This window comes from Anolis sagrei, chromosome 10 (assembly GCF_037176765.1).
Source record: "Anolis sagrei isolate rAnoSag1 chromosome 10, rAnoSag1.mat, whole genome shotgun sequence".
NCBI lineage: Eukaryota > Metazoa > Chordata > Lepidosauria > Squamata > Dactyloidae > Anolis > Anolis sagrei.
This window is the reverse complement of record NC_090030.1, coordinates 10,148,954-10,221,042: the sequence shown is the minus strand read 5'-3', so window position 1 is coordinate 10,221,042 and position 72,089 is coordinate 10,148,954. Positions and strand designations below refer to the sequence as shown.

At 42.1% G+C, this 72,089-nt stretch overlaps 3 protein-coding genes across 4 annotated transcripts in view; all 3 read right to left on the bottom strand.

The window, feature by feature from the left end:
* Positions 1-15,875: 15,875 nt before the first annotated feature.
* Positions 15,876-41,911, bottom strand: CENPI (centromere protein I). Of its 2 annotated transcripts, none has more exons than XM_060756366.2 (21): positions 41,800-41,911; positions 39,226-39,540; positions 38,183-38,317; positions 37,918-38,036; positions 37,660-37,767; positions 37,276-37,324; positions 35,991-36,037; positions 34,823-34,912; positions 33,939-34,067; positions 31,552-31,716; positions 30,987-31,107; positions 29,864-29,955; positions 29,644-29,761; positions 29,482-29,546; positions 28,464-28,561; positions 28,180-28,315; positions 25,900-26,024; positions 24,704-24,752; positions 23,026-23,247; positions 17,684-17,725; positions 15,876-17,569 (listed from the first exon to the last, which is right to left on the bottom strand). In XM_060756366.2, the coding sequence occupies exons 2-21, from the start codon at positions 39,422-39,424 to the stop codon at positions 17,429-17,431; spliced, it is 2,250 nt and encodes a 749-aa protein (XP_060612349.2). In that variant the 5' UTR covers positions 39,425-39,540; positions 41,800-41,911; the 3' UTR covers positions 15,876-17,428. The 2 variants fall into 2 exon arrangements, with proteins under 2 accessions (XP_060612349.2, XP_060612350.2); XM_060756367.2 differs by having other exon boundaries at positions 39,226-39,425.
* A 4,195-nt stretch (positions 41,912-46,106) lies between these two features.
* TMEM35A (transmembrane protein 35A) lies at positions 46,107-55,124 on the bottom strand. The gene is made up of 2 exons (XM_060756368.2): positions 54,858-55,124; positions 46,107-47,504 (listed from the first exon to the last, which is right to left on the bottom strand). Exons 1-2 carry the CDS (start codon positions 54,975-54,977, stop codon positions 47,118-47,120), a joined length of 507 nt encoding a protein of 168 aa, XP_060612351.1. The 5' UTR covers positions 54,978-55,124; the 3' UTR covers positions 46,107-47,117.
* A 3,913-nt stretch (positions 55,125-59,037) lies between these two features.
* Positions 59,038-72,089, bottom strand: part of ARL13A (ADP ribosylation factor like GTPase 13A) — a 30,694-nt gene continuing 17,642 nt past the window's right edge. The window contains exons 8-10 of the mRNA XM_060756369.2: positions 69,798-70,032; positions 63,516-63,614; positions 59,038-59,521 (exon numbers count right to left, since the gene is read on the bottom strand). Of these exons, the coding sequence (XP_060612352.2) occupies positions 59,445-59,521; positions 63,516-63,614; positions 69,798-70,032 (411 nt within the window). The 3' untranslated portion in view covers positions 59,038-59,444. The remainder of the gene's footprint in view (positions 59,522-63,515; positions 63,615-69,797; positions 70,033-72,089) is intronic.

Here is a 72,089-nt window from a genome sequence, read left to right as displayed (position 1 = left end):
CTTTAAATCCGATATCTGTCAAGCTATAATATTATTTGAGTCTGGAGAACAACCCCTATGAGGAGTGGCTTGAAGAGTCACTTAATTGCACTAGAGAAATAAAATCCACTTTAAATCCGATATCTGCCAAGCTATATTATTATTTGAGTCTGGAGAACAACCCCCTATGAGGAGTGGCTTGAAGAGTCACTTAATTGCACTAGAGAAAAAAATCCACTTTAAATCCAATATCTGCCTTCTGCAGAATTCTGGGGTTTGTAGTTTAGTGTTAAAGGCAGTTAAAGGTTCCACAAAAGTCAATAATGCCCTAAACGACTCCGGCCCACTTTACCTTTCCGAACGCATTCTCCCTTATGAACCATCAAGGTTATTAAGATCTTCCGGGGGGGGGGGGGCTGCTCTTGGTCCCACCACCCTCGCAATCACGGTTGGTGGGGACGAGGGACAGGGCCTTCTCGGTGGTGGCTCCCCGGCTTTAGAACTCCCTCCCACTAGAGATTAGATCTGCTCCCTCCCTCCTGACTTTCAGGAAACTACTAAAGACCTGGCTCCGGTATGTGGCATTCGAGGACTGAATCTATAACCTCCGTCCATAAGGAAGGAGGATGATGAACTGTGACTATGACTGTGACTGTATTGACGACTTGGCTTAGGTAATTGTGATGATGATGTTTTATTGTACTTTATTGTACTATTTTAATATGTAATGACGTTGCACTTTGTTGTACTTATATATTATTGTATTTGCATATATGCAGTAAACCCACCTGAGTCCCTCGTTTGAGGTGAGAAGGCCAGTATAGAAAACTTCTAAATAAATAAATGAATAAATAAATAACATTGACACTAAAATACAACACCGCCTGAGCTCTGCGAGTGCAGCATTTTTCCAAATGAAGCACAGACTGTTTGAGGACTGGGACGTCCGTAGGGAGACCAAGGGGCCGAAGAGTGAAGAGAGAGGGGGCCAGGGGACAGTTTCATCTTGTCTCCTGTGCTATGCTAATAATATCATATAAAGTAATGCAGTGTTTCTCAACCTGTGGGTCCCCAGATGTTTTGCCCTTCAACTCCCAGAAATCTTAATAGCTGGTAAACTGGCTGGGATTTCTGCGAGTTGTAGGCCAAAACAACTGGGGACCCACAGGATGAGACCCACTGATGTAATGTAATATAATATATTGTATTTATATACAATATATTATATATTATATTATGTACAATGTATTAAATATTATATTATGTACATACAATATTTATAATATTAGAATGCAATGCAATATAATACTACTATATTATATTATATAGGCCCAAGATACCTATCCGACCGCATCTCGACCTACGAGCCCACCAGGACTTTGAGATCTTCCGGGGAGGCCCTGCTCTCGATCCCGCCTGCTTCACAAGCACGGTTGGCGGGGATGAGAGATAGGGCCTTCTCGGTGGTGGCTCCTCGGCTGTGGAACACCCTTCCCGTGGACATTAGACTGGCCCCTTCCCTGATGATATTCCGCAGGAAATTAAAGACTTGATTGTTCAAGAACGCGTTCGAACAAGAAGTGCAATGATTGGTAATGACTATAGGAATGGAACAACGGAAAATGACTCTGGATTACGATTTGGACGAGGAGACGATGCTGAATGGTTTTTGTAGTAATGATGATGTTTTTGTATAATGCTGGACTGTGATTTGTTTATACTGTGTTTGAATTTTGTTCTCTTATGTTGTACACCGCTGTGAGTCGCCCCCGGGCTGAGAACAGCGGTATACAAGCAAAGTAAATAAATAAATAAATAAATACTACTAAGCATATATTATAATTATATATTTATATTACATGTAATATTACTAATAATATTACAATATAATTACATAGTACAATATAGTCATATTTAATACTGATATTGTATTATGCTAATAATATAATATATTGTATTTATATACAATATATTATATATTAAATATTATATTATGTACAATATATTAAATATTATATTTATAATAGTAGAATGTAATGCAATATAATACTACTAAGAATATGATATTATAATTATATATTTATATTACATGTAATATTAGTAATAATATTACAATATATTGGTATAGTACAATATAGTCATTTGAATACTGATATTGTACTATGCTAATAATATAATATATTGTATGTATATATATCTTGTGAGCCACTCTGAGTCTCCTTCGGGGTGAGAAGGGCGGCATAGAAATGCCGTAAATAAATAAATAAATAAATATTGTCGTCGTCGTCCCCCCCCCAACCCTGCTATATGCCTGTGAAACATGGACTGTCTACAGATGTCACACTCAACTCCTGGAACGATTCCATTAGCGCTGCCTCCGAAAAATCCTGCAAATCTCTTGGGAAGACAAGCGGAAAAATGTCAGTGTGCTGGAAGAAGCAAAGACCACTAGCATCAAAGTGATGCTCCTATGCCAACAACTCTGCTGGAACGGCCATGCTGTCCGAGTGCCCAAACATCACCGTCTCCCAAAGCAGTTACTCTACTCTGAACTCAATAATGGAAAATGCAATGTTGGAGGACAAAGAAATTTAAAGATGGACTCAAAGCCAACCTTAAAATCTGTGGCATAGATACCGAGAAGTGGGAAGCCCTGGCCCTTGATCACTCCAGCTGGAGGTCAGCTGTGACCAGCAGTACTGTAGAATTTGAAGAGGCACAAATGGAGGGCGAAAGAAAGAAACATGCCAAAAGGAAGCCACATCATGCCAACCCCAACCGGGACTGCCTTCCATCTGGAAACGAATGCCCTCGTTGTGGGAGAACATACGGGTCAAGAATAGGGCTCCATAGCCACCTATGTAGCCACCGCCAGGACACCGAACTTGGAGGACAATCTTACTCTGACAACGAGGGATCGCCTAAGTAAGTAAGTAAAGGGTTACAAAGCTACAAACCCCAGGAGGCAGAAATCAGATTTTAAGTGGATTTTTTCTCCAGTGTGATGAGGCCTCTGGGCATGTTTAGCCTGCAGAAGAAAATCATAAAATCATAGAATCCTAGAGCTTGACGAGACCTCATGGGCCATTCAGTCCAACCTCTTTCCACCAAGAAGCAGGAAAATCACATTCAAAGCCCCCCAACAGATGGCCAGTCAGCCTCTGTTTAAAAGCCTCCACACTTCGGAGCAGAGAGTTCCACTGCTGAACAGCTCTCTCACACAGTTAGGAAGTTCTTCCTCATATTCAGGGTGAATCTCCTTTCTTTCCTGTAGGTTGAAGCCATTGCTCCATTGCGTCCTAGTCTCCAGGGCAGCAGAAAACAAGCTTGCTCCCTCCTCCCTGTGACTTCCCCTCATATATTTATACATGGCCATCGTGTCTCCCCTCACCCTTTGGAGAGGGGAAGTCATAGGGAGGAGGGAACAGGCTTGTTTTCTACTGCCCTGGAGACTAGGATGCAATGGAGCAATGGCTTCAAACTACAGGAAAGAAAGGAGATTGCACTTGAACTTGCTAGCTGTGAGAGCTGTTCAGCAGTGGAACTCTCTGCCCTGGAGTGCAGATTCTATTTGTTGTCAAAGGCTTTCATGACCAGAATCCCTGGGTTGCTGTGGGCTGCTGTGAGACTTCACCAAACAGGATACCTGCCATAGATGTAGGTGAAACGTCAGGAGAGAATGCTTCTGGAACATGGCCAGGCAGCCCGGAAAGCTCACAGCAACCCTATTATTTATTTATTTATTGCATTTTTACCCTGCATAAGACTCATATAATGCAGATAATCTGGATGATCTGCTTTGATAATCTGGATTATATGGCTTTAGTCTGTCCTTTTACAATACCTGCCCTAATTTGAAAGTTTAGGGCAGTTTCTTCAAGAAATGCAGAAAAATTAAACATCACACCTTTTCCTTTCTGGCCTCTAATCTCTCTGTCTTTGAAAAGGTTCTGCTGAGTGCAAAACAACTGATCAGTTACTAAAGCTCTAAAGCCCCCATCAACACTGCCAGTTTGAACTGCAGTTGCTTAGTTTAGGTGATCCCTTGTAGCCCGAGGATGATGGTCCTCCAAGTGTTGTGTCTTGGTGGTGGGTTCGCAGGTGGCTGTGGAGCTCTATTCTTTATCTGCCCTTCCATGGTGAGGACATCGGTTTCCAATGCAGTCCTAGTAAGGATTGGCTTGATGCAGCTTCCTATTGGCACATTTCTCCCTTTCACCCTCCATTTGTGCCTCTTCGAATTCCACAGCACTGCTGATCACAGCTGAACTCCAGTTAGAGTGCTCAAGGGCCAAGGCTTCCCAGTTCTCGGTGTCTATGCCACAGTTTTTAAGATTGGCATTAAGCCCATCTTTCCATCTCTTTTCCTGTCCACCAACATTACGTTTCCCATTCTTGAGTTGGGAGTATAGTAACTGCTTTGGGAGATGGTGATCGGGCATTTGGACAACATGGCCAGTCCAGCAGAGTTGATGGTGTAATAGCATTGCTTCAATGCTGCTGGTCTTTACTTCTGAACTGAGTCGGAACTGAGCATATAAAGTAGTTCCAAACTGCATTACTTACTTAAGCGATCCCTCGTTGTCCGAGTAGGATAATCCTCCAGGGTGGGTCTGTAGGTGACTGTGGAGCCCTATTCTTGATGTACATCTTCTCCCGCAGTGAGGGCATTAGTTTCCAGGTAGAAGGCAGTCCCGGTCGGGGTTGGCTTGATGTGCCTTCCTCTTGGCACGTTTCTTCCTTTTGCCCTCCATTCGTGCCTTTTCAAATTCTGCAGCACTGCTGGTCACAGCTGACCTCTAGCTGGAATGCTCAAGGGCCAAGGCTTCCCAGTTCTCAGTGTCTATGCCAGAGTTTTTAAGGTTGACTTTGAGCCCATCTTTAAATCTCTTTTCCTGTCCTCCAAAATTCTGTTTTCCATTTTTGAGTTTGGAGTAGAGCAACTGCTTTGGGAGACAGTGGTCGGGCATCTGGACAATGTGGTCGATCCAGCGGAGTTGATGGCAGAGGACATTGCTTCAATGCTGGTGGTCTTTGCTTCTTCCAGCACACTGATATTTTCTGCTTGTCTTCCCAAGATATTTGCAGGATTTTCCAGAGGTAGCGCTGATGGAATCGTTCCAGGAGTTGCATGTGACGTCTGTAAACAGTCCACATCTCGCAGGCGTATAGCAGGGTTGGGAGGACAATAGCTTTATAAACAAGCACCTTGGTATCCCTACGGATGTCCCGGTCCTCAAACACTCTCTACTTCATTCGGAAAAATGCTGCACTCGCAGAGCTCAGGCGGAGTTATATTTCGGTGTCGCATTATATGACAGTACAGATGAGGCCTTTAGAGTTGGGTCCTCTGCACTTGCTCCGAAGCAGCCTTTCCTGAGGCGGCACTTGCTACAACACTTCAGCATCCATCATCTATCACACACAAAAACATTCCCTCCCTCCCATTCAAATAATTGTTGATCCATCTGGAAATAAATGCAAATTTTATGCAACCCAGACCAAATTAATGGTGGAAGATCTAAGAAGGTGACACCCCTTGGAAACATGTAAATGGCTTACAAGTTGGGATTTTTTAAAAAAAATTAATTATGCAAAATGAATTAAACACAAACAGCTGCCTGCCCTCCCCTCTCAATATGCTGCTTTTAAATCCATGACAGCCGGCGGAACATGTTATGCAACAAGAACAACACAAAATGTTGGTGTCCTGGAAAGGATCCTCGACCAAGGACACGATGCAGCGGTTGACATACTTCCTCACTGCATTCTGCCGCTGAGATGTGAAACAAGCAATCGCCCTTAATGAGGCGGAAAACAAGAACAATAAACACCAACATCACTGGAATCTTATAGGCCGATCTGGGGAAAAACTCCATTCTTTCAATCACTAATAAACTGCAAAAACAGTCTGGAAGTAATCAGCTGGATAAGAATGAGTGGTCCGAGAGGGATTTGTTTCTTTTATGGCTATTTCCAAATCTTTATACTCTTCGTGCCGTTCTCTCAAGGTGATTTCCAAAATATATCGCAATTGCACACTCAATCGATATTTTGATTCAAATCAGTTGCAAAAATGGGTGGGTCTTGGCGTAGACACAGAAAGTCTGCAGCATAGTGATTCTCAACCTTCCTAATGCTGCAACCGCTTAGTACAATTCCTCGTGTTGTGGTGACCCCCAATATAACATTATATTCGTTGCTACTTCATAACTGTCATTTGGCTACTGTTATACAACAACAACAACAACGACAACAACAACCATTTTATTACGGTCCATAGACCCATCCGTAAAACCAATTTTGCTACTGTTATGAATCGTAATGTAAATATGTGATATGCAGGATGTATTTTCATTCACTGGACTAAATTTGGCACAAATACCCAATACGTCCAAATTTGAATACTGACAGGATTGGGGTTTGGGGGGGGGGATTGCTTTTGTCCTTTGGGAGTTGTAGTTGCTGAGATTGATAGTTAACCTACAAAGTGCTGGTTTTGACCTATAAAACCCTATACAGCTCCAGCCCTGCGTACCTGTCCTAGCATATCTCCTTCTATGCCCCACCTCGGAGTTTAAGATCTTCTTGGGAGGCCCTGCTCTCGGCCCCGCCTTTATCACAAGTGAGGCTGGTGGGGACATGGGACAGGGTCTTCTCAGTGGTGGCCCCTCGCCTGTGGAATTCACTCCCCGGGGAAATTAGGTCATCAACATCCCTCCTCTCCTTCAGAAGGAAGCTGAAAACATGGATATGGGACCAGGCTTTTGGGTAATCGGGCAGACTGATAAGGTAATGACAACCAGAATTTGGAAAGGACTATGGTAATGCTGAATGGACTTATGGATTTTAGAACTTGGTGGACATTGGCCGCTAGATTGGTTTTTTTAAGTTGTTATTGTATTAACTGATTGTTTTTAACTATTGTGGCTATTGCTGTTATGTATTTTATTTGTTGAATTGTTGGCATCGAATTGTGCCGGTTGTAAGCTACCCTGAGTCCCCCCTTGAGGGTTGAGAAGGGCGGGGTAGAAGTGCCCAAAATAAATAAATAAATAAATAAATAAATAAATAAATAAATAGCATTCTGAACTCCACCAACGATGGAATGGAACCAAACTTGGCACATAGAACTCCGATGGAAGCATTTGACGGGCATTGACCTTGAATTTTGGAGTTGTAGTTCACCTACATCCAGAGAGCACTGTGGACCACAACAATGATGGATCTGAACCAAACTTGGCACAAATACCCAATATGTCCAAAAGTGAACACTGGTGGAGTTTGGGTAAAATAGACTTTGACATTTGGGAGTTGTGGTTGCTGTGATTTATAGTTCACCTACAATCAAAGAGCATTCTGAATTCCACCAATGATGGAATTGAACCAAACTTGGCAGACAGAACTCTCATGACCATAGAAGGATTTGATGGGCATTGACCTTGAATTTTGGAGTTGTAGTTCACCTACATCCAGAGAGCACTGTGGACTCAAACAATGATGGATCTGGACCAAACTTGGCATGAATACTCAATATACCCAAATACATGGAACTCCTGTGACCAACAGAAAATACTGGAAGGGTCTTGTGGGCATTGATCTTGAGTTTTGGAGTTGTTGTTCACCTACATCCAGAGAACACTATGGACTCAAACAATTATGGATCAGGACCAAACCTGGCACAAATATTCAATTTGCTCAACTCTGAACACAGATGGAGTTTGAAGGAAATAGACCTTGACATTTGGGAGTTGTAGTTGCTGGGATTTATAGTTCACCTGCAATCAAAGAGCATTCTGAATCCCACCAACGATAGATTTGGGCCAAACTTCCCACACAGAATCTCCATGACCAACAGAAAATACTGTGTTTTCTGATGCTATTTGTCGACCCCTCTGACACCCCCTTGTGCCCTCCCCCCCGGGGGTCCTGACCCCCAGATTGAGAAACACTGCTATAGCATGACTTGCTTAGCAAGGGACTTCTCAAGAGAGCAGTAAAGTTCAACAAGGCAGACACATACTCAGTATAGGAGGAATGCCGATGGATACACAGAGCAGACCGTAACATAGATGGGAGAGAACGCAACATTCACAGCCTACTTTCAGACGTGTAGTAATACAAGAGACCAACACAGATCACATTGTTCTTTATAGGCTTGTCAATATGTTTGTGTTTTCCTGACTCATCATTCACAAGAGTTTTTAGTGGGATGGAGACAATAGGAGGGCTGGGGGATAATTCAGGAATGGTGCAGGGATGCCATAGAAAAGGCTCCAGCGTTGCTGCCTTCCAAACCGGGGACTTTTGCTATTTGTTATGATGTGAACCGCAGTTGAATGATGGCCCTATGACTAAGAAACCTCCAATTATCCACTGCCCTGCCCAGGTTTTACAAATTCAGGGCTCTCTTAGGTGACTCATCCCACTTGTAGCGTGGTCACTCTTTCTCTCCTGCCTTCCCACTTAGCAAACACTATAATCTTTTCCAATGAATCATGTCTTCTCATGATATAGCTGCAATACAACAGTCCCAAGTTTAGTCATCTCTACTTCTAATGAAAGTTTAGGCTTCATTTGCTTTGAAACCTATTCATCTTTTTGAATAGTCCAAAGTATCTGAGTTGATTTTCTTCCTGTAAGTTTTCTTCATTGTCCACGAAGGTGCAATGGGTTAATTAATTAATTAATTTATTTATTTACTTTGCTTGTATACCGCAGTTTCTCAGCCCGTAGGCGACTCAACGCGGTTCACAACAAGAGCAAAAAGACAGTCATAACAATATAACAATATACAATTTAAAAACCATTAAGATCAAAGTATACAAAGTAATGACACATCAATAACAACACATTAACGTCTCGTAACTAGAATCATGATCCAATTCGTCGTCTATAATTCCGTAACCTATATTCATCGTATTCATTGCACTGTTTATCCGAATGCCTGTTCAAACAGCCAGGTTTTTAGTTTTCTTCGAAACACCATTAACGTAGGAGCTGATCTAATGTCCATGGGAAGGGCGTTCCACAGCCGAGGGGCCACCACAGAGAAGGCCCTGTCCCTCATCCCCGCCAGCTGTGCTTGTGATGCAGGCGGGATCGAGAGCAGGGCCTCCCCAGAAGATCTTAGAGTCCTGGTGGGTTCATAGGCGGAGATATGTTCGGATAGGTAGCTTGGGCCAGAACCGTTTAGGGCTTTATAGGCCAACGCCAGCACTTTGAATTTAAGCCCTTGTGTCAGCAGGACTGAAGACCAACAGGTTGGAGGTTCGGATCCGGTGAGAGTGCGGCTGAGCTCCCTCTGTCAGCTCCAGCTTCCCATATGGGGACATGAAAAAAGCCTCCCACAAGGATGTTAAAACATCAAAACGTCTGGCCATCTCCGAGCAACGTCCTTGATGGTTTTTGGTGACCCTTCTGACACACCCATCACGACCCCCCAGGTTGAGAAACGCTGCTTTAGATGGAACTGGAAATGTAACGTTCTAAATGCTCATTGAACCATGTGCCACCTAAGTGACCTGGGGCACTCGTCCTCTTTCAGCTTGACCTATTTCAGAGTATTGCAAGGACAAAGTGGGGGAAGACAGTCACTACTTAAGGCCTGTAGAGGAAAAGGAAGCTATTGTTGTTGTTCATTTGTTCAGTTGTTTCCGATTCTTCGTGACCTCATGGACCAATGCACGCCAGAGCTCCCTGTCGGCCGTCACCTCCCCCAGCTCCTTCAAGGTCAATCCAGTCACTTCAAGGATGCCATCCATCCATCATGCCCTTGGTCGGCCCTTTTTCCTTCCATTTTCCCCAGCATCACTGTCTTCTCTAAGCTTTCCTCTCTTCTCATGATGTGGCCAAAGGACTTCATCTTTGCATCTAATATCCTTCCCTCCAATGAGCAGTCAGGCATTATTTCTTGAAGTATGGACTGGTTGGATCTTCTCGCGGTCCAAGGCACTCTCAGCACTTTCCTCCAACACTACAGTTCAAAAGCATCTCTCTTCCTTTGCTCAGTCTTCCCTAAGGTCCAGCTCTCACATCCGTAGGTTGGGGAATACCATGGCTTTGACTATGCGGATCTTCGTTGCCAGTGTGATGTCTCTACTCTTCACTATTTTGTCGAGATTGGACATTGCTGTTCTCCCAAGAAGGAAGCGTCTCCTGATTTCCTGGCCGCAGTCTGCGTCTGCACTCATCTTTGCACCCAGAAATATTTATTTCGGGTACTTTTACCCCGCCCTTCTCAACCTCCGAGGGGGGAACTCAGGTCGGCTTACAAAAAGGCACAATTCGATGCCGACACAAAATACACATAATGTACAAAACCATAGTTAAACAATTATCACAGTTAAAACAATCAAAATGATCAGTATATAACATATCAAGACAAAGTCTGTCACTGTCCCTGTATGCTTGTTTGTCGTTATTGCTATGGCCACGCAATAAATAGTTTTTTGCAGTTTAAAAGAGTCAACTTTTGTGGTGTCCATCCATCCTTGCCCTCCCTATTAGAAAGGGTGCTTCTGCCTTTTTGGGAAATATTTTGGTTCCTTTGCCCCTACACTTCCACCTTTTCTCCATCTATTTCCCAGTTGTCAATCATTCTTGTTGCCATAATCTTGGTTTTTTATGTTTATCTGCAACCCAGCTTTTGCGCTTTCTTCTTTCACCTTGATTAGAAGGCTCCTCAGCTCCTCCTCGCTTTCGGCCATCAAAGTGGTGTCATCTGCATATCTGAGGTTGTTAATGTTTCTTCCAGCAATTTTCACCCCAGCTTTGCATTCGTCAGGCCCCGCACATCGCATGATGTGTTCTGCATACAAGCTGAATAGGTTGAAGGAGAGGATACAACCCTGCCGCACGCCTTTCCCAATCTTGAACCAGTCTGTTGTTCCAGGGTCAGTTCTGACTGTTGCTACTTGGTCCTTATACAGATCCCTCAGGAGAGAGATAAGGTGATTTGGTATGCCCATCCCACCAAGAACTTGCCACAGTTTAGTATGATCCACACAGTCAAAGGCTTTGGAATAGTCAATGAAACAGAAATAGATGTTTTTCTGAAACTCCCTGCCCCTTTCCCTTATCCAGCATCCAGATATTGGCAATTTGGTCTCCCGTTCCTCTGCCTTTTCTAAACCCAGCTTGTACAGGAAGCTATAAATGGACGAAATAAATGACCCCACCTATCATTTAGTCGCAGGTTGATCACCACACCTGTTTAAGGGACCTTAGTTTTATCCTGGAATGTGTGAGGATTTGAAAAGGGATGCCATGATGTAGTGGGTTTAACTGGAAAGACATGGGTCGGCAGCTGATTGGCTGGGCATGCCAGGAGCCAGAGTTCTGATTGGCTGCTGAGACTAACGGTTCTAACTGCCACTTTCACTTTGGGTAGTGAAGGGAGTACTGGCTGCCAACTATCTTGAAGATTAAATATGCCTCATGCCTTAAAATGATCAAAGGACTATTATGTTTATGTTATTATTACTCTGATTATGTTTTTATTACTCTTGTTACGGTTTTATATAATGTTTAATGTTTTAAATGTTTTATGATGTTCTTGGGTATCGAATTCTTGCCTTTGTAAACCAACCTGAGTTGTCCGAAAGGCTGAGAAGGGTGGTATACAAATACAGTAAATAAATGAATAAAATAAATATTTTATTCCCTCCATTCTCTGTGTGAATTCAAGAGACTGCTATATATATTGTTGCCCTGTTTGAACTTTTGAACTGAAGTAAACATATTTATTTATTTACAGTATTTATATTCTGCTCTTCTCACCCCGCAGGGAACTCAGGGCGGATTACAATGTACATATACATGGCAAACTTTCAATGCTTTAGACACACAACATATATAGCCAGACACACAGAGGCTACTTAACATTTCAGATTTTTGATGAGGGTATTCTGGCCGCCAGGGGAGCTGTCGCTTCACCGTCCATTTGTGACACTGATGCAGTACTTCCTCATTCTTTGCATGCTTGCTGGAGATTTTTATGGCATCTTAAATTAGTTAAATTAGACTCCCCACATATGCTGTACCTAAATTTCCTACTTGACAGATGCAACTGTTTTTATATTATTTAATTAATAGTTTTTGTATTTATGTATTTTAATGTTTTAATGACTGTTTGTATGAATTGTAACGGCATCGAATGGCTGCCATTGTAAGTCGTCCTGAGTCCCCCTTCGGGGGTAGAGAAGAGATGGGATATACCAGGAATTAAAAAAAAATAAAGGTCAACAGCAAGCTACACAAACTGCTAAGAAGCTCCCTCCAACCTGGGCTGGCTTCGAACTCATGACCTTTTGGTCAGTAGTGATCTTAATGCAGCTGACTCCCAGCCAGCCGCGCCACAGTCCTGTTACTTGTTACACAAGCCTGAGTGACACTTTATTATACTGCAGGTTATATCTTGGTTTTAAATACTGTGGTAATGCTTGTTTATTCACATTGACCAACCCCTGCAGAATGGACTTGAATGCCAAACAGAATAATAGAAGTTGTGTAAATGCACAAAGCATGCCTCTAAAGCAGACAGCCAAGACTTCAAGATAAACCCAATAAGGATGGGAAGCAAAATGTTAAAAGCCAGAACTCATTGTTAGTATAGAGTGGGGAACTATTTCAATTAACAAGGTCAAAGCTTCCCTTCCAGTGAAGAAACTTTGGGAAGGGTCTCACCCTCCAGCGGGCTTTGCCTCCGCGGTTCGGTTTTCCAAGTGGCTCCAGCTGCACCCTCTTCTAAATCTGCAGCTCCTGATTTATTCATGGCATTAAGGATGCAAAACACAAGCCTGAGGAAGTAGGCCAACATGAGAAGCAAGCAAGAATACACAGCAAGCAATTTTGCCATTCCAACCAGGAGGGGGGATTAAATAATAAAAAAAAGAAACGGGTCGGCCTTTAAACGACAAGGCTGCCTTGACTGGAAAGGTCAATGAAAGAGGTAGATGCAAGACTTCGGAAAGATAAAAAGGATGAGAAGAGGTGCCTTTTCCATTCTCACAAAAGGGGGGGGGGGAAATGAGACTAATTAACAGATGGCATGCTTAACGTAGCGTTGGAAGCAGTTTGCAGAAGCCTTCAAGGCAGAGTTAAACCACTTTCTGGCTGCGTGCTGAATGTTAGAGGAGATGAAAGGGCTGCGCTCTAGACTGCCGCTCTGGGCTCCAGACGGTGCCGGGATGCACATTCCCCACAAAGCCCAAGGAAAAAGCAGAAAAGACTTCCATGTTGCCAGGCTTACTGCATCTTCAGTTCACTACCATGATCTCCACCTCTGCAGATTAACTACCGTATATACTCGAGTAGAAGCCAGGTTTTAAATCCCCTATTTCAGGCTGAAAAGGCCCCCCTTGGTTTATACTTGAATCAATGTTATTTATTATTTTAATCTGTTGTTATTATTTTTATTTCATTTATTATTTTACTCTATTTAGGTTGCACACTTGGCCGCTGCACTTGCTTACTGAAAGTTCGTAGGTTTGAATCTGGGGAGCGTAATGAGCTCCTGCTGTTAGCCCCAGCTTCTGCCAACCTAGCAGTTCGAAAACATGCCAATATGAGTAGATCAATAGGTACCGCTCTGGTGGGAAGGGAACGTTGCGCCATGCAATCATGCTGGGCACATGACCTTGGAGGTGTCTACGGACTCTTCAGCTTAGAAATGGATATGAGCACCAACCCCCAGAGTCGGACACGACTGGACTTAGTGTCAGGGGGAAACTTTTACCTTTACCTATTATTATTACATTATTATTTTACTCTATTATTATTTTTATTACATTTATTATTTTACTTTATTTAGGTGGTACAGTGGGTTAAACTGCTGAGCTGTTGAATTTGCTTACCGAAAGACTGCAGGTTCGAATCTGGGGAGCGGGGTGAGCTCCTGCTGTTAGCCCCAGCTTCTGCCAACCTAGCAGTTTGAAAACATGCAAATGTGAATAGATCAATAGGTCCCTCCATGCAGTCATGCTAGCCACATGACCTTGGAGGTGTCTATGGACAACGCCAGCTCTTCGCCTTAGAAATGGAGATGAGCACCAACCCCCAGAGTTGGACATGACTGGACTTAGTGTCAGGGGAAAACTTTTACCTTTACCTATTATTATTACATTTATTATTTTACTTTATTTAGGTGGTGCAGTGGGTTAAACTGCTGAGCTGCTGAACTTGCTTACCGAAAGACTGCAGGTTCGAATCTGGGGATTGGGGGTGAGCTCCTGCTGTTAGCCCCAGCTTCTGCCAACCTAGCAGTTTGAAAATATGCAAATGTGAATAGATCAATAGGTCCCTCCATGCAGTCATGCTAGCCACGTGACCTTGGAGGTGTCTACGGACAACGCCAGCTCTTCGGCTTAGAAATGGAGATGAGCACCAACCCCCAGAGTCGTACACGACTGGACTTAGTGTCAGGGGAAAATTTTACCTTCTATTATTATTACATTTTTTTACTTTTACTCTGTTTTTATTATTTTATTGCATTTATTGCATCTATTTAGGTGGTGCAGTGGGTTAAACCACTGAACTGCTGAACTTGCTTACCAAAAGTTCATAGGTTTGAATCCGAGGAGTGTCATGAGCTTCTGCTCTTAGCCCCAGTTTCTGCCAAACTAGCAGTTTGAAAACATGCCAGTGTGAGTAGATCAATAGGTACCGCTCTGGTGGGAAGGGAACATTGCGCCATGCAGTTATGCTGACCACATGACCTTGGAGGTGTCTACGGACAACATCAGCTCTTTAGCTTAGAAATGGATGAGCACCATCCCCCAGAGTTGGACACAACTGGACTTAATGTCAGGGGAAAACCTTTACCTTTAAATTATTATTCCTCGTGGGAAAAACAATTATGGATCCTTGATATTACTTACTTACTTAGTGTCAGGGGAAAACTTTTACCTTTACCTATTATTATTACATTTATTATTTTACTCTATTTATTTTTGTTATTATTACATCTATTATTTTCCTCCACTACTACTGTTATTGTTACATTTCCAGTATTTTACTCTCTTTATTATTATTGGAAGGATACGTAAGCACATTTACATTGAAGAAGGTTAGAGTCATTGTTTAATCAGAGTTGGGGCAGTCTTATCTTAAATTCGTTTTACGTAAATATAATAATAATAATAATAATAATAATAATAAATCTTTATTTACATCCTGCTTTTCTCCCTAAACGGGATCCAAAGCGGCTTACAACATTATACAAAAGACAAAACAATATGCATATGTAAAACAATAACCTATAAAAACAAATTTACAGTAAGAAATAAATAAATATTCAAAAACATTTAACTCACAGATGCCTCAATTAATCTAATTTTATTGGTACCTATTTTTATTTTGAAATTAACCAGTAGCTGCTGCATTTTGCACCCTCGACTTATACTCGAGTCAATAGGTTTTCCCAGTGGTAAGATTAGGTGCCTCAGCTTATATTCGGGTCTGCTTATACTCAAGTATATACGGTATCTTGTTGTGCAATGACATACTGGTCAGTGTGTGCAGTTGTCTCTCTAGATATAAAAAAGCAACAAAATGTGGCTTACAACTGAACAGCTGCATTGCCTTCCTGATGATTTTTGCCCCCCCCCCCCCCCCCCCCCCAAAATTAAACACTCGGAGGCGAGGAACACAAGAAAGCATCTGCATATTTTCTAGTGATGGATGCTGGCTTATTAGTAACTATTATGTGTGGGTGAAAGCATGTGCTTGATTACATGTTGCGCCTGGATTGTTATGGAGCAGAACATGATGCTCTTCCTTCAAGGTTGTTCAGCTTTGCTGCTTCCTGCCAAAACCCTGTCTCTGTGCAAAGAAGAGCCAAATCCCAGCCTTGATGAGCCAAATTAACAAAGCAAATTAAGCAAATGTGAACAACGTTACAAAAATAATGTGATTTCTTTATTTTAAATCATGCAATGGGCAATTTGGAATTGTAGGGAGATGAGTGAAAACGTTAAGTCACCAGACAGAGATCAAAATAAAGCTTTGAGGAGACAAAGGCTAGACTCTGACAGTCATTTGACTGCTGCTAGCTGTTTCAAATTTAATTTAACCCTCTTGAATCAAAATTTCTAATTGTTACTCCTATTTAAACAAAATGTTACTTAACTATCAATATTAGTATTTTGAATTCATTTTGTTATGTTTGTTTTCATGCCTTTGCAAACCATCTTGGGGAATCTATTGCAGAAATCTGGCTGAAAGAATTCATCACAGGAAACAGCAAGAGCCCCAAGTACATAGGAAAGGCACAAAGGGGTAGAATTAGATCAGAAAAAAAAAACATTTAAAATCCAGTTTCTGCCTCTTACAGAATTCTGGGGTTTGTAGTTTAGGGAGGAGCCTTTAACAGTCTCACTAAACTACAAACCCCAGAATTCTGCAGGAGGCAGAAGCTGGATTTTAAGTGGATTTTTTCTCTAGTGTGATGAAACCAAAAATTACTTTTTCCCAGTATGCAAGGGGATCTTCAGCCCCCTACAATGCATACAATGGTCAGGTTTTAAGATGATACATCTCCATCACTGGCACCTTGCTGTTATGATAGGTATATTTCGAAGGTTGGAAGAATATATTGCCATTTCCCTGACCATTTATCTTGGTTTATCACAGAGGCAGAGTAAGGAAAGTCAAAGGCAGCCAACTATCATCATCAGTCAAAGACTCATTCGTCTCTACCAACTGCTAAGGAAACGTTTAGTAGGGATAACAGAGAACAGGATTACTAATGTCTGAAAGTTTCCTTTCGATGCCAGTACCGGGTTTGAGGATCCCTTCAAAAACAAACATTCTAGAGCAAAAACTTAAGAAATCCAAACAAACAAAAATTGGGTTCTGTGGGTATACTTTGTACAAGGAGAGATGGAAAGACGCCTTTTAACTGTGAATCTCTAGAATAAGATAAAAAGCAAAAGCATATAAATTACAGATCCCGTTTTGTTGCATAAATAGCTACTATACAGTTATGTACAAAGTAACACACACACACCTTGCATTTTACCAGCCACTCTAACTGCTGCAGGTCTTTGTGGTACTGATCGAAAATGAAATTCCAGATGTTCCCACTGCTGTGGAAGCCACCAGTCACACTAGAAGTGTCCCTCCAATTTCCCTCCAAAGTATGGTCAACACAAATTAATATTGTCACTTCCAATCTTCTCAACATTTCCAAGCAGTTTTCCTCATTTCGTAAGAATGAAAAAACACCGGTCCATGTTGGAAGGCACCCCTTTTTTGTTATCTTTTCTTCTTTACTCAGAAGATGTGTTCCCGAAATAGCGGAATGTTGCATGTTGCACGGTGCAGGAAGCCAGCTCCACTAGTGCTGCAGCCTTGGGGTATCCATTAGTACTGTGGAAATGACTCTCAAAAACAGGAGCACGGCAACCTCCAATGTTTTAGCTCCGATAGGAAGAAGAGTAAAAACCAATCAGCCTGTTGTTCCGGCCACCTTGCTTGCTTTTTTCTGAGAAGATTGAGACACACGGTTGATGCTGCTCTCAATGAAGAGTTTCAGGCCTTGTAAGTCTTGGGAGTAGAGATATTCCAGGTACCAATCCCATCTCCTCCCCTGCAAATGAAACATTACAATGGTGAGTGCTAGGACTTCCAACCGTAGAAGCACGTTCTTGCATTTGCTTTATTTATCGGTTCTATCAGCTCAATCCAAAGTCCAGCACTTTACCTGAATTAGCTTGAAGTTAAGAACTTTGTCTTTCGGTTGAACCTGAAGGAAAAATAAAATGAAATGCCAGAAATTAAAAAAGGAAAATATCTTCAACTAGGGCAGGCTAGCAAATTTATGTATTTATTTATGACATTTATATGCTGCCCTTCTTACCTTGAAGGGGACTCAGAGCGGCTTACAAGATATATACACACACACACATGCATACAATATATTATATTATTAGAGTACAATATCAGTATTATATATTACTATATTGTATTATACCATTATATTGTAATATTATTAGTAATATTACATCTATATATATAAATTTGTTAGGGGCATCCAACGAGGAAACAAAACTCAAAAACCCCCCAACAAAACTTAACCAAAATTCCCATGCCCATAACACAACCCACAAGGTACAAACATATCTACTCAAAATGAAAAACAACACAACAACACACTCACAAAACGGCAAAACAACAAAACTCAAAAATCCCCCAACGAAACTTAACCAAAATCCCCGTGCCCATAACACAACCCACAAGGTATAAACATATCTACTCAAAATGAAAAACAACACAACAACACACTCACAAAACGGCAAAACAACAAAACTCAAAAATCCCCCAACGAAACTTAACTAAAATCCCCGTGCCCATAACACAACCCACAAGGTACAAACATATCTACTCAAAATGAAAAACAACACAACAACACACTCACAAAACGGCAAAACAACAAAACTCAAAAATCCCCCAACGAAACTTAACTAAAATCCCCGTGCCCATAACACAAACCACAAGGTACAAACATATCTACTCAAAATGAAAAACAACACAACAACACACTCACAAAACGGCAAAACAACACAACTCAAAAATCCCCCAACGAAACTTAACCAAAATCCCCGTGCCCATAACACAACCCACAAGGTACAAACATACCTACTCAAAATGAAAAACAACACAACACACTCACAAAACGGCAAAACAACTGAGCATGCGCATTGGCACCCAGCCGCACATGGCCTTCCGGCCAACGTTCCCTCTGCGGAAACCATGCCCACTCCAAGCCCCGCCGCACCGATTCCCGCACACACACACACCCTGCCGCACACACACACGCAACCCCACGCTCCATCACTCCCCCCACTGCCTCACACACACGCAACCCCACCCCCCCCGCCGCCGCACACACACATGCAACCCCACTCCCCCCGCCGCCGCACACACACACGCAACCCCACGCTCCATCACTCCCCTGCCCCAATCTTACCTCCTTTTACTTCAGGTCACCTCCAAACCCCACCCCGCCCCTTCCCGCCCTGTCAAAATCTAGGAAAGACAGGAAGGAAGGAAAGAAGGAAGGAAGAGAAAGGGAAGTAAAGAAAAAGGGGGAAGGAAGGAAAGTTAGAGGAAGAAGAAAAGGAAAGAAAAGGAAAGATGGAAGGAAAGGAAAGAGAGACAGCAGAAGAGAAAGAAAAAGGGGGAAAGAAGGAAAGAGATAGAGAAAGAAGAGGAGAAGGAAAGATGGGAAGGAAGGAAGGAGGGAGGGAGGGAAAGAAGGAGAGAAAGAGGGAAGATTGGCCACAGCAACACGTGGCGGGTAAAGGTTGTTATTTCTATGATTATTATTATGCTATTATTCTTCCTCTGAGACCCTTTTAGGGGGAATGGGAGAGGTGTCAGGTCCCGGAGGCAATGCATTGCATTATTGTTATTGTTATGATGGTGGTGAAATAAAAGGAAATAAAAAGTGAAAGAAGGAAGCAAACAGGGAGGGAAGAAAGGCAAAAGAAGAAAGGGGGAGGGAATGAAGGAAAGAGAAGGATGAAACCAAGTAGTGAAAGAAGGAAAGAAAGAAAGAGGGAGAGAAGGAAGAAAGGAGAGAAAGGGGGAGGAAAAGGGGGAAGGAATAGGTAGGGACCTCTCTTTCATAATAGTCCAGATATCTGCCTCAACTTTGATAAGTTTTACTATAGGCCACAGCAACGCGTGGCAGGGCACAGCTAGTGTTATATAAAATATTTAATTATAACATATCATTAGTAGTATTATATTGTGTTACATTATATTATAAATATTATATGTATATACAATATATTATAACACAATTAACACACTAATACCACACTAATTCCAGAATCACCTTCAGAAACTAGTAAATTGAAGGCAGCATGGTTTGACTGACATTCTAAACCTTAGTGGGCAGCACTGTAAAATAAGCGTTTTAGAATCTGTGCAAAAGCTGGGTGATAAAATCAACCCAGGGTTCAATCATAAAGTCTATGGGAAAAATCAATACAAATGAGACTGCAAAGATGAAATTAATTTCATGTTTTCAAAACAAAAAACAAACAAAAACAAAACCCCAAAACAAAACAGTTCCAACTTATTTTCAGCTCAAAATGTGGAAACTGAAAAAGAAGTCTAGGCTGCTTGTCCCCAAATTAAATTATTATTGATCTTCCGCTGTAAAGGAAGAAAGGGGGAATTATAGTTTCCCGCAATATTTATTTTTGAAGCTATCTTATTATGTTCAGCCACTTTTTTAAAAGGCAAGTCTGATGCCTTACAAAGCTGTTGGATTCTAAGTTCCATGTTGATTCCAACTATGCTGTAGTTCTGACTCTTATGGAGATGACAGGCTACCATGAAAATAATGCAGCTCTGGTTTCTTGTAGGTTGCAGAAATCATCCCACAATCCAATTTATTTTTGACATGGTAAGTAGGGCGCTATATGATTATTCAGCAGTGGCTGAGTTGAAAGCATAATGAACTCTACAATAGTTGAATCCAGAATAACTATGGTATGGCATTTGAATCATTGCTGTTTTATTTGCCGTGAGGAGAGGCGGGTAAGAAATAAAATTATTATCATTATTTCATACACAACAGGATTAGTACACAGCAAACACAATCACTATGCTGGCTGTTGCATTGGATCACATGTCAGACACTTCCCAAGTGTCTAACTATGTGATGTATTGGCGAATAATGTTTGCAGATCCAAGTAGGATAGCCTTTTGCACCTGACAGGTGGTAATTTTGTCAACGCCAATTGTTTTTAAGTGCAGGCCAAGGTCTTTAGGCACTGCACCCAGTGTGCCGATCACCACCGGGACCCCCTTTACTGGCTTGTGACAGAGTCTTTGCAGTTCAATCTTTCAATCCTCATATTGTGTTATTGTTGTTATTATTATTATGATTATTATGAGGAAGGTGCTCAGATTCCAGGCTAACACTACTTGGGCAGCAGGTATCTTCTGCTGTGTGATAGTGCCCTCTGGTGATCTGAAGAGCAAATCCCACTTTTGTCTGTCTACAAAAAGGCAATATTATTAAGATTATCACTCACTGAGGAGTAGATGGCTTGTGAGCTGAAAAGCCTGTTTTATCCTTGGCATCTTCAGAAAAACTATTATTATTATTATTATTATTATTATTATTATTATTCCATTTTTCTCCCATGGATGAGACTCAAAGCGGCGAACAATGGTAAAAACAAATGAGATTACATGATACAAAACCAAAAATAAAACAGATAAAAAATAACATGTTACATAAACCAAATATGACAAACTTAATAGATACAACATGTACCACTAAAATTCCCTGGGCTTCAGGCCACTGAACTAGACCATAAACATTATACTAATCACTCTCTAAAACCATGCTGAACCTCTGCATGTCAACCAGTACACCCAGTTTTTTTCATGTGACTTGAGATAACTGCAATTCTGTGAGAGAATTAGCTGTCTGCAGAGATGTTGTCCAGGGATGCTCAGATGTGTTATCCTCCTATGGGAAGCTTCTCTCATGTCCCCGCATAAGAAGCTAGGGCTGACAGATGGGAGCTCATCCCATCATGTGGATTCAAATTGCCAATCTTCAGGTTAGCAGTTCAAGGGTTTAAATGAACCAGATGAACCAATAGCTGTTGATTGAGAATTAGGCTGCCATTGGTTACTTTTAGGCACAACTTTATGGCCCCGAATATGCCTATGTACCAGTGGAGTTCCAAAAATGTTTATCCGCTGCATATTCTTTTTTCAAAACAATTATGACATGAACACCTGGACTTCAAAGCTATGAAGTCTATACATGTAATCCTGATGTGAGTCAGCAGCATGCATACTATCTCTACAATGGTCCCAAATACAAACAGAGTGAAGAAAGAAGTGATTTGATAGGCTTCCGTTCCAACAAATAGGGCCAGGACTACTTAGACCTACTGTGGAGTAAAAAAGCCAGGAAATATTCTGATTCTGTGAGCCTTGACAGATAGATAAAGCCTTGAATTCAAATCTATGAACACAACTATATCATCCTGTTTCACATATTCTAAGGAGCCTGTGCAGTTGCAATTCCAACAATAGACAGGGTATAGGGTTTTTTTAACTTTAAAGATCCCACCCGCTGTCACCAATTGCACAGACTGTTCCTAATTCTGCCACCAATTATACAGGTGTGGATGACTATGGATGTAATTAATCTCAGGCCTCAATTGTTGATAAGAATTTATTATAGGGGAGGCCAATTATTACTTGTAAATTAAGGTAACTGCCACCAACGTGAGGTATTGGAGGTAGAGATCTGGCTCCACAGACGCAGATTAATGGAGATGAGACGGTCTTCAACAAAAGTTAACAAGTTTATTATGTACAAAGCGTATGGTTGCAGGCTGTTAAATAACTGAATAACTTATAGAACTTTGAGTAACACTTGGTTTGAAATACAGTCCACCCTTCTAGATGACACAACTTGTGATTAACTTTTACTGAGGTGAAGCACTTTAATAAACAATGTTTCTTAATGTGAATAGCCTTCCAATTTGATCTTTTCTTGATCAAATCCCTGATCTCTAGTCCTTCCCTGACTAGTGATCTAAACGAGCTTCCTTTAGTCTACTTTAACTAAAGAAACTGGTTAGGTTTCTCCCTTCAGCCTTCCTAGACTGAAAAACCTTCAGCTATTCACACACACTGACTCTCCACTCCCAACTACCAACTGTCCCTTTTCAAAGACGCAGATAACATTTTCTTGCTTGGCTCCACCCACTTCTCACTCTCATGCCTGGTCTCCTTGGCAACCTCACTGTGGATACAACCAGTTAACTCTAGTTTCAGCTACTGTTACCAACACAAATATATTCTAACAGTTAAACATATACATAGTATCAATGACTTCTGCACAAACCTGTACAAGTCTATAAAATATAGGAGGAAACAAGAAAGACACAATGTCATCTGTCTAATCCACACACACACACAGATTTAATAGCCTTCAGTTACTACCACGGTACCAAAGAAACTCTAGGTAGATATTACTAGAAAAATATATTTCCATACCTGCTCCAAGAACAGCATTGCATAGCCTGTCAAGGCAGGGTGGTAAGCTAAGTTCAAGCCCTTCCTGCACTCCTGCATCCTGGTCTTCTCCAGCACTTCAGAGTCCATGAAAAGGCCCAGGGGGTGGAGGTCTTTCTCAAATGCATTTGAGGTCCACAGGCACCCAACCATGGCAGTGATGTATTGGTTGTATTCTTGGCATGTTCGGTTGCTAAAGGTGAACTGAAGCACAGGACAAAGGGGAGAGCAATGGCAACGTTCATCTCTCGCTAACAAGCAACATCACTCCAACAGGCTCACTATGCAATCATTACACTAGGTAACTAGATTTCTCAAATTTTCTTACATAGTGTTATCTACAAAATATCACTGATCGATCAGATGATATTAGCCCTCTGTATGTATTTTTTGTTTTGTTCTTTGTAGTAGGCTTGTGCATGGATCCGATTTAGCCATTTTTCTTTGGCCAATCTGGCTTCTTTGGCTTGGTCAGATGGCCGTAATGTCACGGTTTCCCATCTGTAACAGGACCACATGGCAGCTGATCACAACTCCTCCTCCCCTTTTCGGGAGCATGCAACATGCAAAGAGGCTGCTGCATGCTCCTCCTTGCATGGGGTTTCCCTATCAGCCCTGCCTGTTGGGCCAATTGGAGTAGAATAACACCGTGATGTGTCTAACTCAAACTGTGTCTGCTTCCTTAACCCTATTGCTGAAACCCAGGCTCCCTTGAATGGAAGAAAGGAAAGGGTCCCAGGAACGAAAAGGGGAGCCTCATAAGTTCCCCATTGCTGCCAATGGGATGGATGTAGCCATATTTTTTGGCTGCGGAACAAAAATGCCTATCCGGCTACCTGCCCGTTTTCGGGAGTCACGTGAAAACGGATACGGGGTTCTACTGAAATCCGGTCCGCAGAAACAGATTGAGGTTCAGCTGAAATGCACAAACCTACTTTGTAGTATTTAACAGTAACATAGTAATGGAGAAGAGTTGAGTAGTTTTTTTATTAAAAGATATATAATCTTATAATTAATTTATTCATCTTATTATTACTGTCATATTATGATTTTATTTATTTATTTACGACATTTATATGCCGCCCTTCTCACCCTGAAGGGGACTCAGAGCAGCTTAAAAGTAATATGTAAATACAATATATAATATTATTACCATAGCACAATATAAGTATTATATATCACTATATTGTAGTATACCATTAAACTGTAATATTATTATATAAATATATTAACATATTATTATTAGTAGTAGTATTATATTGTAATATATTATAATATTTTCCCCCTTTCATGAGAATTTATTAATTAGAAAAATTAGTAGTTTACTATGTGGGTAACAGAAATAACAGTATTAAAACACATTAGTTTTGGAATACAATTACCAGCATCATTACTTTCAAAGAATAGTAAGAGTAGAAATGTTATGAACCTGGTTTGGAAATTTCAGATGTAGAATGTTAGGGATATGGAAAGGGTCAGAAAGATTAGGCGATTTTAAGGAAAACTGTTCCTCAGCTGAAAGTGGGAAAGGCAAGAAAGTTTGGAAAATAGGACAACATAAAACAGATGGAAGCAAGTGCTGAAGACTGTCAATGGGATTGTGTTGGATATCAGAGGTAAAAGACTCCAAACAAAGTCCAAAAATGTCTTATTGTTTTACCTGCTTAGTTTGTTGGTTTTGTTTTGCAGATAACAAGTTGGCTCGATACCTAAAACAGCAGAGGAAAGAAGGGGTTAAGAGATATTCAGAGATCTATTAAACAGCACGTGTGTAATATAAGATGGGGGAATACATAGTGCCCAAGAGCACGATGAATCAAGATGTCCACAGCTTGCTTCTTGTCTAAAATCTTTAGGTGGCTAATGCAAGTCACTTGTGCCGGCAGGACTGATGACCAAAAGGTCAACGGTTTGACAGATGGAAGCCCATCTGTCAGCTCCAGTTTCCCTTGCAGGGATATGAGAGAAGCCTCCCACAGGATGGTAAAACATCCAGGCGTTCCCTGGGCAACTTCCTTGCAGACGGCCAATTCTCTTGTGCCAGAAGCGACTTGCAGTTTCTCAAGTCGCTCCTGACATGAAAAAATAAATCTGCAACATGCTTGAAAATGACACTAATTGATAGATAACTGTGGAGTTTTTGAACATTTGAAAGTACACGTTACACCTTCCTCTTCTTCCTCCATCTCTTAGCAATTCGGCTACAAGTAACCAAGAATTGTTAATGACCTTTCTACTCTCAAAAGCAACAAGACACCGAGAGAACATAAAATGTTCCCCATCTTCTTTTTAGTACTGCTACTCTTCACGGGGATTCCTCCCACGACTTGTTAGAATAGCAGCCATTTCCAAAGCAGACAATAGGAGGAGAATAGGAGGAGTCATGTGTGACAGTTCTTTTATCATTCAATGGCAAGCGTACTGAACTCATTGCTGAATACAAAGTGATTCAAGGAGGAGTTCAAGAGGCCCTTTTCACAACTCTCAAGCACCTGTGGGAGAGGACAGCAGTTAAACAGATGCTCTTTTCCATTCATCGGTGTGCCTGCCTGTACACAAAGAAACTGTTGCTTTCCTAAAACCAAAACCCCTGGGCAACGTCCTTGCAGATGGCCAATTCTCTCACACCAGAAGCGACTTGCAGGAAAACTTACAACAACCCAACAACAGGAACTCTTTGTTTAAGGTGACAGTGCAGATACCTGGATGTATGGAAGCTGCACTGTGCAGATATTCTAAATGCTGCATTGGTAGTTAGCAATAGGATAGATTATAGCCACCTAGATAAGATGTTGAGGAGAACTTGGAAGTAGTAAAGGTGCCTCCAGGGCAGAAAAAACAGGACCGTTACAATACCTGTACATAATATGACAGAGACGGTTGACCGTGACAGAATCCATACTGAGCAGTGCTGGATAGAAGACCCCAGCAGGTGGCATCACAACCAATGGGAGATTGTACTTCTGATACACATCACACACCTTTAAGTAGGAAAGAGAGACAGATGAATTATTATGCCCAACACTCTGCCTTTTGTATAATAAAAGAAAAAGGGAGAGGCTGCATTGCGCTTCACAACCATCACAGCTTTCTACATGAGATTAAACATTTTGCCTTCAGGGCATCTGAAGAATTACTTCCTCCTTATTGTCTTATTGCTGATTTATTCCTAGTTGTTTTATTTCTACTTTATTGTAGCATTTTGAATTAATCTAAAAATAGGATTTATACAGGCAAATAATTTTATTAATCTATTTATTTATTTATTTACTTTATTTGTTCTCAGCCCTTAGGCGACTCACATTTCTATGTAATGTAATGTGTCTTCCTCCTCCCCTGAAGTATTAGAGAAGGGGGGGGGGGGTTCATGTAGCACCCAGATATTGCAGCTCTCAGAACTGCCCACCTCTGTTGCTCATGGGAGTTCGGTGTGCCAAGTTTGGTTCCATTCCATCATTCTAAGACTGTATTTCTCAACCTTCCTAATGCCATGACCCCTTCATACAGTTCCTCATGTTGTGGTGACCCCCAACCATAAAATTATTTTTGTTGCTACTTCATAACTGTAATTTTGCTCCTGTTATGAATTGTAATGTAAATATCCATATGCAGGATGTATTTTCATTCACTGGACCAAATTTGGCACAAATGTCCAATATGCCCAAATTTGAATACTGGTGGGGTTAGGGGAGGGGAATTCATTTTGTCATTTGGGAGTTGTAGTTGCTGGGATTTATAGTTCACTTACAATCAAAGCATATTCTGAACCCTGCTCTTGATCCCACCAGCATCGCAGGCGCGATTGGGGGGGGGGGGAGAGGGCCTTTTCGGTGGTGGCCCCTCGACCCTGGAACTCAATCCCTAGGGACATCAGGCAGGCCCCAACTCTGGCAGTCTTTAGGAGGAGCTTGAAGATGTGGTTGTTCCAGTGTGCCTTCCCAGAATCATGATCCCATAGCACTTTGTCCTCCGAAGGACTTTACATTTTAGGTCTGCTTGTATGTTTTCCACAAACGCCACTACCACCTTTTCACCCATGCTCCAGCATTATGTTCAATTTCAATTTTACATTTGGCCTTCCCACAGTTTTAATTTTGTGTTGTCTTATTGTTAATGTTGCATCTCTTATTGTACATGTTTTTTTATTTTAATTCCTTGTATTGTTGTTATTATTGCATGTATTGTTGTATTTGGGCTCGGCCTCATGTAAGCCACATTGAATCCCTTGGGGAGATGGTAGCAGGGTACAAATAAAGTGTTGTTGTTGTTATTATTATTAACTCCACCAATGATGGAATGGAACCAAACTTGGCACACAGAACTCCCATGAGCAACAGAGAATACTGGGTTTGTTGGGCATTGACCTTGAGTTTGAAAGTTGTAGTTCACCTACATCCAGAGAGCACTATGGATTCAAACAATGATGGATCTGGACCAAACTTGGCACAGATACTCAATATGCCCAAATGTGAACACTGGTGGAGTTTGGGGAAAACAGACCTTGACATTTGGGAGTTGTAATTGCTGGGATTTATAGTTCACCTACAGTCAAAGAGTATTCTGAACCTCACCAATGATAGAATTGGGGCAGACTTCCCACACAGAACCTCCCTGCCTTGAAGGGACTCACTGGCACAAGCCTCCCTCCAGTCTCACAGGCTCTTCCTCGCCCGCACATGCGCACCACGCTGCCATATGCCAAGCACGCCTGTTCTCCCCTCCCTGCTTAATCTCAGAAACAACCCCCCCCCTTTGGCTGAGAGGCCGGTCAATCACAGCAGGAGGAGGGCTTTTGGTGGGAGGATTCGCCACCCTCTGTTTCCAAATAGGAAGAGAAGGACAGGCAGAGAGATCTTCAATCTTCTCTGCCAATGGGGTTCTGAAGGCCATCAGAAATATATGTTTTCTCGTAGTCCTTGACGATTCCTCTGAAAACCCCTCATGACTCCTCCCCCAAGAGGTCCTGACCCCCAGGCTGAGAAACGTTGTTCTAAGCACTGTAAGCTACACCAACTCCAGTCAGCATGGCCACTGGCCATTCACATCTAGAGCCCAGCACATTTGAAAAGCAACAGGTTGTTGAAGATCACAGAACAAAACCACAGACTAAACTGGCAGGATGAACAGCTTACATACTATCTCATAGAAGTCCAGGATGAAATGCATCAAGAACGCAGAATTGTTCTCCAAACGCAGAGCAATAGTTGAAAGCCAGCCTACAAAGTGGATGGTCTCTTCCACAGAGCTGACTACCCCAGAAAGTGTTGTGTTCCTATAGAAAAACAAGACAGAACTATCAGTATCAACCACTTACAAGATAGGGCGTGGCTGTCTTCACGCAAAGCTACATGTTCACTTGACTGCTTAACGGTCACTATATAGTACAGGAGTTCTGAGCAGCTTTTAAATGCCGTACTTACAAGATGTCAACATTCAACTGTGTTGCCATGTCTGCTTGCACGATGTGCCAGTTCAGCCAGTTTAGCAACAGCTCCCTCAGAGTTTCAAGAACACTACACTGTAGAAAAAGAAACCATCAATGGGTCAACTGTATTTCAGACTTCGACCACGCTCATTTGTACACTATTAAGGAAACATTTCTGAAGCTTGGCAGCAGCAAAATCAGGTTTACAAATAGCCACAGGGTCATTAAGTAGCTATGTCCAGTTTCTAGAAAATCCCTTTGCTTTTGAACATAAAAGCACCCACAATTGCAACAAGTGATTCACCTCCTTCCATTGGCAAGGATAGTAATCCCAGTGTTATTCAAGGTTTTGTCTTGTATCAAGACGAATGAAACTTGATTTACTTCCCGGTTGTCAGTGGTTGTTGACGTCAGCTCAAGAAAACAGTTTTTCAATGTGACAGGGATCAAATGAATATAAGCCGACCCGAATATGAGCCAAGGCACCTAATTTTTCCACAAAAAACTGGGAAATCATATTGACTCGAGTATAAGCCGAGAGTGGGATCTGAATCCCACTCTTATCAATTTCAAAATAAAAATAGATACAAATTACATCAATTGAGTTATCAGTAGGATAAATGTTTTTGAATATTTACATAAAACTGTAATTTAAGATAAGACAGTCCAACTCTGATGAAACCATTATTCTAACCTCCTTCAATGTAAATGTGCTTACGTATCCTTCTAACAATAATAAAAGGAGCAAAATAATAAATACAATAAATGTAATACCGTAATAATAATAAATAGAGCAAAGAAATGGAAATGTAATAACTATAATAATAGAGTAAAATAATAAATGTACTACTAATAAAAATAAATATAATAATAATTATAACCGAGTAAAATGATAAATAAATTTGACTCAACTATAAGCCGAGGGAAGCTTTTTCAGCCTAAAAAGGGGGTCAAAAACTTGGCTTATACTCAAGTATATATGGTGCCTAAGTTGGCTCCTTCCCCTCCATTACCTTAAAATACAGAGATGATGTAATGAAAAGTTGTGTCAAAGGCCTGAAGAGATAAGGCTTCATTTCTACAACAAAGAAAGAAAAGAACAGTGACTTCTTAACAATCATGTCTACTTTGACTATTTATTTAAAGGGACAAGGCTCTTTGGCTGTGTTGCATACCTGAGAAAGTGCTGAGAGGGATCCAACTCACCAACTGCAGAACCTGTGCTCGACAACAATGGCCATCCCAGAAGGGCAGGCTCCTGTATAAGAATTCCTCACAGGATGAGAAGCCCTCCTGAAAGGGACAATTGAGACAGTCAGCCAGTCCTTTTCTTCAGCCAGTCTAGAATGGCCACTGTGTGCTTCAGAGTGCTAGAAGAGCTGCATGCAAACTAACCTGCAGGAAACATTCAGCTTCCAAGACTGTATCCAAAAAGTCTCTGAACTCCAATTCATATTGCTGGTTTTCAATCTTATACCAAGGACATTCTGAATCATAAAAGAAAAAGCTAAAAGTAATGCTTCCATCCTTCCCACTTCTCCCACATTCATACATTAAGGAAAACCCCACACCAGTCATTATTACCATATGTATTCAAGTATAAGCCAATTTTCAGTCCTTTTTTAGGCTGAAGAAGCCCCCCTCAGCATATACTCGAGTTAAGGTTATTTATTATTTTACTCTGTTAATATTATTATTATTATTATTACATTTATTATTGTACTCTATTCATTATTAGTATTACTACATTTACATTATTTTACTCTATTATTAGTTTTATTACATTTATTATTTTACTCTATTATTATTATTACATTCATTATTTTACTTTATTATTGTTGTTATTACATATATTATTTTATTCTAGTTATTATTACATTTATTATTTTACTCTATTATTATTATTACATTTATTATTTTACTCTCTTTATTATTATTGGAAGGATACATAAGCACATTCATATTGAAGAAGGTTAGAATAATGTTTTAATCAGAGATGGACAATCTTACCTTAAATCACAGTTTTATGTAAATATTCAAAAACATTTGAACAACTGATGTCTCAATTAATGTAATTTTATTGATATCTATTTTTATTTTGAAATTTACCAGTAGCTGCTGCATTTCCCATCCTCGGCTTATACGCGAGTCAGCACGTTTTCCCAGTTTTTTGTTGTAAAATTAGGTTCCTCGGATCATATTTGGGTCGGCTTATACTCGAGTATATACGGTATGCCTTGACACAATTCAGGTCCATTGAGAGGGTATTTTGGATCATGCACCACATTTGAAGTGGGATGTGAACTGAAGTGATACAACTCAAAGCATGTTTGCACCATGAAAATTACTATATTAATATAACACCTTTCCACAAAAGCCACAAGTATCACATAGAACAAGCCTTAACATGTAAACCAGTTGTAAATTGTTAAAAACCACACAATAAACCATACTAGCCTGCAACCCATGGCTAACATGGGAAGAAACATCGGCCCAGATACCAAGCCAGTCTCCCTACCTTCTCTGAATGTTTGACCCATCCAGTAATACATTCTCTGGTAGACAGAGTCATCTTTCACACAATTGATGTGGTGCAACAATAGTGGATTTCCTATCACTGAGCCTATCCGTGAAGGGAACTGTAAACATAACCAGAGGAAGAAACTGGTTAGAAAGGAACACACAAAAACTCAACCACTCTCTTGTTTCTCTGTACTTTTAACACCACAACAAGACATTTAAGACTAGATTTATTGTGCAGTAACACAAAGAAATCATAATAACAAATCTACATATAACTTTGACTTAAAATCATTAAAACCATTAAACACAAGACATCAACAAAATTTAAACATTCAGACAAAGCATTAAAATCATCCTAGTATAAATATTAAAATCACAGTACAATAAGTCTTAATACTTTATAACACTGTATTAAATGGAATAGGTCTTTTAACATACTCTCATTTAGGCCTGCTCGACCTCTATCAATCATTTTTAGAAGCATAAGAAGTTGAAATATTCAATAGGGTTGATTTAATCCCAACACATTCCCTCTGGTCACTGGGATATCTGTTAATTACCTCTAAACAATGAATGTTTTCCAGAAGCTGGGAGAAGGTCTGCAGCTGCTCCACTGGTAAGAACTTAGTGTGATTGAGGACATCAGTATAGTTGGGCTTTTGACTCCTATTTGAGCCACCAGGGTTGGCGGTACATGCAGGAAGAACCAACATGGAGTTCAATTTCTGTAGAGAAAGTAGAAATGTCTTCGTTGGCAGCTCATGGCTATTTCCTCAAAATTTTGTTTTCATGTCAGGAGTAACTAGAGAATCTGCAAATTGGTTCTGGTTTGAAAGAATTGGCTGTGGGCAAGAACGCTGCCCAGGGGACGCCCGGATGTTTTACCATCTTGTGGAAGGCTTCTCTCATGTCCACATATGGGAAGCTGGAGCTGATAAACAGGAGCTTACCCCACTTCCCGGATTTGAACCTCTGACCTTTCGGTCAGCAGTCCTACCAGAACAAGTGTTTAACTCATTGCGCCACCGGAGGCTCCTCCTCAAGATTATGCCATTGCATAAACACCTGATCTTGGCGGGGACGAGAGACAGGGCCTTCTCTGTGGTGGCCCCTCGGCTGTGGAACTCCCAGCCCAGGGATATCAGATCAGCCCCCTCCCTCCTAAGCTTTCGGAAAAAAACGGAAACTTGGCTCTTCAAGCAAACTTTTGGAGCCTCAGCTTAATCCGATAAACCTGAATTGGAAAAACGACCTAGGAATGGCTAAGACGACATAACGGATAAGGAATGAATATGAATATGACGACATAGTTTTAAAGTTTTTATTGTTCACTGTTTTGATTTTTTTAGATATATTGTAATGTGATGTTTTATTTTTATTGATGTATGTATTTTATATATAGCATCGAATTGTGCCGATTGTTCACCGCCCTGAGTCGCCTTTGGTCTGATATGGGCGGGGCAAAAATGATATAAATAAATAAATAAATAAACTTAAAAAGCAAGAAATATCTGGGAAAGGATTAACTGGGAAAATATATCATGGATTAATAGGCGAGGAAATAGGGTTAAAGTTGTTAGAAAAGGTATGGGAAGGAGACCTAGGGCCTCTGAGAGATCTGGAATGGAAAAGGGTTCTAAAGTGGAGAATGGTGAAGAATATGACAATAAGATTAAAAGCAAATGTGTACAAAGTCATATTGAGATGGTATACCACACCAGTTAAATTACACCTGATGGACAGAAAGCAAAGTAAGCTCTGCTGGAGATGTGGCATGCATAAAGGGACATATTTTCATTTGTGGTGGGAATGCCCCCAGCTGAAGAGTTTCTGGAACAATATATTTAGGGAAATAGGTAACATTATAGGACTAAACATTGCCCTGGATGGTAGGTTAGCATAACGAATTGATGCCACAAAGCTGAACTTTGAAATGAAAAAAAAGAAAAGAAAAAAAGAACTGGTGATGATTTTAATCACAGTGGCAAGACTTTTAATTGCAAGGAATTGGAAGACAGTAACCAATCTCATGCTGGAAGCATGGTATGGGGAGGTATGGAACATCACCTTAAATGATAAATTATCAATGGAAGTGAGGGTATTCAGGGGAAAAATTAAAAGATCAGAATTTGATTCATACTAGTCCAATTTGAGCTGTGGTGTTGGAGGAAAGTTCTGAGAGTGCCTTGGACTGCAAGAAGATCCAACCAGTCCATCGTCCAGGAAATAAAGCCTGACTGCTCATTGGAGGGAAGGATATTAGAGACAAAGTTGAAGTACTTTGGCCACATCATAAGGAGACAGCAAAGCTTAGAGAAGACAATTATGCTGGGGAAAGTGGAACGTAAAAGGAAGAGGGGCCAACCAAGGGCAAGATGGATGGATGGCATCCTTGAAGTGGCTGGACTGGCCTTGAAGGAGCTGGGGGTGGTGACGGCTGACAGGGAGCTCTGGCGTGGGCTGGTCCATGAGGTCATGAAGAGTCGGAGACGACTGAACGAATGAACAACAAAGTCCAATTTCATCAAAAAACAATACAATCTTGTTCATCAGGAATGTTGGATATGACATTTGTTTACCTGTTGACTCATAAATGAATGGCAAAGGAAATTATACTTGGTCAGGCCTTAGTGGTGGGTTTATGTGTTTGTAAAATGTTCATTGTTTTGTGTTCTGTTTACACTGTAATGTTGATGAATGTAATTTTTTTAAAAAATTTTTTTTAAAAAAAATGCAGTGGAAGTGTGATGTTAGAGGGGGAAAGCAGCCAGGGCATGGAAAAACGCAGAGACTGTACATGTCTTGCCATTTCACAAAGTTGGATAGCTAATAAAAAACCAAATCAAAAGTCAATAAGCTGTTAAATAATGCCACATAGCTTACATAAAAGTTAACATAATTAATATAGTCCAATGAAGGCATTCAAGCAACCTGCAAGCTAACTCACTCTCTTCCGTGACTGGAGACCGCCAACGCCTATGTTATCTGGTTTAGATGCAGGCAGTTCCCCATAGATTCGCCTTTTTATGTTGCTGATTGCAGATTTCCACACATTTCCCAAATTCCTAAACCGTGCCTGGAAACAAAGTTAATGAAAAGTTATAAGATACAGATGTTATTAATAGAGCTATAACCCATCAGATGGTTACTTGTACTCAGCCACGTAACCCACAGAGCAGCCCTCTCATCTCATAATAGCAAGAAGCATTAATGAAAAACATCCCTCTAAGCAGTTAACGCACTCACTATTAGAGTTTTATGCAAATTAACACTAGAATCTGTTACTCAGCTTAAATTCTGTTTTGATTCAGGTTTGGATGAATCCTTCTGAAAATATTAGTTTGCAACTAGTTCAGCATGGCGCTTACACAAAAACAGAGTCCCATTTGAGCCTAAAATTCATTTCTCTATGCTTTTAAAAAAATCAGTTTTGCTCAGCTCATAGCTATATACTACACACTGATTTGATGTTTGTTGGATGGCCGAATCATTTTCAAAATTTGACCTTTGTGGAAGCCAAAGTGTCCAACATCCAGAAGCATACAGCAGTCCAAGAGGCATCTCTAATAATAGTTTACATGGAACTGTATAGCTATGGTATTCTAATTTAATGACTGTGGCAACCCTGGCTTCCCCTTGATTTACCATTTCATTTTAAGTAACATGACACGCAGAGTTTAAGAGAAAGCAGCAATGTACTTATCAGTCTCATAAGCCATTGTTATTGGTTCAATTTGGAGTTTGAAAATTTAGTCACACTGAATTTTAATACATTGTCCCTTGCCAACAGAGCCCGGCTCAGTCCTTATTTCTAGCTATCCTATTCCTCACCTTTATCTTTGTGGGTAGAGTCACAGATACCATTTCCGGAGCAAAGCTCTTGTACAACAATAGCAAGGTTTGCAGAAGAGGCTCGGGTCCCTGAAAAGCAACCAGAGAAAAGTTAGATTATGTGTTCCTGTCTCATCCACGGAAGCAGGCGTTCAAAAAGAGTTGATTTATCATTTTACTGTAACGATGGTTTTATAACTGTACCAATACCAACTGGCTTGAACTGGTTTTGCCTCTGTGGACAATATGTTTAAATCCAGCAAAAAAAATTAATTCAGCTTACTTTTTAAAGTGTTTTGTTATTATTAGTCTGAGGTTTTAATATTACCATTTATTATTATGTTTTAATTTTTGCCTGGTTTTTGTATTGTGTTTTATTTTTCATTAGGTTTTTGGGATTGTCGTTTATGTATTATTTTTGTGTTTTTGTACTGTATTCATTTTCTGAAAGCCACATCGAGTTCAGGGGGCAGGTTATAAATAAAGACTATTATTATTATTATTATTATTATTATTATTATCCATCTGTGGCAGCCATCACCTATGAACTTGCTGCTTTAGCTATTGGAAATCACTGTAATCATGACTTGCAGGTGCATTATCAGAAGAGTAAGCCAAAGATCACAAGAGAGAGATGGGCTCTAGCACTGTGCTTCCTTTCTTTTGCTTATACATAAAGTGCAACAACATATGGGTAAAAGACAGAGAGATGGAGCACAACTGAGCAGAAGACAGAAGGGAAAACTTACTTGTTTTTGAACCTCACTCTGTCCACCTGCACCATGCAATTCCCTCAGATGACTCCTGACAGAATATGACTCACAGTAAATAAGAAAAACTTGATGGCCACTCTATACCATTTAAAAAAATACTTACATATTATATAAAGTGCAATTATGACCGGAATGGCCCCTGGACTATGATTTCGGACTGTGTGGTTTCAATAACTGATTTTAATATTTAGATGGTCTTTAACTCTATGGTTATTAATGCATGTTTATTTTATTTGAATGTCTGTATATGCGGCATTGAATTGTTGCCTTCTTATAAGTCGCTCTGAGTGAGAAGGGGGGTATGAATATAGTAAATAAAATAAAATAAAATAAGTAAATGTTAGTTAATGAAAAATCTTTTAAAGGTGCTTTGACTTGAGTTTCAAATAACTCACCTTCCTGGTTTGTAGATCTAGGAGCCTCCTCACACGGAAAGGTTTTACTACAGGGGAAAATACAAATGAAATCCCATAATACCAAATTCCTTATGTTGTAAAATGTCATCAGTTGTAAGCTTGCTTGCATGCTGGTCGCTTCTGTGGCGAGAATCAGATCTACAGAGACACTCGCTGGAACACCTCAGCAAGTGAGAGTCCAAAAGTGGCAGGCTCAAACCCAGAACCTCAACCAATGGCTGATACCAAATGAGAGACTCCCCCCTGGGCACACAGAGGACTGGGCGACTTGGAAGGCGCTGAACAGACTGCGCTCTGGCACCACGAGATGCAGAGCCAACCTTCAGATATGGGGCCACAAAGTGGAATCCTCGACATGCGAATGTGGAGAAGAGCAAACCACTGACCACCTGCTGCAATGCAACCTGAGCCCTGCCACATGCACAATGGAGGACCTTCTTGCGGCAACGCCAAAAGCACTCCAAGTGGCCAACTACTGGTCAAAGGACATTTAATCAACCACCAAACTCACAAATTTTGTATTATATCTGTTTGTTTGCTTTATTCTGTTAGAAATGTAATATAATTGACTGGCTGCCCTGACACGAAATAAAAAAAAAATCGATTGTAAGACACACCGTAATTTTAGTACCATCACTAACAAAATCACAAGATACACTTGTGATTCTAAGACACACCCCATTTTTAGATATACTTATGTAGAGAAAAAAGTGTGACTTCAAATTAAATACAGTAATTCTTTAATTTAGAAATTTTGTTGCTCTTCTGCAAGACAATTTTAAATGAAACAATTAAGATAAATATTCCAAATGGTGAGACAATTTGGAAATAGGGTAGGACAGCACAAAGAATGAAGACAAATCATGCTTTTTTTTGCTATAGATATTATGTTGCCAGATTCAATTAGTTGACACAGTAAAAGGCATCATACGTTCTATTCAACAAGATAATCCTTGAGCAGTTTTTTTTAATGTCAGGAGTGACCTGAGAAACTGCAAGTCGCTTTTGGTGTGAGAGAACGGGCACCGTCTGCAAGGATGTTGCCCAGGGGATGGCCGGATATTTGATGTTTTACCATCCTTGTGAGAGGCTTCTCTCATGTCCCCACATGTTTAACCCACTGCGCTACTAGGGGCTCCAATCCTTGGGCGGTAAAAAATATAAATGACTAGTCACTGTGACAGAAAGCCTGTGTCAGGCAATGGATAAAAATCATTCACTTTTGCAATCACCGAATGTGCCATGAATCCAACTGGAATCTTACCATTCTCTCTCCTGGTCAGCAAGTAAAGCACGTGGCAGACATAGGGGAACTGCAGAAAGAAAATCCTTGAATGAACACAAGCAGTGAACTTCAAAGATTGCATGTTCTCTTCCTAATTTGATAAGTACAAGCAGATAGTGCTTATTCTACTCTTCGTAGAATGTATTATCAAAATAATTTAAACACCTTATAACTTTAAACACAGATCTCTTGTGAACCACATTCATTTTGAAGAAATAACCTGCCCAGTCAAAATACAACCCAAAATAAGACACAGGATGACTCTTGGCAACTAAGTAGAAGAGCTAATTAAAATTATCATAAAGAATGAAGTGGTACACTGTCAAAGGGAACATTTTTTTTCTTTCACTATTTTTATCTTACCAGTTTTTCATCTTCTAAGAAGTTGAAGAAGAAGCCATAGAGAGCATTAATCTTTTCCTTCTGATCAATGAAGTCAAACATTGCAATCAGCCATTTTAAAAAGAGTGCCTAATAAAGGGGGAAAAACATATCCTTCATTAAGAGAGAGGCAAGCACAACAAATCTGTTATGAAATATGGTGAATGTGCGGGATAAGCCCAAATGAAAATAAATATTACTTCTAAAAATGGAGCATCAACACCATGCTTGATACTTTACCTGAGTAGTTTTAGAACATTTGCCAGCACAAAGACAAGACACAGCTGAAACAATTGAATCGTCTGTTATTGTGGATGTGGGAATCAAGTTCTTCAGCAATCGACTATTTACCATTTCAGCTGGAAGACAGTAAGATCAACCACTTAGGTTTTCGTAGTATTGATAATCTTTTACAAGCTAGTAGAGGCTCACATACAGCAATTCAAATGATCTCATGTACTCTTCAAAGCCAAAGGGAAATACAGAAACAAGAAATGGTTTTTACCAAACTTGCCACTGAGTGCCACATTCAGCAAAACATCAATTTCTTTTGCTTTCAAGCCCCTTTCTTGGGCAATCTTTTCCACAATCGTCAAGTGTTTCTGTAGAATCTCATTCTTCAGGGAAGTGCGGCCTTTTACTAGGAAAAAAAAATCAAAGCAGGTAAAGTTGCACATTAAACACAATCCTGAGAAATGTTTCATATGACATTTTCATTTCCAAGTACCCTACATCACCAATTTTTCCTCTCACAAAATGAACTTTTCAGAGGTGTTTGAAAGTCAGAAGCGACTGAACGAATAAATAACAACAAGGGTGTTATGGTCTTAGTGCACAATGTTTTCCTTTCTATTTAGATGAACATGATTAATAAACATATTTCTGCTGTTTGCTAAACAAAAAAAAGCCACAATTGGAAATATTAGGCTGCACTCAATCTAACTTCATCAGCACAATGCCTACTGCTCAGAGTTAGTGGAATGCTATACCTAGAACCATAAGATCTTAGAAATGGAAAGGAACAAAGAGCTGTATAGCCCATTACCCTGCTATGTGGGAATACGCAACTAACAAACTCCTGCAAGATGCTCAGCCAACCTCTATTTAAACTTCCAAAAATGAAGATTCTCCACTAGGTTGTCTATTCCACTATTGGACAGCTCTTACTGTAAAAAGGTTCTCTTAATGTTTACGTGGAATCTCCTTTTCTTGGAATTTGAACCCACTCACTCGTGTCCTTGTTCCTGGAGCAGCATAAAACAAGCTGCCTCCATCTTCTACATGCCACTCCTTCAGATATGTAAAGACAGGTATTGTGTAACTTATCATCAAATAAGTATGAACAATGAAAAGCTACAAAAAATTAATGAGATGCAACCCTGTAATATCCTTCAGTTATTTTGCACCACGCCTTGTATGATCTCTTGCAATTGTCTATGCTGACTGGGATTGATGGACATAAAAGACCAAAACATCTAAAGAATAATATGCTGAGGAAGGTTACTTTAACCAGATAAGCAATAACACTAGCCTTACTTATATTCTTACCTTTCTTCAAAAAATTAAGTGCTTCTTTAAGAAGGTTTTGACTGTCACCCTCTTCACTGATACACATCTGTGCAGTTTTATCACTCTGTGCATCTTTGCTGGCAGCATTCTTTGTTCTCCATGCAGAAAGATTTGTGGCCTTGCTAGAGATAGCAGGCAACGTTTCTTCTGGCTGTTTAGCACTTATGCCTTTCTTCATCCTTTCCAAATCCGTTGCAAGAACAGCAAAGCAAGTCCACTTATTTTCATTTGTCAATATCAGTTTTTCTCTCTAACAGTATATGAATTTTGAGCCAAAAATGAACGAAAAGCTACCTAAAAGACAGAAAACAAACTTAAGCACATTTTTTTAAAAACCACTAAGGAGCTGCTATGTGTTCCACACACAAGTACATACAAATCCTTGCCATCCCAAGAAATAAAGAAGCTCCTTAAAACACTTATTTTCTCATTCTCACCAACCATGCATCTTCCACAGTTGGTAATGAGAGAGATCTCACACTGGATCTACACAGCTGTATCATCCAGTTACTGAATCCAGATTATCTGTTTTGATCTTTAAAATGTACCAGTTCTGGCTTACACATAAATTCAGCCGAAGGAAAAATTAGGGGATAAGGAAATATTTATTTATTTACGATATTTATAGCCCGCCTTCCTCAGCCATATGACGACTCAAGGCGGGTTACAGATTGGCACAATTTGATGTCAGGCATTCATAAAAGTGTCATTAACAACAATCAAAATTACAATATAAAACATAAATAAAACCATTAAAGCATCTTGTTAAAAATGTTATCCAGTAACATCATCTGGCCATTCCATCTGGCCATAAATACATATTTATTTATGTATTTATTTCTGGTATTTATACCGAGTGTCTTCTCTACCTCCGAAGGGGGACTCAGGATGGCTTACATTTGGCAATGATTTGATGCCGCTACATATAAACAATTACAATAATCCCGCAATAATTAAAATACATAATACATTAACTAAAACAGTACATAAAGCATTAATTAAAACAATAAACAGTATCATCAGCAGACTGAAAGCCAAAACTAAGGTTACAACAACATATGTTGTAGAACTCCAGTATGCTGATGACAACGTTGTCTGTGTGCATTCCGAAGAAGACCTACAAGCCACTCTAAACACCTTCGCAGAAGCATACGAAAACCTCAGCTTGTCACTGAACAACGAGAAAACCAAAGTGCTCTTCCAGCAGTCACCAGGCAATCCCTCTCCAGAGATACAGCTTAATGGTGTAACATTAGAAAATGTTGACCATTTCCGCTACCTTGGCAGCCACCTCTCCACCAAAGTCAACATCGACACCGAAATACACCTCCTGAGCTCTGCGAGTGCAGCATTTTTCCAAATGAAGCAGAGAGTGTTTGAGAACCGGGATACCAAGGTGCTTGTTTATAAAGCTGTTGTCCTCCCAAATCTGCTATACGCCTGTGAAATGTGGACTGTCTACAGACGTTACATGCAACTCCTACAACAATACCATCAGTGTTGCCTCTGGAAAATCCTGCAAATCTCTTGGGAAGACAAGTGGACAAATGTCAGCGTGTTGGAAGAAGCAAAGACCACCAGCATTGAAGCGACGGTCCTCCGCCATCAACTCCACTGTACCGGCCATGTTGTCCGGATACCCGACTACAGTCTTCCAAAACAGTTGCTCTACTCTGAACGGAAAACGGAATGTTGGTGGACAGAAGAGATTGAGAGATGGGCTCAAAGCCAACCTTAAAATCTCTGGCATAGGCACTGAGAACTGGGAAGCCCTGGCCCTTGAACGCTCCAGCTGGAGGTCAGCTGTGACCAGCAGTACTGCAGAATTTGAAGAAGCACGAATGGAGGGCGAAAGAGAGAAAAGTGCCAAGAGGAGGGAGTGTCAAGCCAACCCCGACCGGGACCACCTTCCACCTGGAAACCGATGCCCTCAATGCAGAAGATACAGATCAAGAATAGGGCTCCACAGTCACGTACGGACCCACTGCCAGGATACTACACTGGCAGGGCCATCATCCTCGGACTACGAGGGCTCGCCTAAGTAAGTAAGTAAGCATCAGCTGTAGGGCCTTTCCAGTCATTTTCCAATCTTTTGCTGTTGTAATTTTAGAGTTTTTTAATACTGGTAGCCAGATTTTGTTCATTTTCATGGTCTCCTCCTTTCTGTTGAAATTGTCCACATGCTTGTGGATTTCAGTGGCTTCTCTGTGTAGTCTGACATGGTGGTTGTTGGAGTGGTCCAGCATTTCTGTGTTCTCAACAGCAAAACAGCAGAGAGGAAACAACCAGGCACATCTTAACACCTCTCAACAAAAGATTCCCCCAGGCTCAGCCAGGCCTTCAAATGCTAATGATGGTGGTCAGTTGAAACATTCACACCTAGCTCCAGCAGAGAAGAGCTCTTTGCCCCACCTGGAGGAGGAAAGGCCCAAGTGGGCCCAGGCCTGCCTTAGGCCATATCCCCATTTAATACATTTAAAGTTTGCCAAAAAGCCACATTGACCCACTGAATACTGAAACACTCCTGCCTTGACTTCCCCCGCAGAGGCCTACCTGTTCTCCCCTCACCGTCGAAACCTCCGCCGCCACAACAATTCCATTTAACCGTCACTTCAATTCAAATTTTCCGCCCTGCGCATGCGCAAAAGAGTATTCCAGCGGCGAAGACAGGAAGTGGGCGGAACGGGCGCCCATTGGTTGCCCCGCGAAAGGTCTTTCCGCGCCTGCGCAGAAGCCTCCCTCGCCTCTGCCTTTTGAGAACCGAATGACATCATCTTCCTCCAGATGTGAGCGGAACTGCGCATGCTCACGAAGAGCTGTAGCGACAAGGTTTGAGAGGAACTACGCATGCGCAAATTGGAAAAAAGGCGTATTTATTTCATTCATTTCTACTGAAAAGGTAGAATTACGCATGCGCAAACTGGAAAAAGGCGTGTTTACAAATATGTAAATATCTCTTCTGATTGTTCATAGGACATTTCCCATCTAGAGCCATATATTATTATATTAATGAAACATTTAAAAGTATTAAAGCAATTATATTATTAATTGCTAACATTATCATTAATATTAATCAATTTATAATATAATTGTATTGATAATACATTTTATTATAACAATATATGTTATTAATATTATTTTATAATATAATACTATTATAATAATATAATATATACTAATATCATTAATATTAATCAATTTATGTTATAATTTAATTGATAGTACATTTTATTCTAACAATATATTTTATTAATATTCTTTTATAAAATAATAATAATAATATTAATAAAATATATTGTTATAATAAAAAGTACTATCAATACAATTGTATTATAAATTGATTAATATAAATTATAATATTAATAAAATAATATATTGCTTATCAGATTAATATCAACAATAATATAATATTAATAAAACATTTAAATGTATTAAAGCAATTATGTTATTAATTGCTAATATTATCATTAATATTAATTTATTTATAATATAATTTTATTGATAGTACATTATATTATAACAATATATTTTATTAATATTCTTTTATAATATTATACTATAATAATATAATATATACTAATATTATAATTAATGTTAATCAATTTATAACATAATTTTATTGATAGTACATTTTATTATAACAATAAATTTTATTAATATCTTTTATAATATTATAATACTTTTATAATAATATAATATATACTAATATTATAATTAATATTAATCAATTTATAATATAATTGTATTGATAATGCATTTTATTATAACAATATATTTTATTAATATTCTTTTATCATATAATAATAAAAATATTAATAAACTATATTGTTATAATAAAATGTACTATCAATAAAACTGTATTATAAATTGATTAATATTAATTATAATATTAATAAAATAATATATTGCTTATCAGATTAATATTAACAATAATATAATATTAATAAAACATTTAAATTTATTAAAGCAATTATGTTATTGTTTAATATAATAATATTAATAAAACTAATTATATTATATTACCAAAAAGTCATGAAGAGTCGGAAGCGACTGAACAAATGGACAACAACAAACCAAAATGTTCTTCAATAACTTGCATTTTGTGTATATTTGAATGCGATTTTACTGCTTCTTGGCAGAATGGGGTTGGACCGAATGGCCCACGAGGTCTCTTCTAGGATTTGATATACTGCCTAGGTTCTTTGAAAAAGTCATTTTTAATTTTACAAAATGCATAAGGTTGTGGATTAAGTACAACTGACATCATGCCAGGTTAACCCTGAAAAACTATAAATCCCAGTACCTGAAATTCTAAAATGTCCAGGCCAATTCCCCTCAAAATCCACCGGTAATCAAATTTGGGCATATTGGGTACGCATGCCAAGTTTGGTCCAGATCCATCATTGTTTGGGTTCATAGTTTGCCCTGGATGTAGGTGAACTACAACTCCTATAAATCTCTCCAAAGACCTCCAGTATTTTGTGTTAGTCAGGGGGTTCTGTGCGCCAAGTTAGTTCCATGTCCATCATTGGTGGAGTTCAAAGTGCTCTTAGATTGCAGGTGAACTATACATCCCAGGACCTTCAACTCATATAAATCATGGTGAATTCTCTCCAAACCTCTCTAGTATGTTCAGTTGCTGGTCAGTTCTTCTGTTTGCTGTGTGCCATAGAAATAAATAGGAAAGGGTTATGGGAGAGGCATTGGGTGGGGTCATGCAAATTCTGCACCAATGGAGAGAGTCAGAAACACTGGGATGTCTGTGGTGGAGGAAAAACATAAAATCTAGGATGAAATCCTTCACTTGGGTGGTGGGAAATATAGTGTTTGTGGAGGATATTGGCAGGGCTTATGGACATGTTTACGGTGCTCACTATATGGGTGGGAATCCTCATGGGTGGGGATCATAGCTGTTTATGGAGGCAGGAGCTTCTTTGTGTAAGTGGACACCCCAGCCACGTACACACATACATATTTTCACTTTTATTGTGTGGATAGATAGATAGATAGAGATAGATTATAAATCCCTTCACAGTCCAGTAGGTCACATCCTCTCAGCCTCAGAGGAAGCTAATGGCACATCTCTGAAATACATTTTTGCACAGAAAACTATATGATAAAAGTTGCTATAAATCAGAATGGGACTGAAAGCCCATCATAACAACAAAATGCATTTGTTGCAGCACTTTTGCAAGTTGTCTACACAAGTTACTGACAAAACCGACACATGATTTTGTGCTCATAGTCATTTCAGTACATTGGACAGCTGCCTTCTCCTGAAGCATTTCTGTATATTTTCTGTAATATAGTTTATGGTTAAGAATGAATTTTTGCACTTTCGGCTACTCTTTTCAATGGAGAACACCTATGTGGTTGTAAAACTCTTTCAAGAAGATGTCATCAGTAAGGTTTGTGTCAACGTCTGCCAAAAAAGCCATATGTAGAGATTGCAAAGTTGACTTTAGCATCAGTTCCAACCCTCCAATGTAATTACTTACCTTTGCAGATATAGTTTGGAAGGGAATGCTTTGCTTTTACATATCTTATAAGTAGCTAGATCAGTGGTTCTCAACCTTCCTAATGCTGTGACCCCTTATGTTGTGGTGACACCCAACCATAACATTATTTTCATTGCTACTTCACAACTATAATTTTGCTCCTGTTATGAATTGTAAATATCCGATATGCAGGATGTATTTTCATTCATTTGGTATGAATACTCGATATGCCCAAATTTGGATACTGGTGGGGTTGAGGGGAGGATTGATTTTGTCATTTGGGAGTTGTAGTTGCTGGGATTTATAGTTCACCTACAATATCAAAGAACATTCTGAACTCCACCAATGATGGAATTGAACCAAACTTGGGTCACAGAGCTCCCATGACCAACAGAAAATACTAGAAGGGTTTGGTGGGCATTGACCTTGGGTTTTGGAGTTGTAGTTTACCTACATCCAGAGAGCTCTGATGTGTCTGGACCAAACTTGGCATGAATACTCAATATGCCTAAATGTGGACACAGGTGCGGTTTGGGGAGGATAGACCTTGACATTTGGGAGTTGTAGTGCCTGGGATTTATAGTTCACCTATAATCAAAGAGCATTCTGAACTCCACCAATGACAGAATTGGGCCAAACTTTCCACACGGAACCAACCCCCATGACCAACAGAAAATACTGTGTTTTGTAATTGTCTTTGGTGACCCCTCTGACACCCCCTCGTGACCTCCCGAGGGGTCCGGACCCCCAGGTTGAGAAACCCTGAACTAGATGGAGTAACTTCTTTCCTCCTTCTCTACCTATTCTTGGACTGCAACTTCCAGCAGTCCTCCTGATCTATCTATCTATCTATCTATCTATCTATCTATCTATCTATCTATCTATCTCTAATCTATTAATCTGGAGGATTGCTGGGAGTTGCAGTCCAGGAATAGGAAATTGGAAGTATGCATGGATTGGGATGCTCTCAAAGAAATGCAAGGAGAAGAAAGCTTGCAGCTTAGAAGCAGTGCATTTGGATCATCCTCCTCTCCTAAAGGGCCTGGTCTTCGGGATGCTGGGAGCTGTAGTCCGGAAGAGAGTGTGGATTTGCTATTGTGTACTTTGTTTGCCAGGGGCGTAATTTTTGCACATGCACAGTAGCATCTTTTTGCTTTTTTTTTGGCTTTTTAAGTCCCTTCCGCTGTGTTTTTCAGTGTTTTTTTTGAGTGACAGTCACTTGTTGGCCTGATAGGAGTCTTGTGTCCAAATTTTGTGTCAATTCATCCAGTGATTTTTGAGTTACGTTAATCCCACAAACGAACATTACATTTTTATTTATATCGATCACACACATGCAAAATCTGACAATATACGAGGCAGTTTTCCTCCAAATTTTAAAAAGGTTTATTTCTCTTAAAATATAAATTAAGGGGAGAAAAAGAAGGGAGGAATGCAACCGGACACTACCAAGAAAGGCAACATACATGTAAGAGATGTGTTTCTTCATGACAGTTTTGCTTTTTTCCTTCTTTATTCCCCCCTCCAATCTGAAGAGCATCTTAAGAGGGACTTTGCTATCATTTGATTTGTCAGGTTGAGTTGCAAGATGGGACATGAAGCTTGTTCCTAGTGCCAAGAACCAACTTCTCCAACCCATCCACAGTAACCTGTCACTCCATGAAGTTAGAGAGTGAACGGATGGCAGGAAAAGCAGGTTAATGTGTTGGGTGATGCGGAGAGAGGTCCTGGATCTTGTGAGAGCAACACAGACAGACCTGGGAGACTGAAATAACTGCAGGTGATTATTATTATTATTATTATTATTATTATTATTATTATTATTGGGTATACAGCATTCTTTATTCTCTGTGTGGGACGTACCACTTGGCTCATGTGAAGCAAGAAAGAAATGCCCATCGCTCCAGTGCAAGATGCTGGGCAAAGAGGGGAAAGGACAAGGGGAGTGAACAAGCACAGGATTCGGAGCTCCCTTCTCCACTCCTTTTGCTCCTAAAGAATCCAGGTTGGATCAGAGGCCATTTAGGTGATTCCGCCGTCAAGCAGTTTTACCCAACCAACCCAGCAGTCTCTCCCCTTATGCACAAAACACACACACACACCCAACACAAGGTACACTTATTCCCCTCCAGAGCCATTACAATTAAATCATATCTACACATGTGGGGGTGTAGCAGAGGGCAGCTGTAGAGGTTTGGAGTGCACAAGCCAAGTCGTTGTTTAGTTGGCAAACTTAAGGTTTACCCCATGCTCCGATATGCAACCCTTTACGGAACCAAAAAAAAGGAAAAGGAACGCAAATCTTTTTTTTTCATAGATGTTTTGGGGAAAAGAGCTGCATGGAGGGTCCGCGTGTCCCTCAAAGGCGCCCCACTAGGAGACCTTGATTTTGCCCTTCTCTGGCTCTCCTTCTGCGAGAAGTGGCTGCTCCTCTCCATTCACAGCCATGGTCCTCTTCTCCGGCGGCTGCTCTTCAGGCTGGCGGGCAATGAGCAGGCGGCAGGTCAGCAGGATGCCGAAGACCAAGGCGTGGGCGTAGCGCTTGAGGGGGTCTCCCACCAGCTGGTGGAAGAAGAGCACTGCCAGGACCAACAGCAGCAGCAGGAAATTGGCCACATCCTTGGGGCGCCCGGGGACCAGCGTCATGACGATGCCGCAGGCCACCTCCAAAGCCCCGATGCTCTTACGAAGGATGATGGAACTGATCCCCATCCGCTTCAGCATGGGCAGTGCCCGGACGTAGCTCTTGTAGGCCCGTTTCTGCAAACAAAGGAGCAAGAACATGGCATTCAATGCAAAGGTAGCATCTCCTTCTGTCATATAAACACCACAAAGTTGGAGCACATTACTGATTTGAACAGAACTGAACAACAGGGATTCTTTGGGGAAAACTAGCAATCTTGCATGCACATTGAAATGTTTCAGCCATCTGTGTATTTTTGTGTTACCTCACTTTCTTGTTTTGTCAGGTTTTATGGCACCCTCATTTAACAATTTGTATGGGGTTCGGGGAGTTTCCTTCATTGTTGACATGGCCCAAGTCACATAGGTTATAAAAGAGAGGGGCTTTCTTTTTTGGTATTGATTTGGTCTTTGGCTTTACTCTTCACAAAGTAACCATCATCTAGGTTCTTGTGGGTTTTTTCGGGCTATAGAGCCATGTTCTAGAGGCATTTCTCCTGACGTTTCGCCTGCATCTATGGCAAGCATCCTCAGAGGTTGTGAGACCTCACAACCTCTGAGGATGCTTGCCATAGATGCAGGCGAAACGTCAGGAGAAATGCCTCTAGAACATGGCTCTATAGCCCAAAAAAACCCACAAGAACCTAGTGATTCCAGCCATGAAAGCCTTCGACATAACCATCATCTGTTTCCAGCTATGTAGTTTTGCATGCCACATGGTCACCTGATCTTACCTGAGGTCCATGCTGAAACTGGAGAATGTTATCTTTTTACTCTCTGTTTTTGGATTGTACTTTTGATATACTGCAACGAATTTATTTATTTATTTATTTATTTGCCATATTTATATACCGCCTTTCTCAGCCCGAAGGCAACTCAGGGTGGTTTATCCTGTCCCTGTGTGAACTTTCACTAAAGATTTTGTAAGTAAACTATCTTTAGTTTTTTTAAAATAATTTTTATTGATTTATCACCATTACTACATTTGTTATGCATTTGTTATTGCTGTTACATATTATTCAACCATTCTTTAACATTTTATTTTCTTATTTTGCTTTAACATTTTCCCCCCATTTATTCCCCCACCACTGTGCTCCCCTCCCCCCGTCTCAAGCCCCAATTTTTACATATCATCTGTCCAAAATCTCATTTCTTCTTGTGACGGTAACTTCCCTTCCTTATTTTTTTGTACCATGTACAACAAATTTTTCCCATACAGCATCAAAGTCGCTTTGTTTCCAAGTACCTTTTTTAACCCTTAATATACATGTCAATTTATCATTTATTGCTAATTTCCATGCTTCCTTATACCACTCCTCTATTTGTATATTCATTTCTTTTTTCCAATTCCTTGCTATGAGCAGTCTTGCTATTGTTAATAAATTTGTTATTGCTTCTTTATCCTCCTTTTTCAATTGCTTATTATTATATATTGATAGTAAGGCTATACTAGGACTTTTATCAATTTTCATATTCATTATATCTTCTATTTCTCTAAATACTTTCTCCCAAAAATTATTTACATATTTACATTGCCACCACATATGTATATATGTTCCTGGTTCATTACACCCTCTCCAACAATTTTTTGATTTATCTTTATTCAAGTAAACTATCTTTATTACGTCAACCAGTTTGATGTTTTCTTTTGTTTTCTGGCAGCTCTGAATGTATACAGTTTTCTCCCACCTATCGCTGGTGTTACATTCCAGGACCACCCGCGAGAAATGAAAATCCGTGAAGTAGGGTCACTATATATGTATATCGCGTCCCGAGGGTTAGACAGAAGCAAGGAGAGATTTAAAGGCACCGTGCACCTTTTTTGCTAGCTATCTCTGCTCTACTTTTTTGCTAGCTATCTCTGCTCTCAAAGTATCTCTGCTCTACTTTGCAATCTCTCTTGATTGCCTGCCTCTCTCCCAAGGGGGAGAATGAAATCTCCATCCACACTCCATCGTTGCCAGGAGGTGAGATTAGAATGCCACTCTGGGCAAGAGCAACCATTCATAAATTGGGAAGCAAAAAGCCGCGAAACAGCTAGTCCACGAAAAGCGAACCGTGAAGTAGCAAGGGAACACTGCACGCTAAATGGGGGTGCTGTGATCAATCATTAAGTAAGCTTAATTCTGCCTGTATTCTTCCTTTTAAAAGGCAAGTTGTCCTATCTTATACCTCTGGCCCATCCTGTTGTGTTTGACTGCGCTAAGGTAGTGCTTTAGGAAGGTATAACCTTTTCAAACGATTTAGTTTGCCTCTGGTCAAACAGTCAAGACCTTCCACACTCTAAGCATTTACATAATCCCAATAGATTCATCCTGTCCTAATGATACTAGTAAATACACCTATCAGGTAGAAGAATTGGATAGCATAGACAATTGTCCAGTTTTACAGATCTGTGACACTACTACAGAAAAAGGTTGTGTCACATTCATTCCTTGAGCATCTTAGATGGGCCAGGTACTTGAATTCTGCCACTAGTATCTGGGCAGGATTATTCAGGAGTTTGCGGCTCTTAAAGCTAACTTGGAGCTTCACTTTAATGTAAACATTAAACTTGAGAGTGAGTTTAAGGGAACTCAGCAAGACATACTTCTTGCTTCCTTGTCAGTAGGATGCTCTATAGCCTCATCACACTAAAACACGGATCCATTTTTAATCCGGCTTCTGCCTCCTGCTGAATTCTGGAATTTGTAATTTAGCGAGGCCCAGAATCTCTCTGGCTGAGCAGTTTAAAGGCCCCTCCCTAAACTACAAGCCCCAGAACTCTGCAGGAGCAGAAACTGGATTTGAAGTGGATCCATCCTCTATTGTAGTGATTCTCAACATGTGGGTCTGCAGATGTTTTGGCCTTCAACTCCCAGAAATCCTAACAGGTGGTAAACTGGTTGGGGCCAGAGGTTTAGCACAGCTGGTCAATCGTCAGCAATTGTAAGATCTATCAACCAAAAGGTTGCAAGTTCGAACCCCGGGTTTGGCGTGAGCTGCCATATGTCACCCTAGCTCATTGTTTACCTAAGCTATTCGAAAACAGCTTTAGCTGTAATTAGAGAAATTAGGTACCGCTAAAAAGTGGGTGAAGTGTTTTATGACACCATAAAGAGAGAAGATTAGAAAATGCTGGGTGACCAAAAGGAAGAAGGAAGTCCTGATGGCTCTTCGTCATAGAGGATACAGCACCCCCTGAACTCAAGCCCAACCTTGCATGGCATCAAAAACAGCTGGACACTGAATTGAAACAAACCACCTTTTTCTGTTGTCTGTCTGTCTGTGCATTGTCTATACAAAACGGCACTGAATGTTTGCCAAGTATATGTACTGTGATCTGCCCTGAGTCCCCTTCAAGGTGAGAAGGGCAGAATATAAATAAAGTGTTATTATTATTATTATTATTATTATTGGCTTTTATCGTCCTGTGTCATTCCAGGACATACTAGGGAATAAATAATGGTTACCACAAAACAGCCCCCTTCCCGATAAGTGCATTTTTCATGGAAGAGTGTCTGGGACAGTTGAGAAAATAACAATGAGGAAGTGCCTGCTGAGAAGAGTGTTGCTGCGACGAGAAAAAGTGGAACACACGTGCGAATGGAATAATGACAGTATTAGTCTCCATCATAGTACTTGTGACATTTGCTTCATATCAGAAGAAAAGCAAAGCCAATGGGCTCCATGCTGTTCATTTTATCATTTGTTCTGAAACTTTTGAATTTTTCACTGAGGTGACAGTTCCTCAAATACAACTCCAATCCAGGAGCAGCTGAAATGTAACTCAACATTAAAAACTACAATGTTCATAACAGTAAATCGATGTCCTGCAACTTGATACCCTCTAGCAACAATTATGGCCGCCATATCCAGTTGGGGTTGTAATACTGGGGACAGTGGGATTTATAGTCCAACACAACTGGAGAACATTGAGGAGTAGAAGATGCCGTTGGCCAAACCTCAACCTCCTTTCACTTCCATTGTTTGAAAAATGCAAGTTCGGTTTTAAAAGCTGGTTTGTGCTATAACCAATAAATAGCTGGGCATCTTAATATGGTATAATCAATAATAATATGGTATAATATAGTATTATAATATGGTATAATCAATAATGAATCTTACCAAGTGGTATAATATGGTATAATCAATAATAATATGGTGTACACACACACACACACACACACACACAAGCCATTCCCTGCCATGTGTTGCTGTGGCCCAGTCTGTGTATATGTGCTTTGTGTGTGTATGTGTATATGTGTATATATGTGATTTTGAGTATATGTTGTAATTTTTTTAAATTATTTTTTGGCTTTTTAAGTCTCTTCCGCTGTGTTTTCCTGAGATATGTCTGTTGACTGAATATTTTTTAAAGTCCCTCTCAAATCAACTATATGTTGAGGCCATTTGCAAAAACAGTTAGTTAATAAGTCAAGGCATTCAGACACTAATGTTATTGACATTGAGGCATCTTTGGATTAAAATAAACAAAAGGTGGAAAAGAGCAAGCGTCTGAGTCAATGGAGTTTTCCTCACTCACTTGGTGTGATTTGGCATAGCTACAACTGCCCTTTGCCACTTGCTTCTCAAAGCCCTTTGCCAATCCTCCAAGGAGGCAGCTTGGCATAAACAGAGCCGCTGAGACTCATTCATCTGCTATTCATGACTGTGATGGGCAAAAAATAGAACATGCCAGAAAATTCCACTAAAAAAATCAGGACACTAAATAAAGAACAACACTAGAAAACAATGGGATTCCAGATGAGAATCACTCATGACCAGTTAACACCTCTCAACGATAGATCCTCTCAGTCAGGAAGCAGCCAGGCTTTGAAGCTGCAAGGCCATTTAATACTAAACAAGCTGGCCAACTGCAACATGAAGTTTATATATCTGTGGAAGGTCCGGAGTGGGAGAACACCTCCCAACAAAGGATTCCCCCAGCCAGGCAGCAGCCAGGCTTTGAAGCTGCAAGGCCATTCAATGCTAAACAAGCTGGCTAATTATATATCTGTGGAAGGTCCGGAGTGAGATAATATTTCCCAACAAAGGATTCCCCCAGGCAGGGAGCAGCCAGGCTTTGAAGCTGCAAGGCCATTTAATGCTAATCAAGCTGGCCAGTTTGCAACATTCACACCTGCTCAAACAGACAAGAGTTCTTTCTTTTTCCCACCCTGGACACTATTCCACAGATATATAAACCCAATTTTCCTAGTTTCCAACAGACCTCACAACCTCTGAGGATGGCTACCATAGATGTGGGCGAAACATCAGGAGGGAATGCTTCTGGAACATGGCCAGACAGCCTAGAAAACTCACAACAACCCAATTGCACTATTGTTTCTTGGGATGCCAAGACATTCAAGCTATTCCTCCAAATGGGACAATACATTATATTAGGGGAGGCAAGACTGTGGGGCATGATGCTACATCCACCTGGGTGAAACGTCAGGAGGGAATGCTTCTGGAACATGGCCAGACAGCCCAGAAAACTCACAGCAACCCAATTCCACTATTGTTTCTTGGGATGCCGAGACATTTTAGCTATTTCTCCAAATGGGAGCATAAACTATATTGGGGGAGGCATGACTGGAGCATGCTTCATCCGCTTGCATCGCAACTCAGGTGGGGCTCATGTCTGGCTTCCTTGTGGGCAATGGACAGGAGGAGAGGTGTCATATTGGTTTATCGAGAGGCAGAAACTGCATCAAAAATTGACGAAAGACCTCACTACATTTCCAATTTTCCAGAAGCTTCTCCTGGGAAAGGGAGGGAGGGTGTCACATTGCCCTTTGGCAGAGCCAACGCAAGTGCCGCATCAGATTATCACCGACCTCTCTCTGTCTTTCTTCCACGCACACTACTAATAAAGCAGATAATTTCCCATTTCCGGCTCTGCACCTGCTCCCTGACATGGTTAACTCATTCTGTCTTATCTGGGGATGCCATTTGCAGGGGGACGGGATCCAGTTTGGGAAAGGGAAAGGATAGACCCATGGGCTGCAGCCTCTATAGCAAAAAGAAAACACTTGGATATTGGTGCAAATTGTGGTGATGGAAAGGGCCGGGATCCGGTTTGGGAAAGGGAAAGGATAGATCCATGGGCTTCAGCCTCTCTAGTAAAAAGAAAACACTTAGATATTGATGAAAATTGTGGTGATGGAAAGGGCCAGGATCCAGTTTGGGAAAGGGAAAGGCTAGATCCATGGGCTGCAGTCTGTATTGCAAAAAGAAAACACTTGGATATTGGTGCAAATCGTGGTGATGGAAAGGGCCAGGATCCAGTTGGGAAAGGAAAAGGATAGATCCATGGGCTGCAGCCTCTATTCTAAAAAGAAAACACTTGGATATTGGTGCAAATCGTGGTGATGGAAAGGGCCAGGATCCAGTTGGGGAAGGGAAAGGATAGATCCATGGGCTGCAGGCTCTATAACAAAAAGAAAACACTTGAATATTGGTGCAAATTGTGGTGATGGAAAGGGCCGGGATCCAGTTTGGGAAAGGGAAAAGATAGATCCATGGACTGCAGACTCTATAGCAAAAAGAAAACACTTGGATATTGGTGCAAATCATGGTGATGGAAAGGGCCGGGATCCAGTTTTGGAAAGGGAAAAGATAGATCCATGGGCTGCAGTCTATACTGCAAAAAGAAAACACTTGGATATTGATGCAAATCGTGGTTATGGAAAGGGCTGGGGTCTAGTTTGGGAAAGGGAAAGGATAGATCCATGGGCTGCAGTCTATACTGCAAAAAGAAAACACTTGGATATTGGTGCAAATCGTGGTGATGGAAAAGGCCGGGATCCAGTTTGGGAAAGGGAAAAAGGCTAGATCCATGGGTTGCAGCCTCTATAGCAAAAAGAAAACACTTGGATATTGATGCAAATCATGGTGATGGAAAGGGCCGGGATCCGGTTTGGGAAAGGGAAAGGATAGATCCATGGGCTGCAGCCTCTATAGCAAAAAGAAAACACTTGGATATTGATGCAAATCATGGTGATGGAAAGTACCGAAAGGCTTTGCTTTCCCAAAAAGAGAGGACCAATTTCAGTGCAATGCTGTCCCTATCCTGCTTCCCAATTACAAGCTATAGTTTTGGGTTCTGATCTATTCTCTGGAAGGAGAATCCCCAGGAATGGAAACTGTCACTAGGAATAAATTGGGTTCTGATCTATTCTCTGGAAGGAGAATCCCCAGAAATGGGAACTGTCCGGTGGAATTAGATGCAGCAATGGAAGCTTTTGGCTCCTCTGTCCCCAACCTATTGATGCTCCTGCTCTTCTTTCCCCCTTCCAGATCCCTTCCCTTCTCTTCCGCCCACTGCATCCCCAGAACAGCTGCTTGTCAGTCTGGCAGGGCTTGCAAAGGGAGAGACCGGAGGCAGCATCAGCATCAGCACCAGCATCCAGCAAGATGTCTCCCCAAAGCCTTGCTAGTGCAACTCACCATCTCATTGTAGGCATCTTTGCTGAGCCTCGGGGTCAGTTTGATGGTCCCCATAAAGACAAAGAAGAGGCCCAAGGCCAAGGAGAGGGCCACAATGGTTATAGTCCTGGGGGAGGCCATTGGGGGGTCACAACACTGGTCTGTGGAGGAAGAGGTGGTCAGCCACCATTGAAGGGAATCAGGAGAGGAAGGCTGCAGAGGCAAAGAGGATGACAAAGGAGACAGGCATCCTGACGCTCCGGCTCAGCCACCTCCGGGTCCTAATGCCCTGCCGGCGGAAATGGTGCCAGGATGACACCGGCTAAAAAGATTAGCAAAGGATGAGGCTGAGAAAACAGAATCTTAGTCTAGTGTTTGCATTCCAGAATAATCCAAGAATGCATACTAGTCAAAAGGAAACCCACAAACAGAGGCGTACCCCTGGAATATAGGATCTAGGGATGATGTTTCACTGCCACAGCTTTCATGCAATAGGTTTACATTTCCCTGCCAAATCCGATTCCAAACATCAGATTGCAACATGATATGATTGCTTGCTGTTCAAAGCTTCCCTGAAATACTACTACGAACATCCATTGAGTTGTTACCATGGACACTTCAGTAGCCATTGAAGTGCCCCACATATAGCTTAGATATCGAGATAATCTCCTGCGAGCACAGTGTTTCTCAACCTTCCTAATGCCGCAACCCCTTAATGCAGTTCCTCATGTCGTGGTGATTCCCCCAAACATAAAATTATTTTCAATGTTATTTCATATCTGTAGTTCTGCTACTGTTATGAATCATAATGTAAATCTTCTATACAAATAAAAATGTAATGTTCGTTTGTGGGATTAACATATCTCAAAAACCGCTGGACGAATTGACACCAAATTTGGACACAATACATCTATCAGGCCAACAAGTGACCATCACTCATAAAAACACTGAAAAACACAGCGGAAGGGACTTAAAAAGCCAAAATAAAAATAAAAAATACATTACAACACATGCACAAAACCACACACACACACACACATACACACAAAACACAAATACACAGTCTGGGCCACAGCAACGTGTGGCAGGGGACAGCTGGTATCTGATATGCAGGATGTATTTTCATTCACTGGACCAAATTTGGCACAAATACCTGATATGCTCGAATTTGAATACTGGTGGGGTTGGGGGGGGGGATTGATTTTGTCATTTGGGAGTTATAGTTGCTGGGATTTATAGCTCACCTACAATCAAAGAGCATTCTGAATTCCACCAATGATGGAATTGAACCAGAACTCCCATGACCAACATATTCCCATGACCAAATACTGGAAGGATTTGGTGGGCATTGACCTTGAGTCTGGAGTTGTAGTTCACCTACATTCAGAGAGCACTGTGGGCTCTCCGAAGAGTTTGGTTGGCATTGACCTTGAGTCTGGAGTTGTAGTTCACCTATATTCAGAAAATACTGGAAGGGTATTGTGGGCATTGACCTTGAGTCTGGAGTTGTAGTTCACTTACATTCAGAGAGCACTGTGGGCTCAAATAATGATGAATCTGGACCAAACTTGGCACGGATACTCAATATGCCCAAATGTGAACACTGGTGGAGTTTGGGGAAAATAGACCTTGACATTTGGGAGTTGTAATTGCTGGGATTTATAGTTCACCTACAGTCAAAGAGTATTCTGAACCTCACCAATGATAGAATAGGACCAAATTTCCCACACATAACCCCTGACCAATAGAAAATACTGGTCTTTGGTGACCCCTGTGACACCCCCTTGCAATAACCCCCCCCAGGGGTCCCGACCTCAGGTTGAGAAATGCTGTACTAGCAACAGAAGAATCTCTCCCTAGCCCAGACTATTTGTTTACCCATTTGATTCCCTTCTCCCTCCCTCCCTACTGCGTTGTTATCTGCCCATGACACTGAAAAACCCTTCTAATAAACCTTCATTGATTCAAGACTATAATATCTATGACCTGGAGCAAACAAATACACCTTTAAAAAACTTGTGTAAGAATCAGCAGAGTTAATAACACTTCCACCCCCTTCCTCAATCCCCAGATGTCTCCAATACAGATTATGCAGGGCTCAGAGGCCGGCAACAGCTAGATAATTACTGGAATAATTAACACTCAAGTGGGGTGTGCAGGAATCTCAAGCTGTGGTTCACAACTGACAAGTATTAGAGGTTTGCCAGTTTTTCTTGAGGTCTAGAAACCTTTCATGGAAGGGATGGGAGAAGGTTCTCTCCTGCGTCATCTCCGAAAGAGTCGGTGATAGTGGCCAGACTGAGAGAAAGCCCTTCCCCGTGGCAGGTTTGCATAAGGAGAGGCGGCCCTACAAATAGTCTGGACCTACGCCATATAAGGACTTTATATAAGTCATTAGGAGCACTTTGAATTAAGTCTGGAAGTGAACCAATAGCCAGCCAAACTGTTTAGACAAGGGAGCTGTGTGCTGCCTGCAACTGGCCCCAGTCAGTATTCTGCTCACTTACATTTTTGAACCGTTTCCAAAGGCAGCTCCACATAGAGCAGAGGTGTCAAGCTCATTTTCATCAAAAGCCACATCAGCCTTATGGTTGCCTTCAAAGGGCTGTTGAACCTATGAATGGAGGATCCATGAATACAGAGGGCCAACTATAATTATTTTACAGAGTGTTCTTTAGTTTTTATCCAATCCAGGCCCCCAGATGTTACTGAATGACAACTCCCATCACTTTTGATTATCCGCCATGTGGACTGGGGATGATGAGAATTGCAACCCAACAGCACTTGGGGCTTTGACATTGGGGAAAGGTTAAAAGTCATGTTAAAGTCAGGCGTCATATCCACAAGCCATATATCTAAATCCAATTCCGAATATGACTAAACAGAACAAACTTCAGACTTCCAGATGTTCCTGTATCTCAACTCCCATTAGCTCTGGTCATGATGTCTAATGATGAGGAATACAGGAGTTGTAGTACAGCATCTGGAGAGACACATAAAATGACACGGAGGGCCAAATTTGGCTTGTGGTGTTGTAGATCAGCCACCAGAGGTTGATGGTTTAGCGCAGTGGTTCTCAACCTGGGGTCCCCAGATGTTTTTGGCCTACAACTCCCAGAAATCCCAGCCGGTTTACCAGCTGTTAGGATTTCTGGGAGTTGAAGGCCAAAAACATCTGGGGACCCCAGGTTGAGAACCACTGTTTTAACTGATGATTTAGAGAGGATTGTGAGCTTTCCTGTGGCACAAAGCGATGGGCTCTCAAGTCAGGAAAATTCAAGTCTGGGAAATGATGGTTCTCTCTGTGAGAAAATCACCTCGGAAAGAGCAGGAGCTCAAGGGCATTCAGGGGAGTCAGAAGTAGCAACAGCAGATAAGTAATCGAGTGAAGAGCTGAGTGATAAGAGGGTTCCCATGGATACCCACCTGTAGCCACAGAGATCAACAAAAGTCTTCATTTGTAAATCAGAGCGTCATTCAGAGAGTTTACATGGGAAAATTGGGAAGGAAATTCATGGGAAACCGCATGATTTCATGGGTGTCTATTGAACAACAAGTTGTTTACCTTAAGGTCGGTTCAGGCAACACTGCCTTAAAGTGAGAAGGTAAGCCTGAGTTCTCTTGTTCCTGGTTCAAGTCAAGCTTTGATTTTGGATTTAATATATCCTGGAAGTTTTCTATGTTTTACTAGTTTTGCCTTCTTGATTGTGGACATATGCTGTATCTGTGATTTCAGGCTGTATCGGTTTTGGATTTTGGTATTCAGGAAGGGTTCTATGTCCTTGTTTTTATATTCCTCCTCAAGTTTTACTAAGTATACCTTTTGCTTATGGATTTATGCTTATGGATTTATGCGATTTTTGGATATTCCTGGTCTTTGGATACCTGTTTGGTGATCACCTATTGAGAAACCTTTTTTTTTATTATACCTCTTTTTCTTTATTCCTGCTTTTTTATATTTTTTGTGTTCTTACAATAAACTGTTTGCTTATACTCAAGACTCTTGTATGGCGCTGCGGTAAAAGGTGTTTCCAACCCTGGGGTGCAACAACGGGGACATGGGTGGGGGGAATAATAGGAAGATGGGGGTGGGGGGGTGGATTGACTCCTTCAACCCACCCACCACCCCCATAAAATGGACTATCCTTCTCTCTAGCACCCCCTAATGGCCTCCATCCAGATAATAGAACAGTACCAAATATTTAGATACAGTAAGTGTACAATTTAACATGTAAATAAACACTGCTTCTGGAAATTGCACAATGGCTAAGACTTGGGTGACTTTCCAGGAGAACACAATTTGAGTTTCACGGAAGTCCCACAGTTGTCCTTTTGAACATGGCTCTTCTTCTTCTATTCCCAACGGAGATCTTTTAGACGTTCTTGAAGACAATGCCAGATTCTTCTTCCAGAATAGCAAATCTGCTCAGAGCCACCTTTCGAGACATTTTCAAGTAGAAAAAGAGCCTTTAAGGCTGATGCCAACACCTCCCTCATGGAAGTCATACTGCAATATGGTGGAACCAGGACTCAAACCCAATGACACAGGGTCTCTTTTTCCTCCACTCATTCTATTTCCAATTCCCTGCCTTTAAGGGGATAACTAGATCAGGAACTGGCTATGGAGGGGGCCTTCGGAGTCCCTTTTTGCATTTTCAGGGCCATCATGGCTCTCCGATACAAATCTGGGGAAGAGAGACAAAGAGAGAGGGTTGAAGCAACCAGGTATGGGTTTTTCTCCTTTCTCTTTTTATAAACACACTCTTCATTTTTTAAAAAAAGTATTGTTTATTTAAGAAAAACATTGATAAACACCACACAAAAGACAACATCTGCAACAGTGTCTTCTAGTGTGTTGGAATACAACTTCCAGCATCCCCTTCCAGAAAAGGATCCTGACCATGTTATGGGGACCTATCCGAAATTGTGGTCAAACATATTTGGAAAGCGCAGGCTGTAGAAAATGCTGGGTGCATCCTGGTTTCAAATGAAAAGGGATTTTCTGCCTATGAAGTAGCAGTATGCTTTTCTCACCAGATTTTCTGAAGCTTTAGGTGCTCTTACTGCCTATTACAGGGAAAACCAGCTGATTTCTAATCAGTCTAAAATGCAGATGTGTGCTTTTCATCTTAAGAACAGATAAGTATCTCGAGCTGTGAAGATTACCTGGGAAGGAATCCCACGGGAGCATTGCAGCACACTAAAATACCTGGGAGTTACACTGGACTGTGCCCTGACTTATGAGAAGCACTGCTTGACTATCAAACAAAAAGTGGGTGCTAGAAATAAGATCGTACCAAAGCTGACTGGCATAACCTGGGGATCACAACCAGATACAGTGAAGACATCTGCCCTTGCGCTTTGCTACTTTGCTGCTGAGTACGCATACCCAGTGTGGAACACATATTACCATGTTAAAACAGTGGATGTGGCTCTTAATGAGACATGCCACATTATCACAGGATGTCTATGCCCTACACCGCTGGAACAATTATACTGCACCACCTGACATCTGTCGGAAAGTAGTAGCCAACAATGAAAGGACCAAGGCATTGAAATCTTCGGCTCATCCTCTATTCAAATATCAGCCAGCACATCTGTGCCTTAAATCAAGAAATAGCTTCCTAAGATTTACAGAGATATAGGAACACCTCAGCAAATGAGAGCCCAAAAGTGGCAGGCTAAAACTTGGAACCATAATCAGTGGCTGATACCAGATGAGAAACTCCCTCCTGGGCACACAGAAGACTGGATGACCTGGAAGGTGCTGAACAGACTGCGCTCTGGCACCACAAGGTGCAGAGCCAACCTCAAGAAATGGGGCCACAAAGTGGAATCCATGACATGCGAGTGTGGAGAAGAGCAAACCACAGACCACTTACTACAATGCAACCTGAGCCTTGCACAATAGAGGATCCTATTACAGTGACACCAGAGGCAATCCAAGTGGCCAGCTTCTGGTCAAAGGAAATTTAGTAAAATGCCAAGTTTTTAACTTTGTTTGTGGTGTTTCTATACATTATAACTATAATATCAATTCACTTGCGGCACAATAAATAAAACCAGATTTTGTAGTTTGGGTTTTTTTAAAATTGAAACCACCCTGCTTTTGCTTTGTTATCCGAGAGCAGCTCTGTCTCACAATTTGACAAGCTAGTTCTCACTTTCAATATCAGTGGCATCTCCTAGTGCTTGGCGTTTATTAATCTGGCTGTTCATATCCTATAGAGTAAACATTTCTTTTCCTCTGGCTGTATGTCCTTTTCAACACTTTGAACAGTCATATTTCCCAGTATATTGGACCAAATTCTTCCAGAATGCTAGGAATGACTTTCCCCGAATTGATTCCAGGATCACCTGAGAGAAATGCAGGGTCGAAACCCTCACTTCCCCTCCCACACATCTGGAATACACATACACACACACACACACTAGCCGTCCTCTGCCACGTGTTGCTGTGGTCATGGGGGTTCTGCGTGGGAGGTTTGGCCCAATTCTATCGTTGGTGGGGTTCGGAATGCTCTGTGATTGCAGGTGAACTACAAACCCCAGCAACCACAACTCCTGAATGTCAAGATTCTATTTTCCCCAAACTTCACCAGTGTTCACATTTGGGCATATTGACTATGCGTGTAGAGTTTGGTCCAGATCCAACATTGCTTGAGTCAACAGTGCTCTCTGGATGTAGGTGAACTACAACTCCAAAACCAAAGGACACTGCCCACCAAACCCTTCCAGTATTTTCTCTTGGTCATGGGAGAACGGTGTGCCAAGTTTGCTTCAATTCCATCGTTGGTGGTGTTCAGAATGCTCCTTGATTGTAGGTGAACTATAAATCCCAGCAACTACAACTCCCAAATGACAAAAACTTTTTTTGAGTGAAGGACATACATTGGGTTGTTAGGTGTCTTGTGTCCAAATTTGGTGTCAAATCGTCCAGTGGTTTTTGAGTTATGTTAATCCCACAAACTAACATTACATTTTTATTTATATAGATACACACACACACACACACATTATGTCACTGATACATTGGGAAGCAAGGAGCTTGAGAAGCCTAGGTTGAAAGCAAGAGACTGCAGAATTAACATTTATTAGAAAGTCTGTCACTAGGGTTTTGAATTGGGATGAGGCTCTCTTATAATACTAAATTATTATACATTTCACGTTTAATTTTCCTCTGGCTCAGAGAATACATTAATCCCAAACCATATATATACTGCAAAGTCTGGATCACGTTCCATGCATCTGCCAAAGTGGTTATAATCCAGGGAAATTCAGGCTTTAATACATTTATTGATACTGGAGGTAGAAAACAACTCTTAATCATTTTGGAGGTTTTTACTGGAGAGCAATATCATCATCCTGTCATTAAACTCTTGGAAGTACAAAGGAAAACATCAATATTTCTTAATAAGTGTGACATTAATTTGGCAATTAAGTTATATATTTAAATGGTATACAAAATTTATGCACTGGCTTTCCTCCAATGCAGTAAAATACATAAAGCAGATGTAACCAACGTACAGGAAGAGATTGGAAAAATAGATTCACGCAGCTCATGTAAACACAAGAATCTTGCCACAACTAATATCCAAAGTATCAATCTTTCTCATAAACAGTGGAAGCAATGTGTTGTCGAAGGCTTTCGTGTCTGGAATCACTAGGTTGCTTTGAGGTTTCTGGGCTGTCTAGCAATGTTCCAGAAGCATTCTCTCCTGATGTTTTGCCTACATCTATGGCGGCATTCTCAGAGGTTGTGAGGTCTGTGGGAACTCAGCAAGTGGAGTTTATATATCTGTGGAATGTCCAGGGTGGGAGAAAGAACTCTTGTTTGCTTGAGGCAAGTGTGAATGTCGCAATTGGCCACCTTGATTAGCATTGAATGGCCTTGCAGTTTCCTGGGGGAATCCTTTGTTGGGAGGTGTTAGCTGGCCCCAACCAGAGAAGTCAGCCATAGCAGAGCACTTTTTGAACTAACCAGGATACGAAATATTATTTGAGAATGCAGAAATGCTGGACCACTCTAACAATCACCATACCAGAATACACAGAGAAGCCACTGAAATCTACAGGCATGTGGACAATTTCAAAAGAAAGGAGGAAACCATGCAAATGAACACAAGCTGGCTACTAGTATTTAAAAAATTCTAAAATCAGGACAGTAAATAAAGAAAAACACTCAGAAAACAGGGGAAATCCAGACAGGAAACAATCAGGGCCAGCTAACACCTCCCAACAAAGGATTCCCTCAGGCAGGAAACAGCCAGACCTTGAAATTGCAAGGCTATTCAATGCTAATCAAGATGATTAACTGTCACATTCACACTTGCCTCCAACAGTCAAGAGTTCTTTTTCTCATCCTGGACATTCCAGAGATATATAAACCCCACTTGCCTCATTTCCAACAGACATCACAACCTCTGAGGATGCCTGCCATAGATGTGGGTGAAACGTCAGGGGAGAATGCTTCTGGAACATGGCCATACAGCTCAGAAAACTCACAGCAACCCAACGGAAGCAATCCTTCGCTTACTGTTTGAACAAATAAAAGTTAAAAAACCCCTTGTTTTTCATGTTCCAAGAATGAACTGAATGAGAAAAGACACTTTTAAAAATGTAATCAAGTATGATGCAAGTCTTCCTACCAAATCCTTTTCCATTTTGACAAATACGCACCAAAAGTACTTGTTGTGTTCTCACTTGGCTGAGATGGCAATGTTTCTTCACTTTTGATTTTATTTTTCAGAATTTTGTTTTTCCTCTTTGTCCGTTGTCCTGAGTGGGGAAAAAACAAACAAACAAGTGTTGTGATTTTTTTCCCCCTGCTTTGGCCAATTGAATGTGTTTGTTTAAAAATCCATTTGACATTCTCATTCTACACAAACTGATTGGCATTGCAATCCTTGACCTTCTCTATCCAGTATGGACACACAATTAAGGAAAATCCACAATAAATGGTAACATAAACAATGTAAATACATCTAAGAATGAAAGGAGAGTGTATAGGACAACAGAAATGTGTGGCAGGGGACAGCTAGTATTTATTTATTTATTTATTTCATAGAATCATAGAATCAAAGAGTTGGAAGAGATCTCATGGGCCATCCAGTCCAACCCCCTGCCAAGAAGCAGGAATATTGCATTCAAATCACCCCTGACAGATGGCCATCCAGCCTCTGCTTAAAAGCTTCCAAAGAAGGAGCCTCCACCACACTCCGGGGCAGAGAGTTCCACTGCTGAACAGCTCTCACAGTCAGGAAGTTCTTCCTAATGTTCAGATGGAATCTCCTCTCTTGTAGTTTGAAGCCATTGTTCCGCGTCCTAGTCTCCAAGGAAGCAGAAAACAAGCTTGCTCCCTCCTCCCTGTGGCTTCCTCTCACATATTTATACATGGCTATCATATCTCCTCTCAGCCTTCTCTTCTTCAGGCTAAACATGCCCAGCTCCCCAAGCCGCTCCTCATAGGGCTTGTTCTCCAGACCCTTGATCATTTTAGTCGCCCTCCTCTGGACACATTCCAGCTTGTCAATATCTCTCTTGAATTGTGGTGCCCAGAATTGGACACAATATTCCAGATGTGGTCTAACCAAAGCAGAATAGAGGGGTAGCATTACTTCCTTAGATCTAGACACTATGCTCCTATTGATGCAGGCCAAAATCCCATTGGCTTTTTTTGCTGCCATATCACATTGTTGGCTCATGTTTAACTTGTTGTCCACGAGGACTCCAAGATCTTTTTCACACGTACTGCTCTCGAGCCAGGCATTGTCCCCCATTCTGTATCTTTGCATTTCATTTTTTCTGCCAAAGTGGAGTATCTTGCATTTGTCACTGTTGAACTTCATTTTGTTAGTTTTGGCCCATCTCTCTAATCTGTCAAGATCGTTTTGAATCCTGCTCCTGTCCTCTGGACTATTGGCTATCCCTCCCAATTTGGTGTCGTCTGCAAACTTGATGATCATGCCTTCTAGCCCTTCATCTAAGTCATTTATTTACTTCACTTGTATACCGCTTTTCTCAGCCATCAGGCGACTCAGAGCGGTTAACAACCAGTATCAGCCACACGGTACAAAAATCATTAGTCATTTAAAACAGTAATATCAATTAATTAGCATCAAAAACTTCAATACAATACAGCAATACAACAATACAGCAAAACAACAATCCATCACGTCTCATTAATAGAATCAGCATCCGATCTCGTTGTCCATTTAATCCATATTCCAGTAATCAATCAATTGCACTGTTTAGTTAAACGCCTGTTTGAAGAGCCAGGTCTTCACTCTCTTCCGGAATGCCAATAAGGAGGGGGCCGATCTGATGTCTGTAGGAAGGGGGTTCCACAGCCGGAGGGCCACTACTGAGAAGGCCCTGTCTCTCGTCCCCACCAGGCGTGCTTGTGAAGCCGGCGGGACCGAGAGCAGACGATCTTAACGTCCTAACTGGTTCATAGGAGGAGATGCGTTCGAACAGATAGGTCGGGCCAGAACCATTTAGGGCTTTAAAGGCTAAAGCCAGCACTTTGAATTGTGCCCGGTAGCAAATTGGCAGCCAGTGGAGCTGGCGCAGCAGAGGAGTTGTATGCTCCCTGAGTGCCACTCCTGTTAGCATCCTGGCTGCCGATCATTGGACCATTTGAAGCTTCCGAGCAGTCTTCAGGGGCAACCCCACATAGAGAGTGTTGCAGTAGTCTAAACGGGATGTAAGCAGAGCGTGGACTATCGTGGCCAAGTCAGACTTCCCAAGGTACGGGTGCAGCTGGCGCACAAGTTTTAACTGTGCAAATGCTCCCCTGGTCACCGCTGAAACTTGGGGTTCCAGGCTCAGCGATGAGTCCAAGATCACACCCAGACTGAGTCCAAGATCACACCCAGCTAGTAGGTAGTAAGAGAACACTACCTCTTGGAAGGGAAATCCATTCCTGGAAGAGTTATTGCCATAGGGAAAAGGGGTCTTCACTGAACCTTTCTCTCCAAGCCTTGTTTCCACAACAAACCACATTTTCCAAAATCCCGTGATCACAGGGACAGAATGTGAGGTGGAATCTTCTAAACAGGGGTACAGGCAGCAAAGGAAACCCAAGAGGGTGTTGACTCTCCCCTATGCTATGCAAAGCTCATCTATATATATAAATCTGTTAGGTTGGTTATACCGGACAGGTAAACTCTAAACCCCCCCAACGAAACTGCACCAAAATTGCCATGGCCCTAGGACAACCCACTCGGTACAAACTAATCCACTCACAATTACAAACAACACAACAACACACTCACAAAATGGCAAAACAACTGAGCATGCGCACTGGAGCAAAGTCTCCAGCTCGCGCGCACACATGGCCGAACGGCCAATGCGCCCTCAGCACTTCCCTCGCCCCGCCCAGCACGAACATGTCGCCGCCCACACACACACAAACAACGCAACTTCCCCCCGCCCCCTTCCCTCCACCCCCTCCTTCATCTTACCCCTCCCACGCTGCCTCCAAGCCTCGCCGCGCCGCATCCCCACCGGAAAGACACGCCTCCTCCCTTCGCCCCACCCCTTCCCTCCCTGACTCACTCCTTCCCTCCTCCCTCCCTCCCTCCCCCTCCGGAAAGACACGCCGGTGGGGATGCGGCGCGGCGAGGCAGCGGCGCTTGGAGGCAGCGTGGGAGGGGTAAGATGAAGGAGGGGGTGGAGCGAAGGGAGGGGGCGTGTAACCAGAGAGGGAGGGAGGAGGGAAGGAATGAGTCACAGAGGGAAGGGGTGGGGTGAAGGGAGGGGGAGACTTTGAAGACACGCCCCTCCGTTCGCCCCACCCCTTCCCTCCCTGACTCACTCCTTCCTCCTTCCACCCCCTCCGGAAAGACCCGCCCCCTCCCTTCGCCCCACCCCTTCCCTCCGTGACCTTGAGTATGGGAGTTGTAGTTCACCGACATCCAACTTCGCCCCGCCCCCTTCTCGCCCACACATGCACCACGCAACTTCCCCCCTCCCCCTGCTAAGCCCACCCACGCCGCTGCCAAGCCTCGCCCCTTTCTAACCCTGCCACCCTCTTCCCCCAGTCCAAGCCCCGCCACGCCGCTTCCTGCCCTGTCGAAACCATCTCTCCGCCCCCTCCTTCATCTTACCCTGCCCATGCTGCCTGCACTCCTCCTCCTCCCACCCCACTCTGCCGAAGCCCCACCCACACCCACCGACGCCCCGCCCCTGCACTCCTCCTCCTCCCACCCCCCTCCGCCGAAGCCCCGCCCACACCCACCGATGCCCCGCCCCTGCACTCCTCCTCCTCCCACCCCCCCTCCGCCCAAGCCCTGCCCACACCCACCGACGCCCCGCCCCTGCACTCCTCCTCCTCCCACCCCCCTCCGCCCAAGCCCCGCCCACACCCACCGACGCCCCGCCCCTGCACTCCTCCTCCTCCCACCCCCCTCCACCCAAGCCCCGCCCACACCCACCGACGCCCCGCCCCTGCACTCCTCCTCCTCCCACCCCCCTCCGCCCAAGCCCCGCCCACACCCACCGACGCCCGGCCCCTGCACTCCTCCTCCTCCCACCACCTCCGCCCAAGCCCCGCCCACACCCACCGACGCCCCGCCCCTGCACTCCTCCTCCCACCCCCTCCGCCCAAGCCCCGCCCACACCCACCGACGCCCCGCCCCTGCACTCCTCCTCCCACCCCCTCCGCCCAAGCCCCGCCCACACCCACCGACGCCCCGCCCCTGCACTCCTCCTCCCACCCCCTCCGCCCAAGCCCCGCCCACACCCACCGACGCCCCGCCCCTGCACTCCTCCTCCCACCCCCTCCGCCCAAGCCCCGCCCACACCCACCGACGCCCCGCCCCTGCACTCCTCCTCCCACCCCCTCCGCCCAAGCCCCGCCCACACCCACCGACGCCCCGCCCCTGCACTCCTCCTCCCACCCCCTCCGCCCAAGCCCCGCCCACACCCACCGACGCCCCGCCCCTGCACTCCTCCTCCCACCCCCTCCGCCCAAGCCCCGCCCACACCCACCGACGCCCCGCCCCTGCACTCCTCCTCCCACCCCCTCCGCCCAAGCCCCGCCCACACCCACCGACGCCCCGCCCCTGCACTCCTCCTCCCACCCCCTCCGCCCAAGCCCCGCCCACACCCACTGACGCCCCGCCCCTGCACTCCTCCTCCCACCCCCTCCGCCCAAGCCCCGCCCACACCCACCGACGCCCCGCCCCTGCACTCCTCCTCCCACCCCCTCCGCCCAAGCCCCGCCCACACCCACCGACGCCCCGCCCCTGCACTCCTCCTCCCACCCCCTCCGCCCAAGCCCCGCCCACACCCACCGACGCCCCGCCCCTGCACTCCTCCTCCACCCACCCCCCTCCGTTGTAGCTGCTGGGATTTATAGTTTACCTGTAATCAAAGCATTCTGAATTCCAGCAACGATGGAAAAAAACCAAACGTGGCACACAGGACTCCCATGACCCAACAGAAAGCACGAGAAGGGTTGAGTAAGCATTGGGAAGGAAGAAAGGAAGGAGGGAAGGCAGGAAAGAAAGAGGTATCGAAGGAAGGAAAAAGAGAAAGTAGAAAGGAAAGAAAAATAAAAGGAAGGAAAGGCAGGAAAGAGGTAAAGAAGGAAGGAGAAAAGAAAATAAAAAGTGAAAGAAGGAAGGAAACATGGAGGGAAGAAAGGAGGCAAAGGAAGAAAGGGGGAGGGAATGAAGGAAAGAGAGAAGGATGAAACCAAGGAGCGAAAGAAGGAAAAAAAGAAAGAAAGAGGTAGAGAAGGAAGAAAGGAGAGAAAGGGGGAGAAAAAGGGGGAAGGAATAGGTAGGTACCTCTCTTTCATAACACTCCAGATACCTACCTCTACTTTGAAAAGTTTTACTATAGGCCACAGCAACGCGTGGCAGGGCACAGCTAGTATCTATATAAATAAAAATGTAATGTTTGTTTGTGGGATTAACATAACTCAAAAACCATTGGGCAAATGTTCCCCTCTCATTCCCACTTCAGAAGCTCCCAGTGGTTTGATATCTCCTCTTAGCCACCCCCCCCCCCTCTTAGACCCATACCTGCTCTTTAAACTGTAAGCTCAACCTGTCTTTTAATCTGTCTTTTTATAACATGTTTTTAATCTTTTATATCTGACATATTTGGGGACTGTGATTCCCTTTCCATGGGTACCTATGTTGTGTTGGTCATAGACCGTAATAATAAATCATTGATCACTGGGCAAATTGACACCAAATTTGGACACAATACACCTATCAGGCCAACAAGTAAGCATCATTCGTAAAAACACTGAAAAATACAGCAGAAAAGACTTAAAAAGCCAAAAAAAAAATGAAAAATACATTGCAGTGCATTCACAAAACCACATATATACAAACACACACATATATACACACATAAAACACATATACACAGACTGGGCCACAGCAACGCATGGCAGGGGATGGCGCTTATATATATATATTAGCTGTCCCCTGCCACGTGTTGCTGTGGCCCAGTCTGTGTATATGTGTGTATATATTTGTGTATCTGGTTATTTATGTGGTTATGTGCATGCATTATAATGTATGGTTTTTTTGGCATTTTAAGTCTCTTCCATTGTGTTCTGAACTGTGAATCATTTGTAAGTTGGATGTTTGTAACTCTGGAATGTTTGTATATTGTATTGTCGAAGGCTTTCATGGCTGGAATCACTAGGTTCTTGTGGGTTTTTTCGGGCTATAGAGCCATGTTCTAGAGGCATTTCTCCTGACGTTTCGCCTGCATCTATGGCAAGCATCCTCAGAGGTTGTGAGGTCTGTTGGAAGTAGGAATATATAAACCCATTTTTCCTACTTCCAACAGACCTCACAACCTCTGAGGAAGCTTGCCATAGATGCAGGCGAAACGTCAGGAGAAATGCCTCTAGAACATGGCTCTATAGCCCGAAAAAACCCACAAGAACCTAGTGTTTGTATATTGCTATTGTTGTAAGAGGTGTGTGTTCACCTGCTGGGGGTGGAGGTGTTTCCAGAGCCCTGGGCTTCCCTTGGGCCACCTTGTTGCTGTGGAGGAGGCCAGGGGTGGCTCCTGTGCCGCTCTTCCCTGCGGCCGCTTTGCCCCCTTCGTCTTCAGCCACAATGGTGCTCTCCGACTGCAAGGAGCTCTTCTTCTTCACCTTCTGCTTGACTCTCCCTTTCCGCTTCCTGGAGGCCGTTGCTCTTTCCTCCTTTTGTGCAGCCCCCTAAAGAGACACATGGATAAAAACTCTCTCTATGATTGTATTCAGTTTGGGCATTTGCAGCCACTGCCACAGCCACTGCCAGAAAGGACAGAGAGCTTCATCTATGCTGTTGATCGTGCCATTACTGCTCAAACAAGGAGCTTTGAGATGGTTGAACAGAAGCTCTCCGAAGCTCTAGGACAGTGCTCTTACTGCCTATTACAGGGAAAACCAGCTGATCCCTAATCTATCTAAAACGCAGACATATGCTTTTCATCTCAAGAACAGACAAGCATCCCGAGCTCTGAGGATCACCTGGGAAGGAATCCCACTGGAGCATTGCAGCGCACCCAAATACCTGGGAGGAGTCACTCTGGACCGTGCTCTGACCTACAAGAGGCACTGCCTGAACATGAAGCAAAAAGTGGGTGCTAGAAACAATATCATACGAAGGCTGACTGGCACAACCTGGGGATCACAACCAGACACAGTGAAGACATCTGCCCTTGCAGTATGCTACTCTGCTGCTGAGTGTGCATGCCCAATGTGGAACACATCTCACCATGCTAAAACAGTGGTTGTGGCTCTTAATGAGACATGCCGCATTATCACAGGGTGTCTGCGCCCTACACCACTGGAGAAATTACACTGTTTAGCCGGTATTGCACCACCTGACATCCACCGGGAAGCAGTAGCCAATAACGAAAGGACCAAGGCAGTGACATCTCCAGCTCATCCCCTGTTTGGGTATCAGCAAGCACGTCAAGGACTTAAATCAAGAAATAGTTTTCTAAGATCTACAGAGACACTCGCTGAAACACCTCAGCAAGCGAGAGTCCAAAAGTGGCAGGCTCAAACCCAGAACCTCAATCAATGGCTGATACCCCCCCCTGAGCACACAGAAGACTGGGTGACTTGGAAGGCGCTGAACAGACTGCGCTCTGGCACCACGAGATTTAGAGCCAACCTTAAGAAATGGGGCTACAACGTGGAATCCACAACATGCGAGTGTGGAGAAGAGCAAACCACTGACCCCCTGCTGCAATGCAACCTGAGCCCTGCTACATGCACCATGGAGGACCTTCTTGTGGCAACACCAGAGACACCTCAAGTGGCCAGCTATTGGTCAAAGGACATTTAATCAACTACCAAGCTTGCAAACTTTGTGTTTTGTCTGTTTGTTAAAAAATTGTTTAAAATGTAATACAATTGTCTGGTTGATACTGACACGATAAATAAATTTGCAGCCAAAATGTTCCCCTGTCTGCTCCTCAAACACCAGCCTCAACATGCCCACAGTTAAATCTGAGTGTAAACCTCAGCTGTATTTGCTAGGGCTGTTAGATTATCAACTCAAGAGATGTTGTGGAAGGCTAACATTATAAACTAGCCGTCCCCTGCCATGCATTGCTGTGGCCCAGTCTGTGTATATGTGTTTCGTGTGTACATATATGTGTATAGTGTGTATGCGGATGGCAGCAAAGCCAGGATGGAATCTGACAATTGATATCCTTACTACTCAAAATAGATATGGGGTCAAATTGGCAGATTACCTGAAGTTGTGTTGATTTCCCAGAAACTGCTGAATTCGAAAATGTACCCAAACTGTTCACCATCTTAAATCGATAGAGATCGTATTTAATATCTTTTTTAAAAGTGATCTATTTTAATTTTATGGGTTATACGAATATATATCAGGCGATTGAACTAAAATATTTGAGTAGGAAAGGAAGAGGAAAAGCAATCAAGTACACTTAGGCTGTAATCCTATATGCACTTAATTCGGTGCTACTAAACTCCAAGGAGTTTGCTTACGTGCATAGATGTATAAGATTGCATTGTTGATGTAATCAAATCTGATATTCAAAGCAACTAAAAGATTTGATCGGAAATTATTTTTACTGCTCAACTTGCAACGCTTCCCTAAACATCTCCATGTTTTTTCCTCCCCATAGAGCCTTTCATTCGTACCAGTTTGGTCTGGAGCCCTTTGCAAACTTTTGGTTCATTTGTTTGTTTATTTACAGTATTTATATTCTGCTTTTCTCACCCCGAAGGGGACTCAGAGCGGATCACAG

Bases quoted from the DNA above. Each gene is read 5' to 3' on its own strand.
- CENPI (XM_060756366.2), bottom strand. From the start codon at position 39,424: ATGAAGAAAGGCATAAGTGCTAAACAGCCAGAAGAAACGTTGCCTGCT. The intron at 31,717-33,938 runs GTGAGTTAGCTT...CTTTCTCTACAG, and splicing joins GTCTCCAGTCACGGAAGAGA to AAATTGAACTCCATGTTGGT. The intron at 29,762-29,863 runs GTTAGTTTGCAT...TGTCCCTTTCAG, and splicing joins AAGCTGAATGTTTCCTGCAG to GAGGGCTTCTCATCCTGTGA.
- TMEM35A (XM_060756368.2), bottom strand. From the start codon at position 54,977: ATGGCCTCCCCCAGGACTATAACCATTGTGGCCCTCTCCTTGGCCTTG. The intron at 47,505-54,857 runs GTGAGTTGCACT...CTTTGTTTGCAG, and splicing joins AAGATGCCTACAATGAGATG to AAACGGGCCTACAAGAGCTA.